The sequence below is a fragment of the Loxodonta africana genome, chromosome 4, assembly GCF_030014295.1.
Source record: "Loxodonta africana isolate mLoxAfr1 chromosome 4, mLoxAfr1.hap2, whole genome shotgun sequence".
In the NCBI taxonomy this organism is placed as follows: Eukaryota; Metazoa; Chordata; class Mammalia; order Proboscidea; family Elephantidae; genus Loxodonta; species Loxodonta africana.
Genome location: NC_087345.1, coordinates 90932920 through 91003884, shown reverse-complemented (window position 1 = coordinate 91003884; position 70965 = coordinate 90932920). Strand labels below are relative to the sequence as shown.

Below are 70965 nucleotides of genomic sequence, written 5' to 3'. Positions count from 1 at the left end.
CCTCCTCCACTATCTCAGTACACAGTGAGACCAGCACATGCTGCCGGACACACAGTTTCCTGTGATCTGGGGGATGAACACACAGGACAATGCATTGCTCACCTTGGGATACTGCTGGTGACACACTTCCGCAAGATGCAGCCCAGTGACTACTCCCAGTCTAGCTGCAAGGCGCTGGAGCAGGAGCCCCACAATGGTGGCCAGCAGAAGGACCCAGAGCAACTAGAGAAGAACAAAATTCCCCCATGATGCTTGTCAGACAATGGGGTCTGTCTGTTTGACAACATGAACAGGAAGTGCCACATTCAGGAAAGAGCCCAAGTCAGGAATCAAATGACCTGAGTTTTCCATCAACTTCTACGCATGAACTACTAGACCACCTTGAACCTTTCTGAACCTATTTTTCCCATTTGCAAACATGGTAAACCCTTCCTTTGTTCAAGGAAAACTACGTGGGTAAAATATGAAATCAGATGGGAAAGTGCTTTTCACATAAGTGTCACCACCAATAAAGTATATGCATGTAGCCCCTGAGGCTGGGTAAAGGAAAGGATGTGAGGGTGCATTGTACATGTGTAAAATGGGCAGGGGCAGGACTAGATATTCACCTTAAACCCAGCCACAGCTCCAGACTGCAAGTCAGATTCAATGTTTCCTGGATCCAGGTAGGCAATGCTCATAAGAAAGCCTGGTCCTGTGAAAGCCCAGAGTTTCCGAAAGCTAAAACATGAATACTACACAAGACATAAAAAGATCAAAGTGAGTATCACCCTCCAAACTACTGATCTAATTTATCTGTATTTTATCACATATGAAGTAACAATATCAGCCTCACAGGAACAAAAGATTTAGGATATTGGCTACTGCATGTGTCCAAGTTTTACTTCCATCTTAACCACTTCTATCATTAAGCTGGCCACTTCTCAGACCAAATGAGAACCCTCCTCTTACCTGCCCTTCCCATTAGCCTTGCATTCTAAAACCAGAGTAACAATATCAGTACCTCTTTACCCAACCACTATCCAAATGGAATAATAGCCACAGTTAAAAAAAAAAAAAAACATGAAATTCATACTTTCCTTGCCAAAAAATATTCACATGTGCAACTTAGCAATTTTATATGAGTTGTCCAGGAGGCCTTTGACTCGTAGGTTTTCCCTAGCAATCATGTTCTCCTCCAAGGACCTCTCACTAACCTCCTCCTCAGGAATGGTGATCTTCTCATCAAAGTAGGTGGTGAAGGGCTCCGCTGAGTGCCCAGTGGACTCGGGAAGAGAGGAGTTACTGTAAGCAGGGTTGATGGCACCAAGACTGGCAGTGTCTCCATGGTCTCCAGAACCATTGTCTGAAAAATAAACAAAATACACTAATAATCCATTCTTATTAGTATTAAAATTAAGTCTTTAAAACACCTGAAAGTACAAGACCAACCTGACTACAGTTCAACTTATTTTTAAAATAGTTTACTTACTTTTAAATAAATTAATTTTTGAACAGGTAATACAGTCACATGGCTGAAAATTCAAGGACAAAAAAAGGCTATGGTGGAAACTCTCCCATCCCCGAGTCACTCAGCTCTAGATCAGTTTTACCACTAATCTCACAGTGGTTTTCCCACTTTCACATGTCTATTCTTACTTGGTAATGTTTACAGTCATTCCATTTTCCTCTAAAAAGCCTGATGTTTAAGGCTCAAAATAGACCATGCCTAAACCAGTTCCACTGGTAACTTAGAATCTTAACGTTTAAAAGAAAAAAATTAGGATGCTCTGGTGGAGCAACTCCCTTCTTTTCTCCTCCCTTGCCCATTTGGTAGCACTTACTGAAGGAATTGTCCTTGGTCATGCTATCTCTGTTAGGCTTCTCAGAAAATGTAGAAGTTGCAAAGGGCTGCTACTGTTCAGGCTAAAATCTGCTGCTGCAGGAAACCCACCAATGAGGAACCCTTTGCCTCTGACTAAGGCCTTCAGGGAAGAGCACAGGTCACATGGTGCTGGACCCTCGTGACAGGCGGCTCCTCTCAGACTGATCAGTGTTTCCCTGAGACTGGCATTTTTCTGTTACTCTTAAGTGCAGGGAGGAGGTTGGAGAAGAGGGCTAATCTGTCAGACACAAAACCCAGTTTGCTGCTGCCACCAAATGTCTATTTTGAACCACACAGCTCTAATTTCTGTGTTTCCAAAATGCCCTTGTGACTCCCAGCCAGAAAGACAAAAGCTTTTTGTCTATAGGGAGCTGACCCACATCATCTTAAGTGGCCCTGAAGTAATAAGGAAAATTACAGGAAAGGAATGGAAATTTCAAAAGTTTAGAATCAGGAAAGTTAGAATTTTAGAATTAGGAAGGATTTGCCAAAGCACTCAAGAAGCTCCAATCAAATACAGTACAGAGTATACGGCACTCCCTGGGTAGCGTAACGCTCCATACACAACTGAAATATCAGCAAGTGTCACGAGCAGCCAAAGTCTGAGAATAATATTGCCCTTGCAAGCATTACTGTTACAGATAATGCTAATCTTGTCTCTTCATCTCAGAATTAGAAATAAAATATGAGGCAGGCCTCAGTGGTTATAAATCCATTTTCATTTACAGTCTAAATCACCAGATGGTGACTTCAGTGGGGAGACATGGACAATTTTTGTTGGCATAGACAATGAGAAGGAAAACATGGTAAACTCCTGTTAGTGACTTAAGCCTAATTTCAAATAAAAATCAGACAATAACGAAGCTGTAAATTACCATCTGGCATCTTCTGATCGGCACCCAACACCATGGTGGAAACCTGCAAGCCCGTGTCCTTAGAATAGGACTCTGGAATGGAGAAAAGGGAAGGAAAGAATTGAACAACAACAAACAGCAAATGAGAGACAGCAGTTTGTTACTCCGTATGAATGAACCCTTATTGTGTGAAAAGAATAACTCTTCCACCAAATTAGATAACCTTGAAAATAACTGCAGTTGTCAGAATATGATTAAGAGGAATTTAACAAAAATGGAAAGGTCTTAATCACGTTTTTGCTGGCAAAACTTCAAAACCAAATTGAAGCAAAGGTAATTCAGAGAAGTAGGCAAATACTTTCCAATAAGCATCCACAGGGAGGCTGCCAGGCAATCACCCAGTCTCTGCCTTTGCCTCTAGATTAGGGATGCATTTACTCCAAATATCTAAAACCAAGCTGATTTTCCCTATTTTTAAGGGCTGTTAAGACAGGGATATAAATCTCTTTCGTCTAACTAACAATTTAAGGTTATGCTTCGATCTTCTGGAAAAGAAAAAAAAAAAAGGAAACCAACACACCAGAATACTGGTAGTGGCAGGCCTCTGTTGGGCAGACAAAAGTTTCCCAGAGGGGAGACTTCTGCTATTATAATGCTCCAGCCCTCGTTCCCCAACCCTCACTAGGCAACTGGAAGAAACTAATCATCACTGGCCCTGCCCCTTCTCGGCTAGGAATGTCTACAGGACACCAGTACCTCTCTACCCTGCAGGAGACAATCTGTGTGGGGCCAAGAGGGAAAGGGTCTCTGATCTCCAGCTTCCTGTGACTGGGGAGAATACTGGCGACACAGTATTAGCAAGCTCATTTGGCCACAGATCTGTATTCTCCAGCCTGCCAGTAAGGTTGATTTTTTTTTAATCTACTTAAATCCGAATCGTAACTATCCTACTGAAAAAGGACATGAAGCCTCCTCTTATCCATCTCTTTTACTGCCTGAACAGTCTTTTTCGCCCTTGTTCTCTTGTTGTTCCTATTTGAACAGCCCTCTGCTTTCTTTTTTGCATAATCTGTCTACTAGTGTATTCTGTACTTGTCCTACAGAATTACAGAATTCAGACAGAAGGGGGCTTTTAGAGTTCCTCTATCCGTAAGGTGTAAAACATACCAGTATCCGATAATTTGGAAAACAATCTTTTATCTCTACTGTCACCAATATCAAGTGTTATAACGAACAGCAATCATGTTCCTACTGTCAGGTTTTGAGTCACTGGATGGCTAAACACCAGCCACCAATAGAGTCCAAGACCACTGACCAAATCCAACCCCTTTCAGCCAGTTTCAATTAACACCTCACTAATACAGGATTTACGTATCTGACCAATCAGAGTAGCAGTAGGACTTAGAGTCCAATCACAGGACAACCACCTTGATCCCACCCAGAGCCTATTTATTTTTGTTTTATATGTATCAGGTTATCTAATCTACAACAAATTAGAAACGACAATCAGATTTAGGATCAGGGCCCTTACAGAAAAAAGCGAACCTGGCCCCTGAACAATCAGAAAAACTAAAAAATTGCATGAATCTCGGGCCATGTTGTATGAAGGCAAAGAGCCCTTCTACTTCAATCAGCTCGGAGACCATTATTGCTAAGAGTACAATAACTCACGTTTCCAGTGACGGCTCTGAATCACCAAGGACTGATTAAATGGGCTTTTTTTGTAATGGTGGCCAATGTCCTGTTTGAGAAGGCATAAAAAAACCAAAGACCAAACCCGTTGCCGTCGAGTCAATTCCAACTCATAGAGACCCTACAGGACAGAGTAGAACTGCCCCACAGGGTTTCTAAGGAGCAACTGGTGGATTTGAACTGCCGACCTTTTGGTTAGCAGCTATAGCTCTTAACCACTATGCTGCCAGGGTTTCCTAAGACAGCATTTAAAAAAAAACCTGTTGCCATCAAGTCGATTCCGACTCATAGCAACCCTGTGGGTAAGAAAGCATAGAAGTGTGTAATACATTTGAGGAAGGTTTCCATCCAAAATCAACTTTAAAAAGTTATTATACTTAAAAAGCAAATTAATTGTGGTAGTAGTGTATTTTTCCCCAAGACTGTAGTGTGGAAAGATCCCTGGTACTGCCAGTGGTTAAGAGCTCAGCTGCTAACCAAAAGGTCAGCAGTTCAAATCCATTAGCCGCTCCTTGGAAACTCTACAGGTAAGTTCTACTCTATCCTATAGGGCCACTGTTGAGTTCAGAATCGACTCAATTGCAACAGGTTTGGTTTTGTTTTAAACAGGTAGTCTGGAAAGGTGACAGTTAAATAATTTTAGACAGAAATATTTCATGGCAAAATATTTAATAATTATTTTTAGTATTCTACATGATTATTCCTATACCAAATACGTATAGAGCCAATAAAGTACAAGTCTAGTCTGCTCTCTGGAATCCCCAGAATGTATCATTCCAAGAGAAAAAATTGATTCTAGATTCCAACGTTCTCATCAAAGCTTTTGGTCCACTGCTTGCAGTGTCTACAGAATATAACTGGGGCAAGGAATAGAGAGGGCCAGTTACGTTTGGTGAGCCACGCAGCAAATCTGCATGAAAATTTATGGCTCATATGGAAACAGTAAGTTAATTTAAGACAATTTTTGCTCTCTAGGACTGTACCATTGGGTCCTTTCAGTCATTTCATTGCATTAAGGAAACAATCCAGAGTTGGGACACAAATAACCAGAATCAATCCAGTGAGACACTCATACTTATGGTTAATACTGCTTTGATGTTTTAGCTCACCCACAATCATAACATGACACCTTCTCTTAAACCCAGTAAGTTTCCTCCTATCAAAAATAGCTATCAACAACAGGAAAATTGAAGGCATGGTTAAATGTAATATGACTATTTTATTCCATTCCTTACCAGAAGTTCTAAGATTGTTTCTTCAAGATTAAAACGCTAGTAAAATTACATTCACTGTCTAGAATTTCAAAAATGTACATACCTCTGAGCCAGTAATTCCACTTCTAAGAGCGTATCCCATAGAAACGCTCACACAAGGAAGTATATGCAAGACTATTTCCCACAGCATTGTTTCTGGTATCAAAAGACTGAAAACACAATCTAGACATTAGTGGGGGACTAGTTAAATAAACTGTGAACATTCACAGAACCAAATACTACACAGTCATTATAAGAAATAAAGCAGATCTGTGTGTATTGATAGGAAACAATCCCCAAGATACATTATCAATTGAAAAAAAAAAAGACAGGGGGACCTTATTTTTTTAACCACAGTATGCTATCATTTACGTAGGAAAAAAAGAAGAGCAAGAAGGAGAATATACACATGTATATGTATAAACTATCGCCAACGGACATGTCAGAAACTGGTAATAACGGTTGGTTGTCTATAAGAAAGGGGAGGGGGTTACATACAGGGTCAGGTGAAAGACTTTTCACTGAATATATATCCCACACCTTTGGCACTTTAAAAAAAAAATGTTTTACCATGATATGTAGTCTTTATTTTTTTTTTAAAAATTAAAGGTCACATGTATTCACACAGCTTCTCAACAAACACTTTAGGGATGATCAGTGAACCTTCTCTGATAAAGCTTCTGCAATGGATAATTGGAGATCTGCAACTGTCTTGCAGATTAAAGCATTTCTTGCCTTAAGTTTAAGACATTACTAAGTCTGTCTTGGTGCCCATATTGCCATGTTCTGAATCATGATGTGGGAGTTTCACCTGAAGGCAAGGAAGCAGAAGCCGTCTCTCTTCATGAAAGCCTTTCATGGCTCCCTCATTTGGGAGTCCTCTGGACCCAGGGTCCCTGCTTGGTGGGTCACACAGTAAGTCTCTTAGAAGTAGAATTACTGGCTCAGAGGATATGTACATTTTTGAAATTCTAGACAGAGAATGTAATTTTACTAGCATTTTAATCTTGAAAAACAATCTTAGAACTTCTGGTAAAAAATAGAATAAAAAAGTCATATTACATTTAACCATGCCTGCAATCTTCCTGTTGTTGATTGCTATTTTCGATAGGAGGAAACTTACTGGGTTTAAGAGAAGGTGCCACGTTATGATTGTGGGTGAGTGAAAACATCAAAGCAGCATCCTTTGGACCCAGGGTCCCAGGGTGCCTGCACTATGCAGCTACTAGACCAGAGGAAGACTGATGACAAAGAACTTCTTCCAGAGCTGACACAGAGAGAAAGCCCTCCCCTAGAGCTGGTTCCCTGAATTTAGACTTCTAGCCTCCTAGACCGTGAGAGAATAAATTTCTCTTTGTTAAAGCCATCCGCTTGTGGTATTTCTGTTATAGCAGCACTAGATAACTAAGATACTAAAGCTACAGTAAATCCTGAACATCTAATTAACAATAATGTTCTCTTAACACTTAGAAGAATTCTGGAAGACAATGTGAACAGTCCAAACCTGTTTAAAAAATTATCCCCAAAAGTTTGAAATAATTTCTTATAAAATTCTCCTTTAGAGACCAAAAACCAGTTGCCATCTAGTTGATTCTGACTCGTGGTGGCCTCATATGTTATAGACTAGTACTGCTCCATAGGATTTTCTTGGCTGGAATCTTTACTGAATCAGCTCATCAGGCCTTTCTTCTGTGGCACTACTGGGTGGGTTCGAACCACCAACCTTTCAGTTAGTAGTGGAGTACAAACCATTTGTGCTACCTATGAACCTCTTTAGAGAGCAAAGACATTCAAAACCATTGGATTGACTTTAGAGCTGTACTCAGTGCTGCAAAGGTCTCACTAAAATTAATTGTAAGGTCTAGGGAGGAATGTTTTTGAACAGTTTCTAATTCTTTCCCCCTTCCCCATCTCAGTAAAATAAAAAATAGCTTTAAATAGGAAAAGAACTTTCATAGAGGAAGCCAGAAAGTAACTGATAAAATAAATGCAAGCAGGAATGTTTAAAGGTGACTGGCAAAGCCACCTTTTCTCCCTCTTGATGCTTCCCTCATGCCCTGTTCAGTGCCAGAAGACAAGCTGGTTACAAGTAGAAACTGCCAGGTACACAGATCAAGGCTTTAAAAAGTGATAGCCAAGTGTTTACTTGAGAGCAACAGGAGTTGTGATCAAAAGATTCCATCTGTCCTAAAGATTTCCAGAAATTCTAAAATTTCTACAGGTCTACTTCAAGGCTGAAGTACTTGATGGTTCTACTAAACCATTACTACTAATCTAACACCTATGTGGTACAAGATGTTCTCCATGAAGGTGAGCTCCTACCCTTTGGATAATTGTGAGTCAACAAAAACTCTTACTGAAATACTCCAGTGGTTCAAACAGAGCTAACTTTTCTGAACACTGTGTATTTTATTGAACTTCCTGGGTGGTACAAACAGTTACCACATTGAGCTGCTAACCAAAAGGCTTAAGTGTTGAATTCACCCAGAGGCACCTTGAATCTCCTTCCAGAAAATCAGCCACTGAAAACCCTAAGGAGCATAATTCTACTCGGACACACATTGAGTCACCATGAGTCAGAGTTGACTCGACGACAAATGGAATGTATTTTAATAAGGAAGATTACTAGCCACTTTTCTTCTTAATGAGAGATTATTACTTCCTCTGTTTTTACATTCTAGGGCAATGAAGAAGCACCACTTTGAGTCTCTGTATCGAGGACATCCATCTAATTAGTTCCAAAACTCAATCTGTCCTCCTGGCGGGGAGGGGAGAGAAACAATTTAGGAAAGTCTGTGACTTTCTTAAGGATGTGAAGTTTAGAATTATATTTTTTAACCTGGATAAACTTATTCTATTTTTCTTTTATTAAACTGATTTTGATATACATTAGTAAATGAAAAAAAGACAGTTTGAAGACCCAGATTACATCTACTTCATGATTGAAGAAACAAAGTGAAAAGCCTCTGGTAAGTGTTAGTTTACGAAAAAGGCCTTGAAACTCTAATCCTCTCTACCTAAGTGGATAATATTAGAATGTCTTCAACCGAAAGCCACAAAAACACACTCAGGTCATAAAGTACAAACAGTGCTACTATTATACAATGTGCTTAGCACCCTTGGGGCATCTGTCTCTCTGTGTCTGTCTCCCTCTCTCTCTCTCTGGCACAAAGGCCACTGAGATACCAGCTTAGATTGTTTATTCATTTTACTGACTTTTTGTGCCATAAAAATAATCTCAAAATTGGAGACTTTTTTTTTTTTGCTTATTCGACCACAGAACTACAATTTCAGCTCAATAAGGTGGCTGTTTCTCACCGGAGTTGAACTTTTGAGAGTATGTTTAATGGCTAAAAGAAAAACTTGACACTGTAGACCACCTAAAGATGAAAAAGAGAAAACATTAAGAAGCAAGAGGAAGAGGGAGGGAGTAAGATGTGGAGTGAAGAGTACAGCTGATAATGAAGCCACCAGCTGCCTGGGTGTCAAAGATGATAACAATTAGGAGAAATGTGGCCAGGCTATAAAGAGGTAACCAACCGTTTGGACAAAAATATCACTTATCGACCAGAGATCAAACAATTAGACGGGTCTGGTACCTGCTAAACAGAAGTCTTTGCTTTCTCTGCTCTAAGCTCTGATGTTCTACCACCTTCCAAACTTCCCTGGCTACTCACATTTCAAGGTCACTAAAGTCGACTTCCAGCGACTATAGCTTGGGCTTTGTTCCTCCCAATTCTCACTATGTGAGCTTCTCTGAACTTCCCCCTAATCAGAAGTTTACAGCAGTATATTTTCATTTAGTGAGCCAACCTGGCCTCCTGGCCTGACACATCTATCCTGACACACAACTCCATGCCTTGTGGATAATTTCAAAGATTCCTCTCCAGCAGAGTAAGAATTCCCTTATCAAATCCATCTATCGTCTCTTTTTAAGGAGCCCTGTGTGAAGCAACGGTTAAGTGCTTGGCTTGGTGGTTTGAACCCAATCAGCTCCACAGGAGGAAGATCTGGCAGTCTGCTCCATAAAGATTACAGCCTAGAAAACCCTATGAGTCAAAATCCGACTTTACAACATCTAACAACACCCTGCCTCAGAAAAACCTTTTGTCCTCATACTTTCTTAAGAAGCTTTTCTCTAACAAATATGAAGAATGATTATCATTAGTTTATATTTAACCTGTTTATTCTAATGACAGATATTGGCCTCCAGGCGTACACTGACCTTGTTTTTATGTACATGCGTTCCCTGAAGTTTCTTAAGGCAAAGAAAAATTATATATAAAAACAGACGACACAAACTAAAAGCGTCTTCCACCTCATACATGCTTCCTTCTGCTCTTTGGAGCCTGATAAAATTTTAATAGTTACATTGTAGCTTTCTCCTTTCATTACCTAGGAGTGTGTGCCATTTAGCGTTAAGAGATAAACGGGACCAAAAAAAACCATACCAGCAACAAGCAGGACAAGACTGAGAACCCTAACTTCTCCATCTACGTCTTTACTGGAAACTTTGGCTCTCACACAAAAAAATAAGTTACTCTGATCTTAAATTAAGGGTGGAAGGAGAGTTAGACAAATATATTTTATCATTCCTATTCAACTGTTTTATATTCCATTCTGATTTCATTAAAATATATTCTATAGTACATATTCCATGATATTCCTGATAATATCTGAAGAACTCTTCTTTGTGTCTTCAGGGAGCAATAAATCCATAATAAATATTAATTGTTCAATAAATATTTGTTAAATTACAAAAAGAATGGTATCCAGTGAGTGCGATTAAGAGTCTATGTCTTCTAACTTCTCATCGTCTGTCCACTCAAATTTTTTCTTCAAACCAGAGTTTCGAGAGATAATAAAGACAATATTAGGGTAGTAATCTTTCCTTTCTACCTCAAAAACACTCAATTCTTTGAGGATGCCTCTCCCTTTCCTTCTTATGCAAGCATAAGCAGAGAGTGTTCACAAAGACACTATCCTCCACTCTTACCACGCCAGCATTCAACTTTCAATCCTAAAGAGTTATTCAATTGTCTTATTTCAAAGCTGAATAACATTTTTACCTCGTATGCTTCAGCCAAATCTGGCCAGCATGCTGCTACAGTAAGCAATGCTTTTTTTCATAAATTCAAAGTTTCTCATTTTGTGATTAAACCCATTGCCGTCAAGTCGATTCCAACTCATAGTGACCCTACAGGCAGAATAGAACTGCCCCATAGGGTTCCAAGGAGTGCCTGGTAGATTAGTTCCCAACAATGGTAAGTGTGTAAGTAACGTCTTCATTTGAAGGGGAAAATTAGAAGACAAAACAGTCTTCCATTAGAGTCTCCCAGATAGCCCCAAGAGAGCTTGAGGGAGATTTTTAAGCCCACAGAAAGGGCATAAATCTGTCAACAGATTTGTATATATACGCATGGTGAGGAGTCAGGGACTAATGTCTTTGATTCAACAGCACCAACCCAAGCTCCTGGCACTAAAAGTCAAGCAAAAAACATCCCACTTTGTGGACACCACTCTCTTTCTGAGTCAACTGCTGAATTCAATGCTGAACCAAAGCTGCTTAGTAGAATAGCTACGTGATATAATCCAAAGGGACCACTGCTGACTTCCTTAGAGAAGAATGACATCAGATTCATACGAAGCTTCCCCATTCATTAACAAGAAATGCTTACCAGCTGTCCCAGAAATTCCCCTTCCAAGTCCCCTAGCCATTCCGGGAACATAAGAAACCACATATGCTGCAATCATGGCCTTTTTGGTACTAGATCCAAAATAAACTGTGCCCAGGCCAAGACAGTGAATATTACCCAATGAAGAAATAAAGAACCAAAGTTCTCAGGTTACAATTACCCAAAACTGCTATCACAGTAGGTGACCTAATATAATGATGTTTCCAACCTTATTTAATGATTTAAAATAAACAACTAGAAGAATGAAAAGTCACCTGTAATCACACTATACTGTCAGATCAAAGATGATGAGGTGGCTGGAAGACAAAGGCCTAAGGGATCATTGGCAATAAGCTCATAGGATTCTGGGCAAAAAAGAGTAAAAAGGCCAGAATTTCCGGTTTACCCATCTTTAAGAGGAAAGTAGGCACACATATCAATCACTAGAAAAGGACATCACATTTAGCAGAGGGTCAGCTAAAACGAGGGAAAGCCTCAATGGGATAGATTGACACAATAGTAGCAACAACAGGCTCAAATATATCAAGGATCCTGACTGAGCAACATTTTGCTGTTACACATAAGGTCACCAGGAGTTGGAACTGACTGGACCGCAACTAACAACAGGCACAGGTAGGTAAGAATAAAAACTTCTATATGCCAGCCACTGTCCTAAGCCCTTTGTATTAACTCACTTAATACTCACCAACAACCAAATAATTTGTTGACAGTATCCATTCCATCCCCATTACAAGCATGTGGCGGTACAAAGAACACAGAGGCTAAGCAACCTGCCCACAGATCTAAACAGCCACAGTGGTGCAAACTGGTAGGGTTTCACGTTCCACAGAGAGTCAGCGTAAACACGGCTTCCCTGGTTTCACCGGCCAGCAAAAATTTCTGGAAACCTATCTCCCCTTGCCTTTCTTTTCCTTCCATATAATTTTCGCTTTTGCTTTCTACTTTAAAGAGATGTCACATTTCTTTAACTTCATGACACCCCTTTGAAGCAGTGGGGGAGAATATGAGAATATCTGCATTTTATACACGCAAAACTCAAGCCCATGTTCCTCAACTAGTCCTCGAATAATGCTCTTTGAAACTGTCCGGTATGAGGTAGCGAATTTGGGAAAAACCAAAAGTTAAAAGAAATCCAAAGAAAGAATATCAAAAAGTAAACGATAGCTTTAAAAGTAAGGGCATACGAACCGCACAGCTGGTGAGTACACACTCCACTTACACAGCGTGTGCAATGTGTCCCCTACAAAACACCCCTGTCCTGCGGCCTGGAATCCAGAGAGGCCCTGGAGCTGCAGGAACCACCGGTCTGCACGCAGGTACTGAGCGGCCTGCCCAGGCCCTGCACACCCAAGACGTTCCCCGCACGGGTTTCGGCTGGCCTAAAATGACTTTTTTTTTTTTTTAATTGAACTGGGTAGGGAGGCCCCTGAGAGCGGACTAGGCCCCAGGGTTCCGCCAACAAGGCAGCCGCGGGGAACCTTGCCCCCGAAGCCCGCCGGCCTCCGAGGCGACACTGAAATCGCTCAGCGCACCCTCGACCGCGAGTCCCCGCGGGACGTCGGATCCAGCCGCGGGCTCGGCCATTTCCCCCTGGGTCGCGGCGGGGAAATGGCGTGGCCCCGCGATCCCTGGTGCCCTCCGGCCGAGCTCCTGAACAATCCGGCGCCATTGGCCACCGAGACACGCGCCGGACGCCTCACGCCCCACGGCCTGCCCTCCCCTCGCAGCCCCGCACGGCGCCCCTCGTGCTCAGTACTGGCCCCACCGCCAGTTCCCAGGCCGGCTCTCGAGCAGCCCAGGTCCCTCCCCGCCCGTCCGGATCCACAGGCGCCGCGTGACCCCTGACCCCGCCGGCCCCTCACCTTACCTGCTCCGCAACCACCTCACACGCCGCCCCCGCGCCAGCGGCTCCATAGCCTTGGAGCCAGCGCCAAGCCAGCCAGCGCCCTGCACTCGCGCGATTGGCCGGCGGAGCCGCAGTCGCGCATTCCTATTGGCGGGACTCCCCGCGGCGCCCTACGCACGTGGCGAGCCTACGGCGAGTATCGAGGTTCCGCCCACACAGCGGTCAGGCTGGGGGCGGGCCCAGAGAGGCGACGGGGGGAGGTGCTACATGCATGGCTGCACCGCGTGGGGAGCCCCGCACAGATCTTGGACTTGGAAGTTCTCTCCTCGCAGGCAGCCGGGGGACAGATTAGTTCCTGCCGGAGTTCGCCACCAACTCACGTTAGGTACTGGCAGTCTTTCTCCTGGGGACGTGGCACTGTGAGATTACAGCTCCACCCTATAAAGTATTTCCTCTCGCCTGCAGGACTACATCATGGTATGTGGTGCCCCACCAAGAGCGCTCCACACCTGGGAGAAACTGCGAAATCCCAGCTGGTGCAGCCAGTTCGACTGCATCAGCTATCCTGCTCCCAAACCTCAGTAGTCTATTGTTTTCCTCCAACCCACCCAGCTGTCTCGCTTCTTCCCCAAACTACCCTCACCTATGATTCGGCATCGACCCCACGGCAACAGGTTTGGTTAAAAAAAAAAAAAAAAAAAGCAGGAACCCTGGTGGTGCACTGGTTAAGAGCTTGACTGTAAAGATCGGCAGTTGGAATCCACCAGCCGCTCCTTGAAAACCCTATAGGGTAGTTCTGCTTTGTCGTATATGGTCACTGTCAGTCGGAATCGACTCCACGGCAGTGGGTTACCCAAAAGCAATACCAGCCTCAGCCTCACAGCCTGCTGTCTGTCGTTCCAAAAATGATAGCCAGACTGGTGGTGCTGGAGAGGGGAGAAATAAATGGTCTGACAAATCACCCTGATTTTCTGCAATGTCCTTTAGAGTTACCAGAAACGTTCTTAGACCCCGTACTGCTACAGCATTAAAAACAACCAAGCTATCTACGCACGTTGTAAGCTTAGAAATAAAAAGCATAAACCTTTTAAACTTTCTTCACGTAAAAACTGCTAGGAGAACAGGTATAAGATATAAGGTATAAGGAGAATAGGTATAAGGAAAGGAAAGTGAACTGCAAAAAGACAAATCCAAATAAAGTACAAAATAACAAACTCAGGACCAAAAATAAAATAAAAGTGTCATCATCAGCTTCCTAGGGCAGGCTGGTTTCCACAAAGAGTTTCTCCTGGAGAGAAAAGAAAAATGCACAGGTTAGTTCTGAGATACTGAATCTACAACACATCTGTGGAGCTTCATTCAGGAAGGCTTGACAAAGTCCCTCCAGGCTAGAACCTTGCTTTTGGGAACCTCTGGTTCAACTGGAAAATAAAATAACTGGAGCCATTGCTTGTTTCCCTTCCAGATCTGCTCATCTGGGCAGCTTCCCTTGGCTGTCGCATACTTGCTGGCTACTTACTTAGCTCACAGTGTGGAGCTGACTCTGTCTTAAGCTGCTTCTTTCCCATTGTGAAGAACAGGTTCAATTTCTCCCAGAGCTTACTCCTGCCTCTATATAGGCAGACAGGTGCACCTCCCTTGGTTAAATACGGGCACTCTAGGCTGCTCTAGGTAACAGCATTGATACAGACATGGTAGGGAATTTGAAGAGGCAAACCGCACCCTCCAAAGCATAATCAGATTTCATCTTTGACCTGCCATGAAAAGGGAAGCATCATATATCTGTCACTCCTGAATATTAATCAACAGTTAATTGAATTTGAATACTTTTATTCTAAGTTTTCATCCCTGTCCCATTTGGCTGGAGCCAAAGGTGGGGGAGTGAGTGCCAGGGGCTGAAAGAGGCGGAGTCAGAGGAATTACTATACTTCTTTTTTTTTTTTAAACGCCACTCCCCTAGGAGTGAGGCCAGTTCAGGTACTTGTACCAGGGCAGGTGTGCTTGTGCACAAGGACTCTGCTCCCCTGAAACAGGAGCCGAAACCAATTAACCCCAAGTGTGACAGTCCATGTATATACGTACGTGCAGCACTGATGCAATTATCAGGAGTCTCTAAGAATGAGTGAAAATGCCGCTCCGTCTATCCCGCCAGATCTGAAGGACCCGCTGGCATCAGCCTGGTCAATCAGTGATCCATGGGCAGACAACAAAGCCATGCGAACCCCAGGACTCTGTGCCTGATTGGGGCGGGGGGGGGGGGAGAAAGAGAGGGAAGAAAAAAATAAAACACTGAGACAGCAAGAAAAGAAACCCAGAGCAAGCCCAGAATTCCTTAGAAAGGTGTGGAATAGAAAGAATAACAAGAATTTGCCTCAGGGAAATGGCTTAGATGGCCAGGGGAAGGCAAAGCTAGAAAGGAGAGGCTATGGGCACTGAGTACTAAGGAGGCAGGGGTGGGATATAGCAGAGAAAGAGAAGACAGTTGCTGCTTTCAGGTAGTTTGTAATAAAATCCAATTAGTACCATAGAAACCTATGCAAATAAGTATGGTGAAAATAAATACCTTGGAATGGGAAAGAAAGAAAAGCAGTAATCAATTCAAATTAGTCAAGGTAGGCTTCCAGGGTGGTGCAAACGGTTAATACACTCTGCTAACTCACTCAGCTGTTAACCAGAAGTTCCAGTTCACCCACAGGCACCTCGAAAGAAAGGCCTGGCAATTGATTTATGAAATAATATTGGAGTCATTATTCTCTGTCCTTGAGCATAGAGAATGTGACCCAACTGGAGTTGTGCCCACAAGGGCTCACAAGGACTCACAAGGACATATCAACTGGACCCTAAGGCATAAAAACAATAGGATAATCTTGGAAAAATATCTTTTAGGGAAACTGTCACATAAGCAAGTCTAACAGAACACAAAAGACTTCCCACTCTGACCTTTTTCTAATAGCATTTAGTGAATAGAAGTTTGTTGGACCAGTGAAGACCCTCCTGACTGTCCTTACTGAAACCTGTACCAGTGATTGTTAAGAAAGGCAATTCAAAATGTAGGATCATAGTATCTAGCCAATCTGTGAAAATATGAAGCTTTCAATGGTTTTGCCCATTTTATAATGTTAATATATACTGATGACTCTGTAATATTCTTCGGACTTGGGCAGACATGGCTATGGCAGCATGCTTGTCCGTTTTCCCATCTTGCTTATCCTGTAGTTCGCTTGGACTCGGCCAGATATGGCGGTGGCAGCATGCTTGCCGGTCTTCCCATTGTTGCCTATTCTGTAATATTCCTTGGACTCAGACAGACATGGCTCTAGCAGCATGCTTGTCCATTTTCCCACTTTTGTCTGTTCTGTAACATTTCCTTGGCCTCGGGCAGACATGCCTCCAGCAACATACTTGTCCACTTCCCACTTTTGCCTTTTTGAATATATGCTGAATAAAACTTTCTTTTTGCTTTACTAAACTTTATGATGTTTTTACCCTACAACACAATCTGCTTCCAAAAAATCAGCCATTGAAAACCCTGTGGAGCACAGCTTTACTCTGACACACATAGAGTCACCATGAGTCTCTCTGCCACCCAAGCACTTTTTACTTGACCCTAGCAATTGAACTCATTCTGTATCTGAGACCCCAGCCTTTGGGCACCGTTACCAACCCCAACTTGTAAGTAGAGTCTCACAAGCCACCTCCCCTTCTAACTGGTTTCTCCAGATGTTTTTTTAGGTAATCAGCAAACTTCTTGCCCAAGATAAGGAAAACAAGAGGCTAGGGTCTGCAGACCACAAAACCAGTTAAAACCAAATCTGGCCCACCTGACATGCGCAGAACCATCAACCCTGTCCTTTGGGTGACCCCAAAACTTTTCTCCCACCAGACGAAGCTGAACTTCAGTGTCCCAAAATTGGGGGAAGACTTTCAGAAGTGAGGGGCCCAAGCCTAAGATCCGGTTTGAGAGAACCCCGTTTTGGACTGAGCAAGTGTTGCAGACGACAGAATAACCCTGGGAACATCTTTTTCGGACCAGACCAATCAACAACCTTGCTCCTTTCTCCAGGACCTTTCCCCTACTAAATACTCTTTTGGCCATTGTTCAGGGGGCCATCTTGGAGACACAAATCACAGTGTGCTCCTTTGCTTGGCCAACCAAATAAAGCTTCTTCTTTCACTTTCACCAATTTTGTGACTCAATGGCCAGGTCAAGCAGACCTGGAAAAGTTGGGTTACGTTTTCTGGAGAGCCAGCCAGGAGGGTGTCACTCGGTGTCCAGAGAGGCCTGCCCGGGACTGGAGGAGAACACCCAGCCCGCACTGGAGATTTCTCCAGAGGGACTTCACCTCCAGCCCCCAAGGCAAACCTGTCTCAGACCCAATAATGGCCCTCAGAAAGTGGGAGAAGAACCTTGAGAATACGAGTAAATGATCTATTTGGGACTTGGTTTGTAATTCAACCTGATAGCCATACTATTTGGATCTGAGTTGAGGGCTCCTTTGGGGTCCGGTATTTGAGCAGGAAAAGGGAGGCAATAAGCGCTAGGTTGTTTAACGGGTCAGTCACTAGCTAGTTTTGGAGCTTTGGTATTTTGGTTTGACTAGTCATTTTCTTTTAGGTAGAAGAAAATGGGAAACACTGGGAGCATCCCTGAATGCTCCCCCTTAGGGTATATTTTAAAACTCTGGAATAAGTTGTCTTATGATTCCATGATGAAAAAACTCAACAATCTTGTAAAATCCTTTTTCAAAAGAAACTAGGAAAAAGCCTTTATCCTCTGTATTAAGAGGAGAGGATACGTATGATCCATTGGGACTCCCACAGCCGCTGCCACCATATCCAACCCAGCCTACCCCTGACCCAGACCCAGGTTTGGAACTGGGAAATTCGGTGGCTATTGGAAGTCCTGGGGAAGGGAAGTGTCTTCTCTCCCAACCCCACATGAGACAGGGGACACCCGATGAAGTTTCAGATTCGACACAAAAAGAGCCCTTGCCTGATCAGAGCTGTATTCAGGGAACCTCAGGACGATATCCTCTTAGGCAGACCTCAGGGTGAGATGGCACCATAATGCGAGTATGTGTGCCTTTTACTACCTCTTACATAACTGGAAAAATTATACTGCAGGATATAGAGAAGATCCACTAAAATGTATGAACTGTTTACCACAATTTTTAATTCTTTTGAACCTACTTGAACAGACTATCAGTCTCTTTAAAATACTAATTGACTCCTGAGGAAAAACAAATGGTATTTGAAAAGCAAGGGAAGAAGCCCAGTGCCCAACTTTGATGCCCAGACAGGTAACACGATACCAGAGGAAGCCAAACAATGCCGACAAGTACACGGGCAGGATATACCCACAACAGGGTGCCAGTCAAGGTCACTGAGTCCAAGGTTTTGGAAAAGTAAGCCATGGGTGCCTCCATGACCCCCAATGCTGGGTGAGTATCCTTACCGATATACCTTGGTGTTCATGAATGAATAAACCGAAGGGCTCATGCAAGTCAGGCAGACCTAGGCTGGGGCCTCCATTAAGGCCTTTTTAACTTGTTCAAATGCCACCTGTTCTTGGCTGGTCTATATAAACCTATCTGTTTTTTTCTTTCAGAAGAGCATAGAGGGGTTTGGTCAATAGTCTAAAATTAGGGACCCAACTCTGTACACTGACTCAAAGTTCAGCTTGCCCCAGTCATTGGCAGTGACAACGGGCCCCATTTCACTGCCCAGGTGACTCAGTTAGTCACTACACACCTTGAGTTTGAATGGCGCTTCTATAGTGCCTGGAGGCCTCAATCCAGTAGAAAAGTTGAAAGAATAAACTGGTCCATTAAAAACACATCTGGCTAAGCTGTGTTAAGAGACCAAGTTGACCTAAAGTCCTCCCTATGGCTCTGTTCAGGGTAAGAGTTGTTCCTAGAACTAAGTTAAAAGTAAGTCCATTTGAGCTTATCTATGGGTGCCCCTTGCTCCATAACCATAATATCTAAGATTTAGACTACAACAACGTGACTAGAGACTTAGGGGCCGACAGTATTCATAAACAAGGTAAACTGTAAAACAGTACCTGTGTCTCGCAGGGGAAACTCCTGTGTCTCTCCACAAGTACACCAGTCCCATCTGGCAGACTATTCCACTACCAAGCCTAGAAGCTGGATATTTGTGAAAGCCTAGGACCCTAAGACCTTAGCCAAGAAATGGAAAAGTCCCTATGAAGTGCTGATGTCCACACCAACAGCTGAGATGGTCAGCAAGAAGAGCCACTAGATTCACTACACCAGAATCAAGTTGCCTTCTACACTTGACCTTGAACAACAGACCTTGCAGAACAGCAGCGACTGGAAGGCTGAACCAATAACAGGGTTGCGGTGGCTGTTCAAGAAAAAGAAAGACACTCCAGATAAGTGACATGTACCAATGGTTGATCCATGGTGCATAAGTGTGAGCCTCCTTGCTCTGTTTGTTCTAATCTTTTACCTTTTGTCCTTACTGTGCGTACCGCCGTGGAAATTTAATCACTTTTCCTGCTCTCAATAGACTCTTGAAACCTTAAGCTACTTTCCAACAGTTTACTTCCTAAACTTCTGCTGCTAGAGTTCCTTGTTCTAAATAAGAAAATGTGGGTTTTACTTATTAGTTTGCCCCTTGTTTTAACCCATGTGAAAGCAGCTCCACAGATGACTAATAGTCTAGTTCAGTTAGCTCAGGCTGCAGCTTAGGGAGGACAACTAACAAACTGTTGGGTGCGTCATAACCACCTACAAACTAAAGATTCAAATCTTCCAGTTGCTCTTACCATAAATAACTTCAGTTCTGTGCCTAGTGCCACTTTCGACAATATTTGGCTCATTCCCATGTTCCTTGTAAAATCAAATGCAACCCCACAGTACAGTTTCAACATCACCTCCTATTAGGAGTTTATAACTGGAGTGCTGTTTAACAATGTGTTGTATTGGGCCAAAAATCAGCAACAGTGTAATACATCAAGCAACTGTAATTGTACATGTTTGATTAGCACCCCTGGTCATATCCAAATGTATAATTGTACTCCCTCCTTCCTAAACGCCCACTGCAAATGTGACTGTTCTGGAGGCAAGTCCATCCCACCATAAAAGAGGTATTTTTGAACAAACAGTAGATGGGCTTCTAAAACACCCTGTATCACCATTCCTCAGGTTGGGTTAGTCCAACATGCGTCCATCTTGGGAAACTAACAGACGCCATGGAAGCTGAACAAGGCGGCATTTTCCCTCCAAAATATTTCTTGTTGCATGTATGTTAACACTTCGGGCCTAGTTGAAAACAAGGTCCAAGAAATTTTCAAACAAGCAGCTCAAGCAAAACCGCTTGTCTCCTCATTTCAATCCCCAAACTGCAAGTAGTTGGGTATCCACTTTGCTTAAATCGGTTTGGCCAATAATAACACTTGTATTAATTATTTTTGCCCTTTGCCTTTTTGGACCCTGCCACTTGTAAGTACTTACGCAATTTATAGAAAAATGTTAAGGGACCCAGGCCTGTATATTCTTCAGGGTTACAGACCCATCCCTCCTGAACCCGTACAAGCCAGGCTTCAGTTCTATGCCAGCACCCCTGTCCAGCTCAAAGCAGTTACAGAAGAATGACCTTCGTCCCTACTCCCTAATGAGAGTCAGAATTTGGATCGAACACCCAAATCCTGAAAAGAGAAGGAGGGAATGAGACATTAGCCTCTGGGCACCATTACCAAACCCCAACTTCTAAGTAGAGTGGCATGAGCCACCTCCCCTTCTAACTGGTTTCTCCAGATGTTTTTTTAGGCAATTGGCCAACCTCCTGCCCAAGATGGAAAAAAAAAAAAAAAGAGGCTTGGGTCTGCAGACCACAGAACCAGTTAAGACCAATCTGGCCCACCTGACATACGCAGAACCATCAACCCCATCCTCTGAGTGACCTTGGAACTTTTCTCCTGCCAGATGGAACCAAACTTTGGCGGCCCAAAATTGTTGTTTTTAGGTGCTGTCAAGTCGGTTCCAACTCATGGTGACCCTAGGCATGACAGAATGAAACACTGCCCGGTCCTGCGCCATTCTTGCAATCATTGCTGTGCCTGAGCCCATTGTTCCAGCCACTGTGTCAATCCATCTGGTTGAGGGTCTTCCTCTTTTCTGCTGACCCTGTATTTTGGGAAGCATGAAGTCCTTCTCTAGGGACTGGTCCCTCCTAACAACATGTCCAAAGTATGTAAGACTCAGTCTCGCCATCCTTGCTTCTAAGGAGCATTCTGGTTGTACTTCTTCCAAGACAGATTTGTTTGTTCTTTTCGCAGTCCATGGTATATTCAATATTCTTTGCCAACACCACAATTCAAAGGCGTCAATTCTTCTTCGGTCTTCCTTATTTATTGTCCAGCTTTCACATGCATATGATGCAACTGAAAATACCATGGCCCGGGTCAGGCGCATCTTACTCTTCAAGGTGACATCTTTGCTCCTCAACACTTTAAAGAGGTCCTTTGCAGCAGATTTGCCCAATGCAATGCATCTTTCAATTTCTTGACTGCCGCTTCCATGGGTGTTGATTGTGGATTCAAGTAAAATGAAATCCTTGACAACTTCAATATTTTCTCCGATTATCATGATGTTGCTTATTGGTCCAGTTGTGAGGACTTTTGTTTCCTTTATGTTGAGGTGTAATCTATACTGGAGGCTGTGGTCTTTGATATTCATCAGTAAGTGCTTCAAGTCCTTTTCACTTTCAGCAAGCAAGGCTGTGTCATCTGCATAACGCAGGTTGTTAATGAGTCTTCCTCCAATCCCAATGCCCTGTTCTTCATATAGTCCAGCTTCTCAGATTATTTGTTCGGTTTACAGATTGAATAGGTATGGTGAAAGGATACAACCCTGACGCACACCTTTCCTGACTTTAAACCACTCAGTATGCACTTGTTTTGTCCAAACGACTGCCTCTTGATCTATGTGCAGGTTCCTCAGGAGCACAATTAAGCGTTCTGGAACTCCCATTCTTCACAATGCTATCCATAATTTGTTATGATCCACACAGTTGAATGTCTTTGCAGAGTCAATAAAACACAGGTAAACATCCTTCTGGTATGCTACCTTTTGAAATGGTTGAATGTCGACTAATTCTTTTTGGTATAATGACTCTGTGTATTCCTTCCATCTGCTTTTGATGCTTCCTGAGTCTTTTAATATTTTCCCCATAGAATCCTTCACTTTGCAACTAGAGGCTTGAATTTTTTCTTTAGTTCTTTCAGCTTGAGGAATGCCAAGTGTGTTCTTCCCTTCTGGTTTTCTATCTCCAGCTCTTTGCACATGTCATTATAATACTTTGTAGTCTTGAGGTGCCCTTTGAAATCATCTGTTCAGTTCTTTCACTTCATCATTTCTTCCTTTTGCTTTAAATGCTCAACATTTGAGAGCAAGTTTCAGAGTCTCCTCTGACATCCATCTTGGTCTTTTCTTTCTTTCTTTCTTGTGTTTTCAATGACCTCTTGCTTCCTTCATGTATGATGTCATTCCACAACTTATCTGGTCTTTGGTCATTAGTGTTCAACGTGTCAAATCTATTCTTGAGATGGTCTCTAAATTCAGGTGGGAGATACTCAAGGTCGTATTTCGACTCTTGTGGACTTGCTCTGCTTTTTCAGCTTGAGCAATTGATGGTCTCTTCCACAGCTGTATTGATATTGAGTTTTTCCTTCGTCTCTTTCCACAGGTGTAGTCGGTTTGATTCCTGTGTGCTCCATCTGGCGAGGTCCATGTGTATAGTTGCTGTTTATGTTGGTAAAAAAAGGTATTTGCAATGAAAAAGTCATTGGTCTTGCAAAATTCTCTCATTCAATCTTCTGCATTGTTTCTACCACCAAGCCAAGATTGGGGGAAGACTTTCAGAAGTGAGGGACCCAAGCCTAAGATCCAGTTTGAGACACCCCCCTTTTTGGACTGAGCAGGTGCAGACAATGGAACAGTCCCTGGAACATCTTCTTCAGCCCAGACCAATCAACGACCTTGCTCCTTTCCCCAGGACCCTGCCCCTAATAAATACTGTTTCAGCCATTGTTCACAGAGCCAGTGTGCTCCTTTGCTTGGCCAATCAAATAAAGCTTCTTCTTTGACTTTTACCCGTATTGTGCCTCTACAGCCATGCTGAGCAGACCTGGAGCAGTCCAGTTACACATCTATTTCTCAAGCATCTACTACATACCAGGCATAGAACGAGTGTAGCAGGTACAATCACAAATAAGATAAGCACAGCCCTTAACAGTAGCTGTTGTTTCTGTGCTTTCTTTTCCCACTAAATTATGAGATTCTCAATAAGGGAGATCATCTTATTTATCTTTGCATGCCTGGTGGTAGCAAATGCCAGAAATGTAGTAGATTCTCTGTCAATGTATTCTGTTTTTGAATATGTCATGGCTGTTTGGCAATAAAGAATAACAATTAAAATATTTCTGTTTCTATCTATGAACTTATTTCCAAACTATTTGAGCCTTATCTATCCTTATAAACTGTTAATTCTACTGGAATCCAGATTTCTGGGTTCATGGAGTTGGGGTGACCCAGCCAGGCCATTTGCCTTTAGGTGTCCTTCTGAACCTTGAGCCTTTAAAGAACTGTTTTCCTAAAATCACCTTCAACTCAGACAATAGCCTAGTAAGCAGCTGAGTCATTGGGCTCTTTTGGAGAATTACAGTGACCTTCAGGAGACTCCCCTGCCCGGACCCCACTTATATAACCTGCTTTAACTATCTCCTCTTCAGAGCGCCTTCCTGATATTTTTGTATCTGGTCACTATAAATATATTCTGTTACACTAATTTTTGGTATTTCTCTATACATTTAGGTTTTTAAGAATCCTAAAAAAAGATTCCTCTCTTGACTCTACTGGCCTTGTAAGCTGTAACTGTGATAAACTCTGGAATGCAGTGCTCAGGATGAAGGACTTATTACCTCAGCTGCTGGGAGTAGGACTGCTGCTGGCTCTTAGCCCTCAGCTGTCAGGTCATGCTCCCTTCCTGGACAGCCATATCCAGTGACTGATCTACATGGGGTTAAAGACTCAGCCTTCTCGCCCCAACTGGGAACATCTTTGAAGCTTGGGTGAGACTTTGTCCTGCATCATAGCTCAACTTCTCCTTCTGCTCAATCTTGCTTTCTTCTCTTCCCTTGGTGTTGACTCCAAGATCATTTCCTAATAAACCTCCTGCTTCTGTCTCAGTGTTTGCTTCCCTCCTCCTTTCCGGTATCTGAAATCAGAGTTTCTCAAAAAAAATGAACTGTATGTACTTTACTTCCTTACTATTTGTTTGTTTTTCCACTCTTTGTGAACCACTCTGGAAATTACTTTCTCATTGGCCAAATGAGATTGTCATCGGCTACCTACAGTCAGAACCAACTGACCCTTCAACCTTCTCTATATCTGAAATGTTATACCACACCTCCAACAACTCTTTTTTTAGCTTTCATCAGACTATACTCTCTGAGTAGTTCTCTGTGAACTGCTCTTTCTCTACTTCTTTCTTTTGCCACTTTTCTTCCTTCTACTCCTTAACTGTAGGCATTGCTTAGGTTTATTCCTTAGCCCTCCTCTAAGTCTACACACTCGGCTGTTTCAATGAATAATACCTGCATTAGAGACATTCATTTGTCAGGGCAGAGTAACGGAAAGAACAAACTCTTAGGGGTAAAATAGACTTGAATTCCAGACCCAGCCAGCTGGGAAATTGTAGGCAAGTTACTAAATCTTTTTGTTTCACTACTTTGTCTGTGAAGTGGGAATGCTGCCAGCCTCATAGGGATACTCCCTGTGTTTTTAGTCCCCCAAATGCACTATGCTCTCACTTGCCTTCCTGTCTTTTCTCACGCTGTGCATGTGTTGGAACATTCTTGCCCGTTCTACCCTCTGCCTTACTCGTATTCACCGCTGAGGTCTTGGCTTAGATGTTCCTTTCTCCAGGAAGCCTTTCCTGACCCTAATGGCTGAGTGGGGAATGCCTTCTGTGTAGCACTATAATACCCTATACTGTACTCTTCCTTTTTCCATAGCACTGTCCCACTGAATTGTGTTTGCTGTTTATTTGTCTATATCTCTCCTTGAGGGTCAGGACTTTGTCCTATTCACTGATTGTAAAAAAAATGTCACCAACTGTAAAATAGTGTGGTGGCAGCATTTGACCTTCTGTAACTTCACAAGGGTGAAGGAGAATCAAGATCAACAGCCCAAGGCTAATTCCTTTGAAGTAGAGGTCAGACATATCTTTACCCTCCAACCTTTTTACCAATTCTGATATGAGCCTTCCTTCCCACAGCACTCTCTACTTCTCTACAGGGCTCAATAATTCATTGCAATGGCCACACAGAACTCACAGACCATGCTCACAGTTGTGGGGTTTATTAGGGTAGTAGCAGGACCTGGAATTATTCAGGATACAGTTCTTCGATCAGGACAGCTTCTCAGCTGTGCCCAAAGGCAGGCCTCTCTCTGGCTGTCAGCATCTCAGCCCTTGGCCTCTCCAATCTCTTGTTCCTAATGGGCCTCTTGGGCCAGCCCAGCCCATCCATTGCCCTTCTCAGGCAAGTGTTACAAAGCTCTTTAGCTCCACCAACAAGTACCCAGGGACACCGAAATCTGCCAGTAAGCCTCAACCCAGAGGCACTCAGCTCTCTCCCTCCATGAGTCAGCACACCCACTGTAACTGCCTTGCTCCATCCTGGCCCACTGAGCTGTCTCATGCTAGTCTCCTGGTTCTGCTGCTGCCATTTCTGTGCCTGTTCTTCTCACTGTCTTGTGCTGTCTCTGGTGTTACAGCTGTCTGTCTCCTGCATCTAGGAGATTCTCAGTGCAGAGATCCTGGGTCCAAAGGATGTGTCCCACTTTCATCTCTTCTTCTTGGTCGTAGTGAGAGCCCACCTGTCCACCTCTGGGATTACTCATTTTAAATACAACTTACTTTTATGATCCCACCCCCACAAGTGTGCCATGCACCTTATTTGCATTATCAGCAAGCTGTCCAATCCCTTGGTGGGCTACAAGCATCTTATTTGCATAGTCCCACTCAATGTTTTGGTGGAAGTTACAAGACCATGGTGAGAAGGGCCATTTAAAAGTGATTCATTGCACGACACTGATGTAGCCCCAGGAAAGCCACCAAGGCCAGCAGTCTTCCTACACTTCCACAGCACTATTTCATCTTCGTGGTGAAGACTCCCAAATGTCACTCTCTTGCAGTCTCTCTCCCTGAGGTACAACTGCCTGTCAGGCTTCCTCCCTGGCTCTCCAGCCAGAACATCAAGACTGGTATATCCCAAACCATACTCCTCCTGACCCAAACCATCTTCTTCTTATAACTTCCTATGTTCCCAGTTACTGGGACTTCAAACCTGGAAGTTGTTACTGACTCCTTGTTCTTCCTGACATCAAATAATGCCAGTTACTGTGGAGTCTACCTAGACAAGGCCAGTTGTCCTTTTCTTTCTATATCCACTGCTAGTGTCATCTTTAGGCCTCCACTCCACTTATCTGGACAACTGCAACTCCCACTGATGAATCTGATCATTTCCCTTTCCCCTCAGATACTTTCAGTAGTTCCCTATTGTAAAGGAGAAGGAAAGGGAAGAGAGCTCACATTATTGAGTGCCTACCTTAAATGTAGAATAGACTTTTCATCTGGCATTTAAGGTTTCCCACACCGTGGTTCCAGCCTACTCTCCATCTCATCTTTCCCACACATCAGACTCCTTGTCTTAGTTTCCTACCCATTGCCGTCAAGTCAGTTCCAACTGACAGTGACTCTACAGGACAGAGTAGAACAGCCCCATAGGGTTTCCAAGGAGCTGCTGGTGGATTCAAACTGCCGACCTTTTGGTTAGCAGCCAAGTTCTTTAACCACTGTGCCACGAGGGCCCCATAGCCTTCTAGTGCTGCTATGACATACATAGCACAAACACCTTTTCTTGGAGGCCAACAGATGTTTGAAACCAAGTAGCTCCATTGGCTTGTTTCCTGCCTGTAGAATTACAGGAGGCAGACAGACAGCTTTCCTTTGTATCGTCCTGTCTGTATCCCTTTCAGTCTAAGCCAACAGGATTTACACTGAGGTGGTTGATTAGATCCATCAGTCACAGGCCTAATCTCTTCAGCAAAAGATTGTATAGTCACACCCTTGGTGAAAGTTCTAGGACAGGCTTCCTTAGTTTCTAAAACAGAATTTCCCAAATCTTTAAGTTCTAGGGTTTTTTTGCACAATTGATTAAAAACAAAACATTTTACTGTGTCTTGGTGAAAGGTTACACAGCAAATTAGGTTCTAGTTTAACAATTTCTATCCATATTGTTCAAGGAACCCTAGTGGTACAGTGGGTAAGCTCTCAGGTGCTAACTGAAAAGTAGCTGACGGTTTGAACCCACCAGCCACTCCGCAGGAGAAAGATGTGGCAGTCTCTTTCTGTAAAGAGTACAGCCTTGGAAACCACATGAGGCAGTTCTACTCTGTCCTACAGGGTCGCTATGAGTTAGAATTGGCTGGGCTCGACAGCTATGGGTAAACATACTGTTCAGTGACATTAAGACAAAGGTCCCCAGGTTGCAGAAAATTCCACTGCCTCAAGCAGCTTGCTTGGCATGCACCGGGTAGCTTTACATTAAAACCCTGGTTCCCCTCTACTTAACTGCTGCCCCAAACTAGAGGAAATTGGCAGAAACCGGTTTAGGCACCATGTTGACATTCAAGATAACCTTTCAGCTCATTAAGTATCTCATACATGGTAACTTCCCCACCTCTGGGTGGAGTTGAACCACTATTTTCTGAACATGCGATAAATGAAGTTATATGTAAACCCCATTGTGCCTGTGTAGTATGATCAAGAATGTTGCTGATGTAACTTGTATAAACTTACTACTTGTAAACCCCTTAAAAGTAACCTTCCCCTTCATCCTTGCTGAGCAGTCTTAGTGACAGCAGCCCCAACTGTTCCTTTTCTTGCACAATGAAATAAAGGTGCTTTTCTACTCTCCTACCTTGGTCTCTCATTTATTAGCTAAGACGAGTCACATCAAGCAGAACCTGGGGTTTCCACCCAACAACAACATTGGTTACATTTTCCACGTTGTGTCAACATTCTCATTGTTTCCATTCTGGTAGTTTTATTTCCATTAATCTGTACAGTTCATTTTTAAGTCTATCTCTTTCCTCCTGCATTTTACTATAAGTTTCAAGGAGAAGCCACCCTACCCCTTTAAGATCTTGCTTAGAAATTTCCTCAGCTAACTATCCAAGCTTATCACTCACAAGTTCTACTTTCCACCAAACATTTGAAAATAATTCAGACAAATGTCTTTGCCACCTTATAAAATGGATCGCCTTTCCTCCGTTGTCCAATCATGTGTTCAACATCTCCTTTTAGAGCTTCACTAGAAACACATTTAATGTCCACATTTCTAGTAACATTCTGTTCATGGCAATAGAAGCGTTTTCTACAGGATTCCTTATTTCTTTCTGAGCCTTCGTCAGAATTGCTCTGAATGTCCATAACTCTACCAACAATCTCTTCAAGGCAATCAAGGCTCTTACTATCAAGCACATCAGAATTCCTCCAGCCTCTACCTATTTTTTTTTCTACCTATTACCCAATTCCCAAACCACTTCCACATTTTAGGTATTTGTTAGGGCAACACCTCACTTCTTGGTATCAATTTCTGTTTTGGTTTCCTAATGCTACTATAACACACTTTAAAGCCACAAGTGGGTGGCCTTAAAAAAGAGAAATTTATTTTCTTATCGTTCAGGAGGCTAGAAATGCTAATTCATAGCCTTGGTTCTAAGGGAAGGCTCTCTTTCTGTCAGCTCAGGGGAAAGAGCCTTATCTCTTTCAGCTTCTATAGCCTCAGCATTCCCTAGTTCCTATCTCTCTCTCCTGCCCCCCCATCCCCTACCCTACCACCCACCTTCACCCCCCAACACTCTGTGCTTGCTTATCTCTGTGTCTATAAATCCCAAAATGCTCTGTCATTGACCGGGTTCTGACTATAACTCAGAGTGATTAGAATTAGAACCCACCCTCCTTAATTATGATCTAATTAACACAACAAAGAAAACCCTATCTCCAAACAGGATTACATCTACAAGTATAGGGGTTAGGATTCCAACACATATTTTGAGGGGACACAATTCAATCCATACACGCCCTGCTTCCTGAACATACCCTGGGCTTTCCTGACCTTGTGCCTTGGCTTCTGCTGTTACCTCCATCCACGTTTTCTGTCTACTTTTCAAGACCTAGTTCAAATGCCACCTCCTCCTTGAAGCCTGTTATGGATTGAATTGTGTCCCCTAATACTATGTGTTATAAATCCTACCTTCCTGGTGGCACAGTGGTTAAGAGCTCGGCAGTTCAAATCCACCAGCTGTTCCTTGGAAACCCTATGGGGCAGTTCTACCCTGTCCTAAAGGGTCACTAAGAGTTGGACTGGACTGCAATGCCTGTAATTATAATCCCACTTGGGAATGGGTTGTCTTTGTTATGTTAATGAGACAGAATTAGTGCTGAGTGTGTCTTAAATCAATCTGAGATACAAAAGAGATTAAACAAGCAAGCGAAAGTAGCAGAGATGGGGGAAGAAGAAAGCCAAGCCACGTGAAGATTGCCAAGGAGCAGAAGAAGCTCAAAAGCTCCAGAGCCAACAGAGAGAGAGAGAAACTTCTCCTAGAGCTGGCAGTCTGAATTCAGACTTCTAGCCTCCTAAACTGTGAAAACATAAATTTCTCTTTGTTAAAGCCATACACTTGTGGTATTTCTCTTCTAGCAGCACTAGATGACTAAAACAAATACGTAAGGAAGCAGCCGTGGAGCCAGAGACTAGGCTTTGGGTTTAGAGTCCATCAGAGATCTCACTCTGCCATTTACTACATCTATTACGTGACACTGAATTAAGTGCTTAATTTCTCTGTGCTTCAGTTTAATCGACTAAAAGAATAACATAATTGTGTTAAAAGTAAGTGATTCGTGTATATACGAGATTATTTTTGCAAACGATAAAAATTTTCAGTTTTAGGATAAAACCTGCATATGTTAATAACGAAAATGTGAAAGTGAATGCAGCACAAATAATATAGCTTTTTTCTTTTGTTTATTGGTTGCTAGTGGTAGAAACCCAATTCAAACAGATTATATGCTCAAAGGGACTTTAATTGCTCACATGACTAGAAAACGCAACTGCACAGCTAACTTTGGGCAGGGCTGGATCTGGAGACCCAAATACGATCATCGAGCCACTGTCCACTTGTCTTCTCTTTGTGCCTCTCTCTTAGTCTTTGGGCTCTGCTTCGGTCTCGGTAATGGTTTTATCCTCAGGCAGTTTCTCCCTGCACAGTAGAATGATGGCCACCGGCTGCTTTATGTTGACGTGACCCTCGCAGGTAAAGAAATCCAGCAAAAGTCCAGGGACGGCTTTTCTGATAGACTAGCTTGCGTCATGAGTCATGTCCTAAGCCAAAAACAGTGGCCTAGGGGTGCCTGGGACACAAGCTGACCCTTGGAGCTAAGGAATGGGACCAGTCCTACCTGAGGCATCCGACTGAGCATAAGTTTTGTTGGGGGGTCTTCTCAAGGGTGGGGTCAGAGATTCAAAATGACTGAGTGTCTACACTTAAATGGGGTTAATTTAGGAAGACTTTTTGGAGTCTTAGATGATATTCACCTTGCTGTTAGTCTCTTCTGTTTTGTTTAATTTCATCATGTACCATTAGAGTAAGGACACACAAACACATGTGTTGGTTTCATCTCATTTCACTCATTTAACAAATGCATTATTTATTGAGAGCCTGCTTTGTACTTGGAGATCTGAGTTTGATTGCCGGCCAATACACCTCATGCATTGCCACTACCCGTCTGTCAGTGGAGGCTTTACTGTTGCTCTGATGCTGAACAGGTTTCAGGGGAGCTTACAGACTGAGATGGACTAGGAAGAGAGGCCAAGCTATCTGCTTCCAAAAATCATCTGATAAAAACCCTGCGGATCACAAGGGTCCAATCCACAGGTGATCACAGGGAAGGTGCAGGACCAGGCATCGTTTTGTTCCGTTGTGCACAGAATCGCCACCATGGCTCACCATGAGTTGGAGTAGACTCAGTGGCAGCTAACCACAATGACTATATGCCTGGCACTGTTCTAGGCACTGGGATATAGCAATATTAAAACATACAAAAGTCTCTGCCCTCAGAGAACTTCTATTCTGTGGGAAGACAGATACTTAACAAATAAGTCAATAACTGTGCGACCAAAAAAAAAAAACCCTTTGGCATTGAGTCATTCCAACTCGTAGCGACCCTATATGACAGAGTAGAACTGCCTCATAAGATTTCCAAAGAGGGGCTGGTGGATTTGAACTACCGATCTTCTGGTTAGCAGCCAAGCTCTTAACCACTGTGCCACCAAAGCTCCAAATATGTGCCAAACAAACCCGTTGCCGTGGAGTCAATTGCGACAAGGAGTGATAAACTGGATAAAATAAATAAAGCAAGGTAAGGAGGAGCAGGAGTTAGACGAGGGAGATAAGGACTACTTCAGAGGGGATGGTTAGGGAGAACCTCCATCCCATCAGTGACTTTGAAGCATAAAGCAGACTGAAGTGAGGGAGCATGTCACATGGATATGTATGCAGGTGATGAACTTCCAGGTAGAGAGGGCACAGCAAGTGCAAAGACCCTGAGATAGCGCCAATAGCAACCCCTTGGAGTCACACACATGCCTTTACTGACATGTATATATGAATGTCTTAACCCTTTATTTTCCTACAATGACATTAAACTGAAAAAGCCTTGAGGTCTTCTTAATATTGATTCAGTGAAGTTAGACACTTCTGAACCAAGCTGAGTGTGCAAACGTGCTTAGACTGAGAGTACCTTGAAGGTAGGGGCTTCCTCTCCCCTGTGGGAGCTGAACTCAGTGGAAGCTCAGCAAATGGTGCTGGCAGAATAATGGGTATGCACTGCAGTGAGGATCAACCCAGACGGTAGGGATGGGGTGGCCCTGCCCATGTTGGGCGGGGAGACGATCTCTCCAGGAGTTTCCTTAACTCTGTCCTTTTGCTCTAATTGCTGTGGACGTGCCAGGCGGCACAAAGTGGCTCCTGAGGGTGGTTCTTGCTGATGCTGGGTAAAGGTCCCCTTATTCAGAGACAAGGACTAACACAAAGTAAAAACTCCTCTGATCTCAAGCCTTAGCAAAGGTTATGTTGCCCCAGAGAGGAAAAAACTTAGGGTGGGACACGTGTGTGGAGGGTGGAAGGGGGTAGGGGAGTCAGAAGGCAAGGGACCCGCCCTCTCTAATTGATCAGGTGAGTTTTCCTGGATTTGGAACCTGATGTCAGTGGGTTTATAACCAGTTCCCACTAGGCCCTGCTTGTCGTTCTGTGATGTCCTTATCCTGAAATTGTACTGACCTCTGACATGTTTGATGTTAATTCTTTACTGTCTACAGTAGTTCTAGACTGGTTTACTGTTTTCATTGTCATATGGATATTTCCCTTGCTTCTCTGTTTATATTAATTTTCATAGACTGTACATTCTTAGACCGTGTTCATGACAAAACATTCTAAATTTATTTGTGTCTACCCTAATTGCCCCTTGTAAGCAGGCACTTGACAAAGGCTTTTTGATGATGATTAGAACTGCAATGATCACAGTACTCTAGAAACTAAAGGCTACTTCTTATAATCTTGAAATATCGCTTCTCTGAAGATGTTAACCGTCTCTCTTACACGTCTCTCACAAAGTGGTTTCAGTTGGAGTCTCCTGAAAGCCCTTTCAGTTTAATGGTCAGGACTTCGAATGGGTTCATTCCAGTTAGACCCTCTGCTGAGAATTTGCGGCTCCCAGATATATTGAATCAGAATCTCCATTTTAACAATTGCCCAGGGATCTGTAAAAATCACCCGGGGATTTATAGATCCCCGTGTGATTCTTATGTATATACAAGAATCTTATTAAAATGGAGATTATGATTCAGCATATCTGGGGGTGTTGTTAGGTGCTACTGAGTCAGTTATAGTGACTCCATGTACAACTGAATGAAACACTGCCAGGTCCTGCTCCATCCTCACAATCATTGCTATGCTTGAGCTCATCCCTGTAGCCACTGTGTCAATCCATTTTGTTGAGGGTCTTCCTTTCTTTCACTGACTCTCCACTCCACCAAGCACGATGTCCTTCTCCAGGGACTGGTTCTTTCTAAGAACATGTCCAAAGTATGTGAGACAAAGTCTCGCCATACTTGCTTCTAAGAAGCATTCTGGTTGTACTTATTCCAAGACAGATTTGTTTGTTCTTCCGGTAGTCCGTAATATATTCAGTATTCTTCACCCACACCATAATTCAAACGCATCAATTCTTCTTCGGTCTTCCTTATCTGGGGCAGAAATGGAACGAACAGTTCAAAGACCTAGTTTTAATTTTAGATTCACCAACAACTTCTTTGTGATTCTATTCCTCAGTTTCACAACCTCCTATCGAACGACAGAAAAAGCTCACAGGGCTAATAAGGAAGAGAAGTAAAATGAGAAAATTTTGAAAGTAGGCCATAAAGATCCTATAAGAAGCATATACCTCTGTCTTTGTTACCTAGTGCTGTCATAACAGAAATGCCACAAATGGGTGGTTTTAAGGAACAGAACTTTATTTTTTATCGTGCTTTAGATGAAGCTTTACAGAACAAACTAGTTTCTCATTCAACAGGTAGTACACATATTGTTTTATGATGTTGGTTAACAACCCTACGACGTGTCAACACTCTCCCTTCTAAACCCTGGGTCCCCTATTCAGCTTTCCTGTCTCCTCCTGCCTTCTAGTCCTTGCCTCAAGGCTGGTGTGCCCCTTTAGTCTCGTTTTGTTTTGTGGGCCTGTTCAATCTTTGGCTGAAGGGTGAACCTCAGGAGTGACTTCATTACTGAGCTAAAAGGGTGTCCGGAGGCCATACTCTCAGGGTTTCTCCAGTCTCTGTCAGGTCAGCAAGTCCGGCCTTTCTTTTTGAGTTAGAATTTTGTTCTACATTTTTCTCCAGCTCTGTCTGGGACGCTCTATTGTGATCCCTGTCAGAGCAGTCAGCGGTGGTAGCCAGGCACCATCTAGTTGTACTGGACTCAGTCTAGTGGAGGCTGTGGTAGATGTGGTCCATTAGTCCTTTGGACTAATTAAAGAACAGAACTTCATATTCTCACAGTTTAGGAGACCAAATTCTGGATGTGGCTCTAGAGAGAGGTCCTTCCTTGTCTATTTCAGCTTCTAGTAAAAAACCAGTTGCCATTGAGTCAATTGGGACTCATGGCAACCCCATGAGTAGAACTGTGCTCCACAGAGTTTTCTTTTCTTTTCCTTTTGTTTATTTGTTGTGGTAAGCATATGTGTAATAAATAATTTCCATTTCAATCATAGGGTTTTCAATGGCTGATTTTTTGGAAGTAGATTGCCAGGCCTTTCTTTCCAGGCACTTCTGGGTCAATTTGAACTTCTAACATTTCTGTTAGCAGCTGAGCACATTAACAGTATTTATTCATTTAAGAGATTTTTTTAAATAATTTTTATTGAGATTTAAGTGAACGTTTACAAATCAAGTCAGTCTGTCACATATAAGCTTATATACACCTCACTCCATACTCCCACTTACTCTCCCCCTAATGAGTCAGCCCTTCCAGTCTCCCCTTTTGTGACAATTTTGCCAGTTTCTAACCCTCTCTACCCTCCTATCTCCCCTCCAGACAGGAGATGCCAACACAGTCTCAAGTGTCCACCTGATACAAGTAGCTCACTCTTCATCACCATCTCTCTCCAACCCATTGTCCAGTCCCTTCCATGTCTGATGAGTTGTCTTCGGGAATGGTTCCTATCCTGGGCCAACAGAAGGTTTGGGGACCATGACCGCCGGGATTCCTCTAGTCTCAGTCAGACCATGAAGTATGGTCTTTTTATGAGAATTTGGGGTCTGCATCCCACTGATCCCCTGCTCCCTCAGGGGTTCTCTGTTGTGCTCCCTGTCAGGGCAGTCATCGGTTGTGGCCGGGCACCATCTAGTTCTTCTGGTCTCAGGATGATGCAAGTCTCTGGTTCATGGGGCCCTTTCTGTCTCTTGGGCTCATAGTTATCGTGTGATCTTGGTGTTCTTCATTCTCCTTTGATCCAGGTGGGTTGAGACCAATTGATGCATCTTAGATGGCCACTTGTTAGCATTTAAGACCCCAGACGCCACATTTCAAAGTGGGATGCAGAATGTTTTCATAATAGAATTATTTTGAGAATTGATTTAGAAGTCCCCTTAAGCCATAGTCCCCAAACCCCCACCCTTGTTCTGCTGCCCTTTGAAGCATTCAGTTTATCCCGGAAACTTCTTTGCTTTTGGTCCAGTCCAGTTGAGCTGACCTTCCGTGTATTGAGTATTGTCCTTCCCTTCACCTAAAGTAGTTCTTATCTACTAACTAATCGGTAAATAACCCTCTCCCACCCTCCCTCCCTCCCCGCCTCGTAACCACAAAAGTATGTGTTCTTCTCAGTTTATACTATTTCTCAAGATCTTATAATAGTGGTCTTATACAATATTTGTCCTTTTGCCTCTGACTAATTTCACTCAGCATAATGCCTTCCAGGTTTCTCCATGTTATGAAATGTTTCACAGATTCGTCACTGTTCTTTATCGATGCATAGTATTCCATTGTATGAATATACCACAATTTATTTAACCATTCACCCATTGATGGACACCTTGGTTGCTTCCAGCTTTTTGCTATTGTAAACAGAGCTGCAATAAACATGGGTGTGCATAATCTGTTCGTGTGAAGGCTCTTATTTCTCTAGGGTATATTCCGAGGAGTGGGATTTCTGGGTTGTGTGGTACATTTAATAGATATTGAATGTGCACTTCTTGTGTGCCAGGCACTGTGCTAGGAACTGGAAATACGTTGAGTTTAGAATCAGTGGTGAAAGACAAACGTTAAATATACAATGACACAGCTAATTAATTATGTTCGTGTTAAGTACTATGAAGGATAACTATTGCTAACTACAAAATGGATAAGAGGAGAACTTGAATCTGGGAGGTTAAGAAAGAGTTTCTTACATAAACAGAACTATAAAAAGAAAATCATGGAAGCAATACCATTTATAGTGGCCCCTAAAAAAATAAAATAATTAGGAATAAATCTAAACAGGGACATAAAAGACCTATGCAAAGAAAACTACAAAACACTACTGCAAGAAACCAGAAGAGACCTATATAAATGGAAAAACATACAATGTTCATGAATAGGTAGACTCAACATTGTGAAAATGTCCATTCTACCAAAAGCAATCTACAAATACAACGTAATTCTGACAAATACTAACAGCATTCTTTAATGTGATGGAAAAACAAATCATTAACTTTATATGGAAAGGGAAGAGGCCCCAGATAAGTAAGGCACTACTGTAAAAGATTAAAGTAGGAGGCATCACACGACCTGACCTCAAAACCTACCATATAGCTACGGTAGTCAAAACAGCCTGATACTGGCACAAAAACAGACATGTTGACCAACAGAAAAAAATTGAGAACCCAGCTGTGAATCCATCCACCTCAAGTACCTGATCTTTGACAAAGACCTAAATGGGGGAAAAGACAGTCTTTTTAACAAATGGTGCTGGCAAAACTAGATGTTCATCTGTAAAAAAACGAAATAGGACCCATACCTCAGACCAGACACAAAACTAACTCAGAATGGATCAAAGACCTAAATTTCAAACCCAAAACTATAAAGATCATAGAAGAAAAAATAGGGTCAATACTAGAGGCCCTAATACACGGCATAAACAGGACACAAACCATAATTAACAATACATAAATTCCAGAAGATGAGCTAGATAACCGGGATCTTCTAAAAATTAAACACTGAAGCTCAGCAAAAGACATCACCAAAAGAGTAAACGGAGAACTTACAGACTGGGAAACATTTTTGGCTATGACATATCTGACAAAGGTCTAATCTCTAAAATCTACAGGAAAATTCAACACCTTATAAAGACAAATAATTCAATTAAAAAATAGTCAAAAGATATGAACAGACACTTCACCAAAGAAGACATTCCTCAAAACTACAATGAGATACCATCTCACCCTGACATTACTGCACACACACACACACACAAAAACAAACAAACAAAAAATAACAAACGTTGGAGCGGCTGCAGGGAGACTGAAACTCTTACTCACTGCTGGTGAGAATGCAAAACGGTATTACACTTCCTTAAAAAACTAGAAATAGAAATACCGTATGATCCAGCAATCCCACTCCTAGCAATATATCCTAGAGAAATAAGAGCCATCACGTGAACAGACATACGCACACCAGTGTTCACTGCCACATTATTCACAATAGCAAAAAGATGGAAACAACCTAAGTACCCATCAACAGATGAATGGATAAACAAGCTATGGTACATACACACAATGGAATACTATTGCAACAATAAAGAACAATGATGAATCTGAAAAACATCTCACAACACGGATGAATCTGGAGGGCATTACACTGAGTGAAATAAGTCAATCACAAAAGGACAAATACTGTATGAGACCACTATTATAAAAACTCATGACAAGGTTTACACACAGAAAGAAACAATCTTTGACAGTTATGAAGGAAGGGAGTTGTGGGGAGGGAAAAACCCCAACTAGACAATAGATAAGTGGTAACTTTGGTGAAGGGTAAGACAGTACACAATACTGAGGAAGTCAGCACAACTTGACCAAGGCAAAGTCATAGAAGCTCCACAGACACATCCAAACTTCTTGAGGGACCAGATTACTGGGCTGAGGGTTGGGGACAATGATCTCAGGGGACATCTAGCTCAATGGCATAACACATTTTATAAAGAAAATGTTCTACATCCTACTTTAGTGAGTAGTGTCTGGGGTCTTAAAAGCTTGTGAGTGGCCATCTAAGATACTCCACTGGTCCCACCCCATCTGGAGCAAGGGAGAATGAAGAAACTCAAAGACACAAGGGAAAGATTAGTCCAAAGGACTAACGGACCACAACTACCACAGCCTTCACCAGACTGAGTCCAGCACAACTAGATGATGTCTGGCTACCACCACCGACTGCTCCGACAGGGATCACGATAGAGGGTCCTAAACAAAGCTGGAGAAAAACGTAGAACAAAATTTTCAAACTCACACACACAAAAAAAAGACCAGATTTACTGGGCCAACAGAGACTGGAGAAACCCATAGAGTATGGCCCCAGACACCCTTTTAACTCAGTACTGAAGTCACTCCTGAGGTTCACCCTTCAGCCAAAGATTAGACAGGCCCATAAAAAAAAACAATAATACAAGTAGCTCAACCATGTTTATGAGACTAAATGGGCACACCAGCCCAGGGGCAAGGACAAGAAGGCAGGAGGACACGAGAAAACTGGATGAATGGAAATGGGGAACCCAAGGTTGAGAAGGGGATAGTGTTGACATGCCACAGGGTTGGCAACTGTCATAGTCATCTAGTGCTGCCATAACAGAAATACCACACATGGATGACTTTTACAAAAAGAAATTTACTTTCTCACAGTCCAGTAGGTTACAAGTCCAAAATCAGGTGGTCAGCTCCAAAGGAAGGCTTTCTCTCTCTGGTGGCTCTGGAGGAAGGTCTTTGTCCTCAATCTTCCCCTGATCGAGGAGCTTCATAGGCACCGGGATCCTGGGTCCAAAGGATGCGCTCTGCTTTCTTGGTGGTATGAGGTCCCCAACTCTCTGCTTGCTTCCCTTTCCTTTTACCTCTTGAGAGATAAAACGTGGTGCAGGCCACATCCCAGGGTAACTCCCTTTACCTTGGATCAGGGAGGTGACCTGAGTAAGGGTGGTGTTACAATCCCACCCTAATCCCTTTAAACATATAATCACAATCACAAAATGGAGGACAACCACACAATACCGGGAATCATGGCCTAACGAAGTTGATACACACATTTTTGGGGGGATATAATTCAATCCATGACAACAACCAATGTCCCAAAACAATATGTGTATTAATTGTTTAACGAGAAACTAATTTGCTCTGTCAACCTTTGCCTAAAGCACAATTAAAAAAAAAAGTTTCCTATAAACAAACAAAAAAACAAACCTGTTGCTGTTGATTCCGACTCAGCAACCCTATAGGACAGAGTTAGAACTGCCCCATAGAGTTCCCAAGGAGTGCCTGGTGGATTTGAACTGCTGACCTTTTGGTTAGCAGCTGTAGCACTTATCCACTCACCAGCAGGGTTTCCTATTTATGTATACTGCAGCAGCAATTCAACGCCTGGCTCAAATCTTGAGCAGGTTACTTACCCTCACTTTCCTCATTGATAAAGTAGAGATAACAATAACCACAGAGAGCCTCATGAAGTTATGGTGAAGATTAGACGAGTTAATACATGTAAAGTACAAGGAACGATGATGCACACAGTATATATTCAATTAATGTTAGTGTTATGGATTGAATTGTGTTCCTCCCAAAACATATGTTGAAGTGCTAACCCCTGTACCCGTAAAAGTGATTGGAAATAGGTTTTTTTTTTTGTATTGTTAAGGAGGTCACACTGGAGTAGGGTGGGTCCTAAACCTAATCCCATCTGAGTGTTATAACACAGAGTACTGTTTCAGAGATACAGAGACACAGGGGGAGATGCCACATGAAGATGCCGGCAGATGCATCTATAAGCAGCAAAGGGTTACCAAGCATTGACAGCAGTCGCCAGAAACCAGGAGAGAGGTCCACAGGAGGAATGGACACAGATGAGCCCCTGATTAGGACTTCCAGCTTGCAGAACTGTGAGACAAAAAATCCCTGTTCTTTAAAGCCATTACTTGTGGTATTTTTTGTTAAGACAGCACTCATAATTAAGTGCAGTTTTTCTTGAGTCTATTTGGACTCATGGCAACCTCATGTGTGTCAGAGTAAAACTGTGATCCACAGGGTTTTCAATGGCTGATTTTTCAGAAGTAGATCACCAGCCCTTTCTTCCAAGACACCTCAGGGTGGACTCAAACCTCCAACCTTTCTGTTAGCAGCTGTCATGGATTGAATTGTGTTCCCCCAAAATATGTATCTCAATTTGGCTAGGCCATGATTCCCAGTATTGTGTGATAGTCTATCATTTTGTCATCTGACGTGTTTTTCCTATGTGTTGTAAATCCTATCTCTATAATGTTAATGAGATGGGATTAGTGGCAGTTATGTTAATGAGGCAGGGCTCAATCTACAAGATTAGATTGTGTTTTAGGCCAATCTCTTTCCAGATATAAAAGAGAGAAGGGAGCAGAGAGACCTGGGACCTCACATCATCAAGAAAGTAGTGCCAGGAGAACGTGTCCTTTGGACCCTGGGTCCCTGCAACTGAGAAGCTCCTAATCCAGGGGAAGATGGATGACAAGGATCTTCCTCCAGAGCCGACAGAGGGAGAAAGCTTTCCCCTGAAGCTGGCACTCCTGAATTCAGGCTTCTAGCCTCCTAGACTGCGAGAGAATAAACTTCTGTTTGTTAAAGCCATCCACTTGTGGTATTTCTGCTACAGCAGAGCAGGCAAGTGCGTTAACTATTTGTACCACCCAGGAATGCCAACTAAGACAGTTAGCTATTATTATTTCAGCTGGAACCTGAAAGACAAGTAGTAGTTAGCTAGGAGGGAGGAAAGCAGGTGTTGGCTAGGAGGGAAGAAACTCCAAGAAGGGAGAGCGACACGTGCAAAAAGTCAGAGGCAGAAAGTTGCTTGACCCCTGGCAGAACTGAAAGGCCGATGCTTCTTAACATAGAAACCTAAGAGAAAAGGGATACCATGAGATAAGTCTGGTATCACCAATGTCAATAATGCAAGGCTCTGTAAGTTAGGTCGAGGAGTCTGAACGTTATCCTAAGATCCAGAGGAAATTTGAAGGGTTTTGTAAAGGAGGGTGACAAGTTTATATTTGCAATTTTAAAAGCTTTCTCTGGCTGCGGCATAGAGAATTGATTGGAGGGAGATAAAAATAGATGGCAGAGAAACCAGTAAGGATGATACTATAGCAGTCTGGACCAGAGGCTGGTAGTTTGGACTAGGTGAGTGACAGAGAAGATGGAAGGAAGCTGGCTGACTGAAGAAATAGTTAGAAGGTATAACCAACAAGACTTTGTATGTGTGTGTGTGTTGCGGGGAGGTGGCAGGAAAGGAGAGCCTCTAAACAAATACTTCAGGAAGAAATGAATTCCTGTGTTCCTGTTATATTCTTTTACTAAGCTATCCCTCTAGGCAGTCCCTTCCTGTTTTCTCCACAAAAATGTCCCTCTTTTTTCCAGGAGAATTCTAGAATTTTAGAGTTGAGCATAGTAGTTTAGAGGACGTAGAAACTGCCTGAAGTCAACTTTCTACCTCTGCCACCCCATTTACCTAACACTTGCAGAGACCCAACCACTCCAGACCCATACTTACAGAACTCTTCCTGTAAGTGACTGCATGAGTGATAAAACAGTCTACACTAATGTAAAGCTGTGGCCCAAAACATCACACAGGTGTTGGAGTTTCCACAACCATTTTTTCCTGGATCTTCACAGAACTCTTATAAGATAGGTACTACTGTTGTTGTTGTTGTTAGGCGCCATCCAGTTGTTTCTGACTCACAGCGACCCATGTTACACAGCAGAACTGCCCCACAGAGTCTTCTTGGCTGTAGTCATTAGGAAGCAGACCTCTAGGTCTTTCTCTCGTGGAACTGCTGGATGGGTTCAAACTACCAACCTTTCAGTCAGCAGCCCGGCACTTAAATGTCTGCATCACGAGGGCTCCTTGGGTACTACTATACAGGAAATAAACTCAGAGCTAAAGTTACATGTCCAAGATCTCACACACTAAAGAAAATGGCAGTGCTAAGATTTGAACCTAGATCTCCTGGTTCCAAATGGAATGCTCTTTTATCCCTGTAGATTAAGTGTGGTATTCATATTTACCTATTGTAGTTGTTAGGTGCCGTCGAGTTGGTTCCGACTCATTGCGACCCAACGCACAACAGAACCAAACACTGCCCGGTCCTGAGCCATCCCTACAATCATTGTTATGCTTGAGCTCATTGTTGCAACCACTGTGTCCATCCACCTTGTTGAGGGTCTTCCTCTTTTCCGCAGACCCTGTACTCTGCCAAGCATGATGTCCTTCTCCAGGGACTGATCCCTCCTGACAACATGTCCAAAGTATGTAAGACGCAGTCTCGCCATCCTTGCCTCTAAGGAGCATTCTGGCTGTACTTCTACAACAGATTTGTTTGTTCTTTTGGCAGTCCACGGTATATTCAATATTCTTCACCAACACCACAATTCAAAGGTGTCAATTCTTCTTTGGTCTTCCTTATTCACTGTCCAGATTTCACATGCATATGATGCGATTGAAAATACCGTATTTACCTAAGATAACTTAATTCTTGTAGGCAGGTAAGAGCCACTTCTGGGAATTCTTCCCGGTTTCAAGTATCAATTTATTTAAAAATGTTTACTGAGCACCTACTACGTGCCCAGCATGGAGCTAGACCTACTGTTGGGGGTTATAGTAAGAGAAGGTGCTTGCCCTCAAACAAATGTATCAACGATAAAAGTGATAAGTGCTATAAAGAAAACACACAGGTGATGGATGTGAGTGAAAACATGTGCCCTCTTGGGTGCTACTTTAGATAGGATGGTCAGAGAAGACCTTTCTGAATAGTGTCATTTACGCTGAAATCCAAGCTAAGTACTTAATGAAAGGCTTTTCCCCATCGACTTAGTTTGGGAAACACCGACAAATAGTGTACTCCTGCCTTCGCCCCCAGGCTATGACTGGAAAGCGGACAGTTCCCGGCCTAGTCCGGCCGCCACCACTAGAGGGCGCGGCGGGTCCTCCCAGCCCTCGGAGGCGCCACTGGCCGCCCGAGGCACTGCCACACTGACATCTGGAACCTAAGGTAAAACGACATCCGGGGTACAGGTAGACAGAAAGGGCGGTGTTGAGGAGTCCTGTGGCCTTAGGGAATCGCTGGGGTTCACTAGGCTCCTCAGGGGTAAGACGTCCTCAGGATTACAAACCCAGTTACTGCATTTGCCGTCACTCCATCGGGGATAGTCCACTTCCGGGTCTTTAAACCAGGAAGTTGTGGTTGTGTCCAATCTTGTTCCTCCTTCCGCACTCAGCTTTTGAGTCCGTCCCTCGACTGGACAGTGGCGGCCTATGGCTACCAATCAGCGCTCAGGGAAGGCGCATGCGTCTTCGAACGAACGCGACCTACAGTGAGTTTTGACCTGAGGACCTCTTGTCTCCCCCTCCCTCTCTGTTAACATGGCGCTTTCCGGAGTGTGTCTGGCTCGGGCAGCTGTGTGGGGCTCAGCGGTCACCCCTGGACCTTTTGTCACTCGGAGACTGCAACTTGGTCGCTGTAGTCTAGTCTCGGGGGCCCCTTGGTGAGGGACCTGGAAAGAGAAAAGCATTTTTGACGTCCAGGCTCTTCCAGTGGCTGACCCTTGCTTGCATGCTGTCTCTGAGCCCCCATCGTAACTCTTAGGGTCCCGTGCCCCCGCCCCTGCGTTTTTGTTCTTGTGCTCGGGATTCACACCCCGGCCCCCGACAATGACTCGGCTTCCTGACCACTTCTAATTTTCAGTGCCCCACACTGAATTCCCCGCGCGTCCTGAGCTCAAATTTTAAGCCTCGCTTTCTCACCTCGGGTTTTACCGCTGCTACCTCGCTCACATCTCTCATCGGTCTTAACCTGTCGCACAAATTGTCCCTCGTTCCTTGCACTCTGTCCAGACTCATATCACTACCTCACATCCCTTCCTGCCTGGCATCTTATATATCGTGGGCTTTTTCTGCCTGGATCCACCTTCCTCAGTTTGATTGCTTATCTCTCCTTGACCCCAAGACCTTCCCTGGATTTCAGAAGTTTCAGGTGTTGGCCTGCACTCTTCGAGGCTGATGTTTAATACTAGGACCGGAGGTGTGAGGGGGCTTCCAGGCCTGGTTCCCAGATAGTCTCTTTGATGTTCCTTGTAGGTCTTCAAAGCTTCATCTCTCTCCAAAGGTGGATGTGAAGAGCATGATCTCTTACATGGCGACCAAGACAAAAGCGGTTAATGAGAAATACCATCGTTTCTTGGACCGTAATTTCCCTCGCTTCTATGTCCTGTACACAATCTTCACGAAAGGTAAAAACAAAACTAAAACAGAAATTCCTTGAATCAGCTTTTTGGCATTATTGGTGAGTTACAATAAATAGGACTGTTTGCAGGTTCTGCTTTGGGGACGAGAGCTGGGATATCTTCTTTTTCTTAAATACTAGAATAGTAAACTAATCCTTATACATCAGCACTTCTTGAGGATGTTTCTAGAAAGGGGAAACAACTGCTGAAACACCTAGGGGTGGGGAGATATTCTTGCGCTTAACTTTTCTTAACTGCACACCTGAGTATAGTAAAAATTCTTTGTCATGCACAAGAGCAGGATCAATGGCTGCACAGACCTGTCCTGTGATGTATCAGTGGACTTGGCTCATAAGGAAATGTGGTCTAATGCTTGTCACAAACCTATTCTAGGTAGCATGCTGTGGTGGAAATAGTGCTTCGTATACTTGGTTTCTGAATGTCTCTGCCAGTTACTAGGAGATGGTATAGTGTCAAGTGTCCACTTTTTATAGCCAAAGTGCCTGGGTTCAAATGCCAGCTTGTCCTTACTGGTTGTGTGATTGGACTAGTTACTTAACCTCTCTGTCTTTTGGCTTTATTATCTGTAAAATGGGGATAATAATAGAACCTACCTATTGACAGCATGGTTGTAAAGATTAAATAAGCTATATTAATTAATTAAATTTAATAAGTAAATACATGCATGTAAAATACTTAGGATCTGATCTGTAGTAAGCATTCAATAAGTGTTAGTTTTTGGTAATTATTATACTTTATACTTATAATCCTAAAAAAAAAAAAAAGTTACAATAAACTACCGCATTATAAATTCTGAGTGTTATGATCATTATTACTAGCTTCATGGACTTGTACAAATTGCTTATCCTCTTCTGTAAAATGGAGATAAAAATACCTGCTTTGTCTACCCTTATGTCTACCATGTAATCAGGATAGAATTGGAAAATCAATTGAAAACATTCTGGTTGGTTTAACTTTTATTATGGAAAAATTTTAAACATACATGAAAGGAGAGAGAATAGTATAGTAAACTTCCATATACTTAACCTCACTTCAGTAAGTATCAACTCTTGGCCACCGATCTTATTTCATCTATATGCCTGCCTTCTCCTGGATTTTTTTTTACGTCAATCTATTCATCATATCATTTCATTCATAAATATGAAAGCATTTTTAAAAACTAAAGTGTTAGATAAATATAAGCATTATCATAGAATGACAATTAAAAATATATCTTAGAAATATAATGAATTACAGTAATTATAAAGGTGTTCCAGAGAGGAGGTGAGTTAATGATATCTGGCCAGGGAATACATAGGGTTAATTGAGCAAGACTTCTTGGGGGTAGGGAGCTTTAAATCTTTTTTTTTTTTTTTTTTAATTGTGCTTTAGGTGAAAGTTTACAGCTCATGTTAATTTCTCATTCAAAAATTTATACACATATTGTTTTGTGACATTGGTTGCAATCCCCACAATGTGATAGCACGCTCCCCCTTTCTACTCTGGGGTTCCTGTGACCATTCGTCCAGTTCCTGTTCCTTCCTGCCTTCTCTTCCTGCATGGACAGGAGCTGCTCTTTTGGTCTTGTAGAAAGCTTTGAATCTTGATTTTTGAAAAGGAAATGATTAATGAACCAGAAAAGGGAGACCATTCCAAAGTAGATCACAGAAGCCAGCTTGGGTGGAAGAGAGGTGATGTGCTGTGGGGGTAGGAGGGAGATGAGAAAAGAGATACAGGTTGGACTCCTAAGAGTTTCAAGTTACCTACTTTGAAGCTTTTATTTAGGCTTAGAGAGGGACAAGTGTACATGTGGGTGAACGTGGAGTAGGAAGCTGTGTTAAGATTCAAACTGGGATAACATCACACTCTGTGCTCTACTTTAATGAGGCAGGATTGCGGATGTTATGGGCTGATGCCAAAAAAGCTAGAAGAATAAAGACAAATATGTTGAAGCACAATATAAAGTTTCATCAACTTTCATACCGGGAGATGGAGCATTTGAGACAGGTATGGGCTAGGGGACAGATAGCTGGAAGTTCATGGTGATGTAAATAAAATTAACCAGGATCTCAATTTTTTTATTTCTCTTGTTCACCACTGATCAAACTTTTGCCCTTTGCCTTGAGATCCAAGTATTGAACTGAATGAGGGCATCAGATTATTTGTCAGCCCTCCATAGCAAAGCTTCAAGAAAGTTTCTGGCACACTTTCTGAATAAGAGGTGTGAACACTAAAATCCTACTGAAAGTAGTATTTGGTGGATCCATTCTGAATATCAAGAAGAAATCACTGAGGGATTTGGTATAATGTCAGGCCTGGAACTAGACATTATCCGGGATACAAAAGTAAACAAATCAGAAGCTCTCTTCTCAAGAAGGAGCCCTGACAGCACAGTAGTTAAGAGCTACGGCTGCTAACCAAAAAGTTGGCAGTTCGAATCCACCAGCTACTCCTTGGAAACCCCAAGGGGGAGTTCCACTCTGTCCTATATAGTTGCTATGAATTGGAATCATCTCAATGGCAACAGGTTTGGTCCTCAAGGAACTTACCGTACAGAGGTAGATGGGAATCATCTTGATCTTTTCTGGGCTGTGATGGAAGATGACTGCACAGTGGGATGGAGGGATTGTCCGTTACGTTCAGAACTTACTGGGTTAAAACTGTGTCTGTGTTTTATTCTGCTTAGTTCCGCCGAGATGTTGCCAAGTGTCTTTTCCTGGGTATCATTTCCATTCCACCCTTTGCCAACTACCTGGTCTTCTTGCTAATGTGAGTACAGACTTCTGTCTCCCCAGCATCTTGAAGATATATAGTTTTTTTTTTTTCTTTAATGAGAAGTTATTTTAAGAAGAGCTTTCCATTTCAGAAGCTAGGCAGAAGTTATCAAACTTCCTGCTCCAATCTTCTCATTATCCCAAGGTTCACGAAAGCCACTCCATAACACTGGGGTAACTGAGATGCATCACAGCTGTAGGTGGCCTAGACTCTCCCTTTCTCTTAACTGCCCCTGTGTGGCGTGAAATAAGATGATGACCTACTCCGTCATTCCTGGAGACAGCAACCCAATCCCAGGAGGCATGTTTATTTGGGACAAATTTTTGTTCAGGAAAAAAAATGTATGTTATATTCATTTTATGTTGTTGCAGTTATCTATCAGTGTATAACAAACAACCGTATAGCTTATAGCTTAAAACAACTACCCTTTTCATGATTTGTGGGTCAGGGATTTGGGCAGAACTCCGTAGATGATTGATTTTTCTGTTCCGTGTGGCGTTGACAGAGGTCCTTCAGTGGTATAGTTGGTGAATGGACTAGTCCAAGGTCTGCCTTGATGGGGATGACCGGAAGACTGGAATTGTCACCTGGAGTATCTACATGTGGCCCCCTTAATATGGCAGCCTCAGGGTAGTGGGACTTCTTACATGGTAGCTTGGGGTTCCAGAGTGAGTACTCCAGCAAATGAGGCAGAAGCTGCCTGGCCTTTTATAAACCAACCCTTGGGTGTCACATAGAATCACTTCTGTTCTTTTCCATTGGTTGAAGCAGTCATCCAGATTGAAAAAAAGGAATATAGACCTCATCTCTCAATGAGAGGTGTGTCAAAGAATTTGTGGCCATGTTATAGAAACAGCATACATGTAGACATGTAAATTTATTACCTCTTCTATACTGTGTACACATTAAGGACTATGCTACGGTGTGAAGTTGTCAACATCACATACGGTGTCTAGCTCTATCTGCAACTTTGTTCAACTTTGTCCAAAGTTCTTCACATTTTATTTTATGTGATTGCTGCATGCCAGGCCATTCTACCACTGCTTCTTTTCACATACGTCAGTAGTGCTGTTTGAAATTGTGCTTCTGTGTATCTTTAAATTTTGGTCTGAGACTCACTCAGAAAGAACAGTGAGGTAGGGAAATAATGTCTCTATCTCTTCTTCCTAGTATTCATGTCTGCCAAATGCTTTCTTAGCTGTCTTTGAAAGATGCCTATTTCTGCAAGTGACTTTGTGATTCCTTTTCCTGTAGGTACCTATTTCCTAGGCAACTACTGATCCGACACTTCTGGACCCCAAAGCAACAAACTGTTTTCTTAGATATCTATCATGCTCTCCGGAAGCAGTCCCATCCAGAAGTCCTTACTTGTTTGGAAAGGACTATCCCTGTCATTTCTGATGCAGGACTCCGGTGGCATCTGACAGAGCTGTGCAGCAAGGTAGTCCCCAGGTGACCCTTCCTATAAACTAGGGATCTTATTAGATCCAGTTGCACTGAACTAGGAGAGAGGGCTAGTCAGGACATTCCTAATGTCTACCAATCTCTCACCTCTTTCAAGACACAGCATGGTACTCAGCCAGCAGTAAATGATATCCTGGTTCTGAGAGAGTGTTTCTCTAACCATCCTCTGGGCATGAACCATCTCCAGGCTTTGCAGTTGGTGAGTACTTTGAGGCCTTCTGTTTTCCACACAGCCTCACCTTGCTTCAGATCTTTGGTTGAAGTAATAGATGTTGACTTTATCTCTGTTGTGTTACAGAAAGTCTTGAGCCGGGCTATGCTTCTCACACCTCACCTGCCTCCTTTCTTGTTGAGAAGCCGTTTGAAGAATCATACCACTGTGATTCATCAACTGGACAAAGCTTTGGCAAAGCTGGGGATTGGTGAGCTGACTGCTCAAGAAGTGAAGTCGGTAAGAGCTCGATTGCAACATTGACTGTCAACCCCTGGTGGGCTTTTGAGCGTACTGGAGCTGGGCTCTTTGTCTTGTTTGTTGTATCAAAGCTCCAACTCTATTCTCTCAACTCATTTCTATGTCTTTTTTCAGTCCACTTAACTAGTGGGAAAGACTTAGTTTATGTTTCTTTTTTTCTGGCACTTCAAAAACCAAAGATACTACACTCTAGGCCAATTGTTTTAGATTATATAAACCTCTTTCCGTGTCATCTTGTCCATCACCAGTTCATGGACTCTTCCTTGAGCACAATGAAGAGAAACTGAAACCTGCCCAAACTGTCACGGTCAAAGTGGATGAGATTTAACTTACTTAAAGTGTGTAACTTATTTAAAAGGAGCCCTGGTGGCCCAGTGGTTAAGTGCTCTGCTGCTAACTGAAAGGTCTGTGATTTGAACCCACTAGCTGTTCTGAGGGAGAAAAGACCTGATGGTCTACTCCTGTAAAGATTTCAGCCTAGGAAGCCCTATGGGGCAGGTTTACTCTGTTCTGTAGGGTTGCTGTAAGGTTGTTATGAGTTGGAACCTACGTGATGGCACACAACAGCAACAACTTATTTAAAGGAGATTTAGGATTATTTATGGGTTTTTACTTCTTTAGCATACCCACCCTGTGAGTATTGACTGTTTCTCTTCTGGGTGGTATAGGCTTGTTATCTCCGTGGCCTGAATTCTACCCATATTGCTGAAGACAGATGCCGAATTTGGCTGGGAGAATGGCTGCAGATTTCCTGCAGCCTAAAAGGTAAGACAAATCCCATGGTTATGCCACTGAAATCCAAACCATTACTGCATTCTGTTCTAAGATTGTTAGGGGTAGTGGTCTAACCTTTGAGTACTTGTCAGACCCTTACCTAACATGTTTCTAATTGAAGCAGTACAAACCCACATGCCTACAGGGGCTAGGCAGTTAATGAAGGAGACTGTGCAAGACAAGAGGGAGTAGTAGGCCCTGTGGGGCCATGAGAGTGAGTGCATGCTAGTCTAAAGCAGTTCCTCAACCTTGTTACTCCTGACGTTTTGCGGGGCTGGTCACACATTACAGGATGTTTAGCAGCATCCCTGACCTCTACCCACTAGATGCCAGTAGCACCTCCTCACCCCCAGTTATGACAACCAAAAATGTCTCCAGATGTTGCCAGAAGTCCCCTGCGGGGCAGAATTGCCACAGTTGAGAAGCATTGATTGAAAGGCATGCGAATTCAAAACAAAAGAAAAGCACTCTACTGGCTAAACAAAACAGTATGTGAGGGCCTGTGGGTCTCCTGTTTGCCACTTTTGGCTGGGTCTCAATGTTTTCTAGGCCTTTGGGTATTAGGAGAGGCCTACCAGTCTCCTTGGAGCTGAGAAATGTCCCCAGAGCACAGGCTTCTACCAGAAGAATCCCAAGGTAACAGGGTGGTTAGTGCCATTACCATCTGAGTTTTCTGCTGCCTTTACATCAGAATCAAGAAATAGAGAATGGGTTAATCTGAACATATAGTAGAAGGAAAGGAAAGCATGCGTGCAGAGGCTGGAACAAGGCAGGAGAGCTCTGAGAACAATAAGCTCTTAATGCTACACCTCCCTGCACTTGGCGTCCTGCCTCCAGTATCAAGCCCTGTATTCCAAGGCACTCAGAAGGCAGATCGTTCCCTGGCCAAACCACTGATATTGATGTTTTCAGAAGCTGAGCTGTCCCTCTTGCTGCACAGCGTGGTCCTGTTTTCCACCAACTACATCAGGAAGAGGCACTGAGCGAACCGTGGCGTAGACGGCGTTGTCCTGCAGTCAACGTAATAACAGCAGCATGAGACCAAATGGCACTAATCAGCAGAGCCTGTGTGTACTGTTAGCTGTGTGGGAGCCTACGGAGCAGGTGCCACAGCCCTCAGTGTGGTACCCATAGGAGGGCTACCAACATTCCCCTTAGCGAGAGCTGAAACAAACCCTCTCATCAGGGGTGGCCACGTGAGGTGTCATCCTAACTCCCTCACAATTGGCCAGAGTTGGTGACAGCTGCATACTGGGCTTTTACTGTGACGTGTAAATTTCAGGTCCTAGGAAGTGAGTTGGTGCCCCAGCTGGGAGTTCTTATCTGACCTAGGACCCATCCACTGCCATATTCTTATAGCTGTGTTTATTTATTTTTTTTTATGGGCCGGGGGGCGGGGGAGGTAAAGATAATTTCTGGCTGGTGGGAGCCGCACTGGTTAAACTGGAGCACTTACATGTATGCATGTACTTTGATACTCTCCTCATGGTATGACCAAAAGTAGGGATTTTATTTTGTTCTCATTGGCATGGACTAACCATTCCCTTTCCTTTTCAAATCCTTTGACCTTTAAAGTTGACCTTAACTTAAAAAACAAAGAAACAACTTCTGGGAACAGTTTAACAGAAAAGATAAAAGGAAGCACAAGTGCTGCTTGACCCCTTCTCCAGCGTTTACAGCCTTCGTTCCCCGTGTCTTAACTTCCGGGCTGTAGGACAGCCCCTGTGGATCTTAAACTCTTTGCTCCCTCTGCTGTGTTGCAGTGATCCAGCTGTACCTGGCAGTGGCTGCCTTCTTTGAGCCATGGATCCAGTTCTGTAAGGTACTAATTACTGCCCACCTGGGGAGGCCAGGGGAGGTCAGCATCGAGATAGAAAGTTAGGTTCAGCATTTGTCTGTGTACACCAGTGACTTGTAGTAACTTACTGTAAATGCATGAAGCACTGTCTTTAAACCCAAGTAAAGACTGACTGAAACTAGTTGCTGGAAATTACTTACGCACACACTAATCATTTTGCTAAGGCTCCTTTTGCAAGACTGACATAACCTAACTAATGGGGAGACAGCTGGTTGAAATAGAACCTTCCAAGGGGATAGCAGTTATGAAGAAACTGATTTGAAGCTGTTCCTCTTGATGGGCATCTTAAGATGTCCTAATAGGAATAGAGAATTTCGTAGATTTGAAGTTAATGGAATTAACTTTCAACGGGGCAGGAGTGAGACCTGCTTCAGCTGAAGAGCTCTTGATGTTCCAAAGAGAATACTGTATTTTCCCATCTTAAAATGTTTTTATTGTTAACATTAATCCCTAACTGGCCCAATTACTTTTATATACAGAGCTGAAGAAGCATCCTTTCTCTAACAAGTACCTGAGTTGTGGCCTGCCAAGAAAAAGAATAACAAACCATCCTTTTGAATATTTCTTTAATATTACATTTAAATATTCTCTTTAAATACAGCATTATCACAATGAAAAGGACCTAAAGGCAAAAAAAAATTTTTTTTTCAGAGAACCAGACAAGCTTTGGATTCACATTGAAAATACTACCTGTGTACATTATGTGAGAAAGGAAATTGGAAAATAATAGGAGTTGCAAAGTCATTTCTTTTATCTAGGCCTAGACGGACCAGGACTGAAGCTATCTGCTTCTGTGATCAGAGGGCTAGCTTCCTAGCAACCATGAACTATAAGTCTCCTGTCCAACTCAGATAGCACCAGAAATGAGATGCACTAGGTTTAGAAAAGGCCTTTTGCTCAACAAGATAGTTACTGCTAAATGTTAGTATTTAGCATTCAGAAGCTTGGAATCAGTGTGAGTCAGAATTATAGTTAATAAAGGGATGGATTTGATTTAAGAAAGTAGTTTTTCAGAAAAATCAACTATCTTATGGGTTGGGAATGGGTTTAGTAATTACAGCTTGATCCCAAAGGCTATTGTCTCTCACTGAGCAGCCGGAATCCACTTTCCTAGATGAAGCGGGAGCCTTCCTGAGGAGGGACTTTCAGAGAAGATGCCTTTCTCCCTAAAAAAAAAAGAGTTAACTAAATTCCCAGTTAAGCTCCAGTCTTGTAGTGGAGGGTACCAGGCTAAGATGGGGGAGTATAGCTCAGTTCAAGGTAGTATCTAGATCTCAGGGACTGTCAACTGTTTTGTAAGGGCGGGGGGGGGGGCAGAGATAAGGACCTATATACTTAAGAACATCCCTCCAAACAAAAACAGGAACAGAGAAGCAGAATGGCTTATGAGATGTATCTCTATTAAGTACCACGCCTTTCAGGCTCGGGGTATAGGGATTTTATAGATGAAATGCTGCCACATACATGAAGGTTGTTCTAAGGCACCAGGGCCTTAATATCCCACAAAAAAACACTTCATGAGCAAGATAAGTAGGAACAGTTATTCCCGCCAACCAAAAAAAAAAAGTTTTCCACGTTTTCCTTCCTGGTTGGTAAACCAGAAGTGAAGCGCACTGTGAAGGGTGATAATACTGTTTTGCTCCCTACTGCGCCCACTCAGAACAGGCAAGGTAACTTTGCTGATAAAACAGAATTCAGTGGTATCTGATGGAGCACATCCTGCAATATAAACTGGACCTAAGAGGAAAAGGAACCATATCCCTCCAACAGAGGTAAGAACTGAATTCAAGTCCTATTCTACAGACTTCAAAGGTGGTTTTCAGAACTTGTGTCCTCCAGCGGGTTGGATGTGGCATTTGGGAACTGGTTCAGCCTCCAATTTTTATCTGTCATCAAGGCAGAGGGGTCCACTAAACAGCTATAGTTCTTGGGGGGTGAGCTGGAATAGTGTGAGGACTCTCTAACCCCGTACATCTAAGAAGGATGAGGAGGGTAGATAGAGGAAAAAAAAAACTAGTTGGTGACCTTGACTGCCACATCCTATAGTCCATTAAAGCTCAGATCTCTCAAAGAGGGGAAAAACCTGGCTGAAAAGGCAGGCGTGGCACAAATAAAGCCATCTTCTTCCCAGACAGCAGCCTATTCCTGCTGCCTCCTTTGGATATAGTTTAATGCTCCATATAAGCCTCCCATGGGATGTGTGAGCTTCAACCTAAAGCTGCCTGACAGAGCTAGTGTTAGAGAAGATGCAGACTCTTTACACCACATCTGTATCAGTCTAGCTCCTGTTCTCCAAAGGAAAAAGGATCGGGGGAAAGGACGAATAGACAGGTTTAATTCTAGTACCTAAGAACCTGTGAAAGAAGCAATTCAGGTTATAGACCAGGAACCCCAGTGTGGGGAACAGGTCAGAGAAAAGTAAACATGGCAAACATTAACTTAGTTACCAGAAAGGGGGGAGGGGAAGGGCAGGTTAAATTTTCATAAATCCTGGAGGTTTTATACAGATACCCTTCCACCCCCTTATCTCCAGATTCAATTTTTTGTCATTTCCAATTGTATTATAATGATACACCAAAATGGGATAGCAGAGTAATAACTGAGAAATGAGGTTGTACCCTGTCTGGAGCTCAGGAGAGAAGGGGCTTTGCCATGTTCAAATTCTTGTGTTATGGTCCCTGCATAAAGAATAGCTGCTTGAATTACCCAACTTCTCCTGTGAGATCCTAGTTCTTTGTTCCAATGGCCCAGAAAGCTCAGTATTCGGCACTATGCAGCCTCCTCTGCCCAGGACCCTACACCCAGATCAAAGCTGGGGGTGGTCTCCTTGGTTCTGTTTCCCTTTTAAAAAATACTTGTAACAAACAATCCTTTCCCACCCGCTCCCCACAGACCCAAATAAAATAACATGGGAGCAGCAGCTGCTTCTACAGTTTTGTTTTGAAATGGCGTTAGATAAAATAAGGGAATAAATAGAGAATGGGTAAGAGGCAGACTCCATTCCGCATCACACTGTCAGAGGGAGTTCTAGTGCAGAGTCCTCCGGGGGCCGGTCCTCACTCTGCTGGGAGGTCTTCTCCACCCCACAGCCCTCTTCACTGTCCACACGGAAGGGGAGGGTTGAGGGGGACCATGAGGGGTGGAAGTCGTCATTCTCAGGCTCCTCAGGGTTACAATCTTCAGGCAACAGCGCTTCTAGAGTGGGTGTTTTCCCCACCTCTGATTTACAGAGGGCAGCTGGGTCTGTGGGGCTGCAAGCCACCAGTGAGGTAACAGGGAGAGAGAAGACACTCAGATCCTTCTCCTTGGGGAAAGAGGGTGGGGCCTCTTCTGTACCAGGCTCTCCTTTCACCCCCAAGACTGGCCTCTGCTCCACCTGATAATAGACCAGGGGCCCACTGTTCAAGTAGGACGGGTTGTTCACCGTTGAGGCAGTTGGGTGGTCTGAGTTCTCAGCAAAACACAGGACAGAGGAGCCTGGGGGCAGCTGAGCCTGGATGAGAATCGGGGCTGTGAGGCCTGGGCACAGCTCTTCGGGAACAGCCAGGGGCTCCTCCAGGATGCACACCCCCAGGCTCTCTATACTGGAGTCTAGGCTGGCACTCGAGCCACTGGAGTCTTCCTCTGCCTTGAGCCGCTCCAGTTCCTCCGCACTCTGAAGGTGCATCACTGCTGTCTCGTTCTCAGCAATGAACTCCTGGAAGTCCTGTGTTTCAGAGCCCTGTGCTCCTGGCAGGCTGCAACTGGCGGTGGGTGAGGGCTCCTCGTCTGGGGCTGGTGGGCGGCTCACCTGCCGCTTGCTCTCTAGCTCCAGCTTCATGATGGTGTGCAGGTAATGAGTCCGGACTCGGATTGGATTAAATTCAATGCGCCCTGCCATGTTCCCACAGCCGTCCCGGGAGCAACCACATGGAAAGGACATGCGATCCACCTGAGGGAGGGGACAAGGGAGTTGACTCAAGATGAGACCAACACATCTAACAATGGAGATAGGAGACATGAGCTGGCAAATAAAGGCAGTTGCAACTTGAGGTCTTCCTACAAGAAGCAACCAATTCGAAACAAAACATACAGTGTGAGCTAACGGCACTAGATGAGTTATTAGACCACTTATATTTCAATTCCAGCTCAGCTATTAATTAGTAGTGTGATCCCCAAGAAAGCTATTTATCTTTCTAGGGTTTTGTTTCCTTTTCTAAAAAGGTGGGCAAAAACTATCAAAGAGCCCTTCCGGTTAAAAAGTCCAGAGATACCATCTTTCTGAATGCTGACAATACAGTTGATTTAAGTACCTCAGAGACCTTTCCAGAACTCACCTGGTTTACTGAGATGGAACAAAAGGCTGGGGCCCAAGCCTAATGCCTTCTGCAGTCACAGGCATGGGAAAGGGTCTGGAAGATCATGCTACTCCAAAGCAATACGTTCTGGGGGAAACTGAGCAAAACTGCCTTAGCTTGCTAAGGTGCTAAAGTGAAGGTTCAAACAAAGTAAACAGCCAACATGCTTTATTCCTCGCTGAGGGCTGACCAGGCCAGTCTAGTTCTAAAGCAGTTACCAAGATAATTAGCTTACAGACCAGGAATATCAAGAAGGGAAATGCTTTCTACCTCTTTATCTCCCTTTTGGACTCCCAAAAGGACGAAAAACACACATACCAAAAAATAAAACATTAAAAACCCAAGTAAGCAAATAAGCATATACAAATACACAATGTCTTCCTACAATGTCAGCTTGCAGAACTCCCCACTCCAGAGCTATCAGCTCTTAGGTCTGTGTACAACGGACTGACTCATTATGGGACTTCAGTCTGAAAAGCCTGTTTGGCCAGATTGACTACAGCTATCTGTTACCTATCTAAAAATAAGGAAGAAAAGGCTGGTTAGGCTAAATTCACCTGCAAAGACTCAGCGTCCTTCTCTAAGACACATCCTCAGTATATGAGTTTCAGCCTTTAGGATGGTACTCCTGCTTCTAATTGAAATGGCTCCCCCAAACTGACTTGTCAGAAGGCCAGCAAGGAGAAGATGCTTTCTATCTTTCAGGACACTGGATTTAAGCCCCTACCAGGCCAAGTACAAATTCAAATTATAAAGACCAGTTGCTGTCAGTTCTGACTCATGGCAATCTACGTTTGTCAGAGTAGAACCATGCTCCATAGGATTTTGTTTTTATTAAATTTTTTGTTTTATAATTTATTTTGTTATTGGGAATACACATAGTGAAAACATACACCAATTCAAGTGTCTACATGTACAGTTCAGTGACACTGATTACATTTTTTGAGTTGTGCAACCGTTCTCACTCTTTTTGAGTTGTTCCTTCCCCATTCTCCATATGGTTTTCAATGGTCAGTTTTTTGGAAGTAGACTGCCAGACTTTTCTTCCGAGGTACCTCTGGATGAACTCAAACCGCCAACGTTTCAGTTAGCAGCCGATCATGTTAACTGTTTGTACTACTCTGAGATTCCATGAACCTGAACTATAGGACCTGAAAACTATTTTGGCTTTTACAAATTTGGTGTAGTGGTACTGTAATTGTTTGCAGACAGAACACTCACCTCATTACCTCAAGGAGTCAGTCAGTATTGAAGGAACAGCCACTAAACGTTAAACATACTAATCCCAGTTCATCTGCTGACAGTGGCTTCCTATCACCTGAGGTGTGAAACACAACTAAGATAACAGATATCCCCACAGCCTGAGAATCCTATAATGCTTGCTTGCTGTGTTGATGGAGGAGGCTTGTGGAACTGGGGAGTGTTCACCGTTACGGGGAATCCATCCCTGGATGGGCAGCCTCCCATGCTCACTGGCACACCACAACCCCCTAACACTAGTGGAGATATACCATCTCAGGCCAACCTGGACTGACCTGGCATTTAATCCCAGCCTGACTGCAGGCACACGCTTCTGGGTCACAGTACAGTCGACAGTCACAACCACACTCTTCCCGTGAGAGGCGGATGGCTCGTAGCTCTTGCTTCTCTTCAGCATCAATGCGGTGGACCCCAGAAGCCCGCAGCAGGGCCCGTCGCCGTTTGGTGGGCAGAGGCTGCAGGAAGAAGTAATCATCCACCTCCACGTTTTCCACATCTATATCCTCATCTGAAACATCATCCAGGGTCAGCCCATCGGCCTCCACCGACTCCACTGTCCCATTCTTGGTCAGCTGCCAAGGGACAGGAAAGGTTAGCCTCTTGAGCATTACCAGCACAAGCATCTTCACAGAGAGTATCTAGAGCAGCACTGTCCAGCAGAACTTTCTGTGGTGATGGAAACGTCTGCACAGTCCAATAAAGTAGCCATTAGCTACGTGTGACTGTTAACTACCTGAAATTTGGCTAGTACAATTGAGGGACAGAGTTTTAAATTTTACTTAAGTTTAATTAAATAGCCACACATACATATAACATATTGTATACTGTAAAAGTCAACAGCATAAAGCCCAAAACAGAAAGCCTGATGTAACTCTTTAATACTACCGCATCAACACAAAGGACATCAAACTTTGGGTGCAAGTTTCTCAAACCCCTGCTTCATCTTCCCATCCAGATTTGGACTCATTTCCAGAGCCATTTCCCTTATCTTAGGCTCCCTTGCCCTCTTAACGCAGACGAAGAGGTCTATCAGTGGCTGGATATTCCTTGGATGCAAGTTAAAGGGTTTTTATACAAGATAACCTTGCAAAACACCCTTTAACTTGTACTCTCATTGAACCCAAAACCACCTTCTGGGAAAAATGGCACATTAAAGTATAGAACAAGGACACCAGGTCTTCAATGAACCCGAATCCCCACAGCGTGAACAATTACCTGTGCATACACAGAGAAGCCTCGTTTTACTGGGAGGAGGAAAAATAAGCCAATTATTAACAGCAATCAAAGCCCTTGCTTCTAACCCAGGGCCCCAGAAGAAATGTATTCCTTCTTTCCAATCCTTTTTTAACTTGATTCCAAAGAAAAGCTGTATCTGAGGTACAGTGGTATATATAACACTGAGTATACATACTATTTACAAGCAAAAATCTGGGTTCTAAGACGGCTAGAGAGCCAGGAAAGGGAGTCTTAAAGGAAAGACAGGTTGAAGAGAATCTGTGGCTGAATAGTTGAAAACTCACAGGAGAATTCGAGGAAAGAAAATGAGGCCTCATAATCCCTGGGGCTCTGGAAGCTGCTAACAGTGTGCAAGCCAGTAACGGAGGTTTTGGTTTCTGTCATCAGAACCACAGAGTAGTGCTGGTGAAGGAGCACGGGGAGAGATGTGATGCAATAACCTGCATGAGAAGCTGCAGACCAGGTTGCAGTTTGGGGTTTTTTGGGGGGCCAGGGCAGGGCAGGTGGTGGAGAAATGAGAGAAGTGAAATGGAGTTTCTGGGGTTCCCTTATCTGTACCTGTTAGGCCAAGTACCAGGGGCCTTTCCGTAGACCTTGGGGTTGTTCCTGTCTACACGTCACCAGTGTTGACGTCCTCCTAATCACCCTCCCTCCTCCTATCCTCTTAAAGGAGAGAGACCAGAGATGCAACAGAAAACAACTCATGTATATACGAGAATTCAATACATCTTGATAGAGCAGGCCTTTTAAATCACTGCGGGAAGAGTCTCCCAGCCATTAAATGGTGTTGGGACAACTGGATATTCTTTGAAAAGAAATACAGTTAAATTCCCAATTCACACCATTCATAATAACGAATTCTATGTGAGTAAAAGGCCAAAATATAAAAAATACAATATTAGTTGCAAAGCACCAAAGAGCTATTGGTAATGGCAGCCCAAAAGGAAAGCAAGCATTAGATGGCATATGAGAGATGCCAAATATATATTTCTGAAACCGAATGCCAAATATATGTTTTTGAGACCAACTGCCTCCCCTCTAGGAGTCCCTGGGTGGCGGAAACAGTTAAGCATAGAACTACTAACTGAAAGGTTAGCGGTTCAAACCAATCCAGAGGCGCCTGGGACATAAGGCCTGGCAATCTGCTTCCAAAAGGCCACAGCCTTGAAAACCCTAGAGAGCAGTTCTACTCTGCACACACGGGATTGCCATGAGTCAGGATTGGCAACTAACAATAATAACAAGCCTCCTCTACGGAATGCTTAAGATAGGAAAAATTTCTAAGAAAAGAGTAAACTGGGCCTGAGGGGGAAGAGCAAAGTAAGGGTTTTCTCGACATATAAATATGTCTAAAATGCCACCACTCCTACTGCTCACTAAATCTGCTAAAATAGGAATCCTGTAACGCAGTCTTGGGTTTGCCTGGCTTTGCACCTAGAACTCCTACAATGGGGGCCACAGAATAGGACAGTCTCCTGTTTTGACAGGTCAGTCCTCTACAAGATTTAGGAGATGAGAGGTTCCTTTTCAGGAGAGGGAAGAAAGCCTCCATTGCCCAGCTTATCTGCCCAGCTGTTGCCATAGCAGCAGGAAGGTGATGGGGGTCAGTGATGGAATTCTTCAGACAGAAGGAAGAGAAGTTTGAATGTCATCCTAGTTAGAAAAACAGGTGTAAGGCTTTAGGAGTCGGCTGAGGGAACACAGAACTCTCAAAGGGAGAAAGGAATAAGATCTGGTCAGCCTACATCCTCTGCCTCTACTTCTCTAACCCTATGACATTCGGGTATGTTTTAATAGGATTTCACCCAAGACACTGGATATAATGCAGCCACCTCTTTTCATATGGGCCAGCATATTTTGGGCCCAAAAGAAACTCGGCCAGGCCTAAAGCAGCGCTCTCGAAATGTGGAAACAAAAACTCTGGGGGAAATTTTTGAGGACTGGTGGAAACTATGGCTGTGGAGCACCAAACAGTGGTACAATAGTGAATGGGTGGCTATAAAGACTCACCTGAGATGGTCTTCTCCCTGCCCGTTTCACCTCCTAAACTCTTCAAGCTGGTGCTGTACCAGATGAAGGCAGAGTACCATACAATTCTAAGTAATGATCTGGTAAGCTGCTGTCACATCTAGAAAACTATGACCTAGGAGCAACAGGTTATAGAAATCCAAGGACTCCTTCAGAGAAAGTAAAAGATCCAAAACCTGTTTCATTCATCAGGGCAGTGGACAGTCATTTGACAAGTAAGTGAAACCCTGCTTCCTCAGGCTCCAGGGGTGGCAGACTTGCACGCCTCCAGGTATTCGCATCTTAAATTTAAGAAAAAGCCTCAGACTGGGATCTGATTGCAAATCTGAGAGTCCTCATTAGAAAGATTTGGAGTCTCAATAGGAATCTCTACGTGCCAAGCAAACCATAAGACCAAGAATCAATGGACCTAACGTGAAGACTGTTGAATCGGCAGATGTTTTGTTACCTATACATTTACCACAGTTAGAAAAAAAAAAAACAATAGACCTAGATAGTTTCCCACTTCATCTTGGCACAGGAGAAGCACCCGATCCTAGACCCCTTAGGCACCTTCATCTTCTTGGCATGGAGTTTCTCCTCCTTCAGGTGCTCACGAAGAATCTCCCGATGGTTCACCTCCTGCTCTTGGGCAAACTCACAGAGCGTGTAGCTGCGTACAGAGTTATGACGCTGAGCCATGCCCAGAGAGCTGCCACCCTGGCTGGGCACACTGGTGAAACCCTGGCGCCGGGCAAAGTAGTATACAGTCACCTGGTCAAAGCGCACATTCTTCCGCCGCAGCTGCTTCTGCCGCTTCAGGATGGATGTGGCTGAGAAGGAGCACAGGGCAGTGTTATTAACCCAGAGATGGACTGATTGGGAACCTCGCTCTTTCTCATCCACCTAGATTCCCAACTCTTCTGTTCCAAATGGGCTCCCTATTCCTAGAGACCTTTCTTATTTTCAAATCATAAATGCACAGTTGGAAGGGACCTTGAAAATCTGGTCCAAACCACTGCCTCTAGACTGACTTTACCTAAGCAGATGACCACAAAATCTATTTTTAGACATCAGCTGGGAAGAGGAGCTCTAAGTAATCTTTTCAGGATATAACAATCTATAGCTACACTGTCCAATACAGCAGCTGCTAACCACATGTAGCAATTTAAATTTATATTAATTAAAATGAAATAAAAATTCAGTTCTTCACTCATCCTAACCACATTTCAAATGCTCGAAAGCCACATATGACTAGTGGCTACAGTACTGGACAGTGTAGATACAGAACATTTCTATCGTAACAGAAAATTCTACTAGACAGTATTGATCCATAGCTGGGGTCAGCAAACTTTTTTTGTAAAGGGCCAGGTAGTAAATATTTTAGGTTTTGCAGGCCATAGGTCTCTGTTGTACCTACTCTATCACGTAGTGCGAAAGCAATCATAGACAATATGTAAACAAATGAACGTGGCCCTGTTCCAATAAAACTTTATTTACAAAAACAGGCCACAGGCCAGATTTGGCCCATGGACAACCCCTGACCCATAGTATCAGATGTTCTTTCCAAGAACTAATTGGCCCATAAGAATTAATAAGTTTGGATTTATCCCAGACTCCAGTTGTCCAGGGAGTAAGCATTTATGTCCTGCTAGAGCTACAATTTTCTGGGACTCTGGTTGGAAAAAGTAGAGTACCAAACACCTTCTTCTTCAACATAATTCAACTCATTCTGCACAAGTAAAATCAGCTAGAATAAATGGACTTAAGCCTTGATATCAGAGCAACAAAGTCTTCCAAAGAACAAGGTTGTGCTAAGAGTAGGAAAGATTATGATTAAAGCCAAATCCCCCAGCTGGGCAGAAGAAGCTATCTCCAGAGTTGCAACCTGGGCTCTGATGCTTGGGCACAGGGAGGAAGGGAGCAGCTCACTCACGTGTGAAGCTGGCAGTTGTCGGAGGATTGAGGCTGTCGCAGCTGTCAGCACTGTCACTGCTGGAGATCTCATCATCTGAGTTGGAAACGGATGAACCCACATCCACATCATCAAACTTCCTCTTGAGACCTGAGCCCGTGAATGCATCCATTGGCTTCAAAGGGGTTTCCTCGGGGAGCCCAACACGTTGGCTCCAAAACCCCTGCTCACCACCAGCTAGCCAGGCGCATTAGGATTCTGCCCAGGGGAGAAGAGGAATCAGCATTCTTGTCCTAAGACCGGCCCCTGCCAAGTCTACACAGACACTCTAACTGAAGAAAGCAAGCACCTGAGCTAGCGATGAATGATGGCTGGTGTCTCGAGACTAGGTCATTTCTCTATTGCTTCCCGCCAACATTCTCCCACCTTTTGTTTCCCCTCAGCCCCTCCAGTCTTCAGTCACTCTTATGATAATGAGATGAGTGGCAACACCACCTTTCCCAGTGGAGTTAAGGCCTTTGGTTCTAAGCCAGCTGGGCTCTAGGCTTCATTAACCAAAAAACAAAACAAAACCCACGGCTGTCGAGTGGATTCATTAGCACAGGGGTAATAGTAGCTGCTCTCCTGACCACCCAGGTCTCTCCAAGGGACCGGCAGGAGGGACTGGGGATCAAAGGCAGAATTAGGCTTTGCCTAAACCTAGACTAGACCCAATTATTTTTCCTAGTGATAATGTAGCCTGGCATTTCCCAAAGTGTATACCTTAAATACACTAGTTCCAAGGATATTAATAGTTTTTACATGGAAATAGGACAGCTGTGTCAAAACAGTTTAGAAAACTGTTAAGGCAGAATCTTAAGAGTCTTTAAAGATGCTAATGAACATGGTGACGGGTGGGAGAAAACACAGAATGCAGTTATTATGGAACCCTTTGTTTCCAGTGTATCTTAGGGGGCAAGTGATCCTTGGAACACACCTCAGGAAATGCGACTTTAGAATTTCTAAGGACGTTGGCAGCCAGGAAAGCCCTTTAACCAGACCTTCACAAGTATGAAGTGTCTCATCAGGCTCCTAAAAACGTCAAGTTTGATACTACAGAACGGATGGAAGATTCGAATCTGCACTGGTTTCAAAACTCACGATCCTTCCCAATCTCACACCACTCCATAAAATAGGGCTCATCTGATCTAGCATCATCCTTTTTGCAATAAAAAGGTAGCTTTACAATCTTTGCCCTCTGAAAAGCAGCAGCAAAATAAATAGCAAAAGTGACAATTTACTCTGATTACATCAATATGGCAGACAGTTTTTTCAACACAACCAAGGAGTCTTGAGATAGTCCACTTCCAAGGTACAAATCTTTTTCCTTCTCCATCTTTGGACTTAAGTTCTGGAAGGACATGAATCTACTCTGCAGAAATGCTGTTAGAGCTTGAGCCACGTGTGATGAGGTATGAAGCCTCCCTTGCTTTGCCTCAGTAATGCCAGAATCTCCCCAGACTATGACCTCACTAGTTGCTAATTATGCAGGAGGAATAACAACACTGCCCAGAAAGACAGGGCTGCGTTACTGCAGAGCAGCTAACCAGAATACACTGTGGTGTCAAGAGCTGCCTGCTACAGAGCTGTTCTCGACTGTGTTTCTTGGAAGCGATTGGCCTGCTCTTGGATCAGCTCTACGTAGTCAACCAGACCTAATAAGTACTTTGGAGAAGATATTTCCTACGCAAATCTATCTATCCAGATCCCATCAAATTCTGCATTCAAGTAACAAAATGTACCTAAGAAACATCAGGCTTCATAGGTCTCAGGCAAGCACATTCCTGAAATAAATTTGGTCAGGGAGGAAAAAAAATAATCGAGTATTGGATAAAAATTGTAATTAAATTTAAAAAACAAGCCCAAAGTACCAGTTCTGTTCTTCAAGTTACTGATCCTGCTATCATGGTCACATTTCTAGGACATGGTAAGAACAGAGGAAGCCAAGGGCATTTTTATGGGTTAAGATTTAGACTGAGTTTAAAGATAATCTATTGACTAACGAATTTCTAATTTTATTCTATTATTGGGAGAGGGGACTTACAGTTGAGTATTTATGTGGCTGGGTTAAAAAATAATAATAATAATGTTGACCATGGGGTTTAAGTTCTATTTTCCTTCTTAAGAAATACCTTATCAACCACATGAAAAATCAAAATGAGCTGAAAATCTGCTTTCTCAAAAATGGCTTGTGCAAGTCATGGCTTCAGTTTTAAGTGAGCTTCAGTTAGTGCTGCTACTAAGGAAGTGGCCTTTTCCTCAGGCTGGAAACACTCAGGGACTTATGACTAGAAGCAAATGTACACTCTTGTTCTTTGCTCAGGTGTCCCTCTGCTTCCAAGAACGTGAGTTCCATTTGAGTATTTTTCCTCAAGTTCCACAGGAGCTTGGATCTGGTCCAAAATCATCTTTATTGCTAAAATTCTCCACTGTCTTAACCCAGCTGCCCCCAGGGGTTATCATTTCTCTTAGGGTTACTTTTTGTGTACTCTGGTGCAGCGAGGGTTGCTGGCTGCTGTTTCTATTCTCCTCCTCCCTTTTTTCTGTCTTCTTCACTTTCACTTCTGAAATAGTGCTTTCTGGGCAATGATGGGGATAGGTGAGAAAGAAGAAAAAAAGGTGTGGAATATAGGAGAAAATATTTTCCTTAAACTGCCAGAAAATAAGCTGAAACTATGGCTATATGTGTAAAAAATGTGCATATTGACCTATAATCTAACTATTCCACTTAGATGGCATTTAGGAAAATTTTCAAGGTGACCCCGCTGTTCTAGGTATCTGCACCCTACTCAGGATCTGTTAGCATCTCTTTCTCTGACATGAACCCCATTATTAATAACCAAAAAAACAAAAAAAACTACTCTGTCCTGACAACTGATGTAACTTTAAATTTCAACCCAGCTCTCCTTGCCCAACTCTCTGGTGTGAACTTGACCTGTTAAGATAAAGATGGTAGCTGGGCACCAAGAAGAGCAACCCCATCCACTGCCACTGTGGCTTGAAGAGATCTTTCTTTGCAATGCAACAACTAGAGTAAGTTTCACACTTTGCACTTCATCAATTAATCTCCTTTCAAACTACAAAAGTCAGTTATCTCACCTCTCTCAACTATTCATTTGTAAAAGATCAATGTCTGTGTTCAACAGATACATTTATCCTAGGTTATACTCCACTCATTTAAAACCATGCAGAAATAATCAAGGTGAGACTGGAAATGCAGGTCATAACTGACACTTAACTGTCAAAATGACCAACTCAAACAACGAATGTTTTTGGAGAAAATGATGCAAAGCTTTATAAAAGCTTTTAAATGCCAGTGAAAAGAAATGTCAGCTGATGCTTTCTGGCTACATGCCTCATGGTCTTTTCCCAAGTGTTTCTAGTCAAGCATTTCCCAAAGGTATATGAAACAGTTCAGGTCTACAAATATATAGAAGACATTCAGCTGGCACCAACGAAATACATCTATCAGCATATCTGTATTTCAGTATTAGATCTAAGTTTTTTCAGGCCTATGAGGATTCCTAACAACCACCAAAAAAGAGCAAATGTGAGACTAGCAAAGGAGGGACTGCTCAGGAAAAAAATCTGTGACTGCACCATGTACGTGCAAAGTTTACGTAGTGTAGGCCTCTCTCTTAAATGAGTCCAAAATAATAAAACAAGGTACATCTCACAGGAGAAATCCTCTCCACTGGATTGGAACCCAACCTTCTGCTAAAGGTCAAGGGGCCAAAATCTCTAACAAGATCGGCAGGGCTACCACAGTAGCTGGGTTAGAGAAAAAAAGGCTGGCTGCTGCGTGTTATGATAAACCTGAATAAAATGACTTGTCCTGTTTCTCCTTTTAGAAGATACTGTGATTGAAACTTTCAAATACTAGGAATTTCATAGATCCATGTGTCCTTGTGATCACACTATCATGAATTTATTAAGCACTGAAGTGAAAACATCCTATCTAAACCAGGTATTGAAAGAAAGCATTGACACCCTCATTCCTCTTTTGACCCATTCACTGACACAAGTTTGGAATTTGGCTTTCCATGTCTGAACCATCTTCATATGGGGGACACAAGATCTTTGTAGGAGAACTGGAACACGATGCTGCAGGAAGCATTACATCCAGTCATTTGTAACTCTGGCACACACCAACATCCTGGCATTGGAGATGTGCAAGATGGAAAGTCAGGAAAGGAAAATCTGAATCAAGTCCGAATTTACCTTGAACTGAAAACTTCAGGACAAGGGGACAGTGTGCCTCTTGGGGATACCTTCTAACATTTCATACTGAAGAATGGTTTGTGGTGTCAAACTGCCCCTCTAACCCCTTTAAAAGGATGAATCAAGGCCACTGCACTAAAAGGGATGGGTGGCAGTGAGCTGCATGTTAGGGCCTGTGAAAAAAAGATCAAGCTAGCAACCAGGGCAAATGATGCTTCCATTTTTCCACACAACGCCAGAAAAATGGGAAACATCAGGAGCTGAAGGGACATGTCAAGTCATCAGTTTCCCTCAATGGACACGCCTGCTGAACCTTCAGGTCTGAACCCATTTCCCTCTGATTCCTGCTAACCTTCCCGCTCATTCCAATCGTCTGCAGCCCCGACCCAGCCCTCCTCATCCCTTCCTGCCTGCTACTCACAAATTCCCAACCACTCCTCCCACATTTTCCTCTATTCCCCCTCCCTTTCCTTCACTTCCCTCCATCCTACACCATCTCCATTCCATTCCCAACAACCCTCTCCCGCAATCCCGCCGACTTCCGAGCCGCCCATCTCCTTCCCCGAGCTGCCCCCGCAGCCCCGGCCGGCGTCCTCGGTGCCCCCTGCTCCCACGCCTCTTCCCAGCTCTTCCTTCCCAGCGGCGCCCTCGCTCCCCGCCCCCCGACCGCTCCCGTCCGATCCTCCCTCATTTCTGACCCCTCCATCCGCACGGCTCGAGGCTTGACCACTCCTCCACAGCCGCCCGAGGGCCGATCCCGAAAAAGGACGAGGCGGCACCCTCCGCCCCGCACCCCCAGGCCCATTACCGGCCCCGCCGCGGCTGCCTCCTCCCGTGACGGTCTCTGCCGCCCCCGCTGCCGCCGCCGCCCAAGCCCGGGTGAAAACGAGGGAGGAGAGAGCGAATCCCGGGCCCCGCGGCGATGGTCGGGGAGCTCCCAGGGCGGCGGGGCGGGGAAGGAGGGCGGGTGGGCAGGCCGGCCGGCAGGCGGCGGGGGGCGGGCGGCTCCGGCAACTCGGGTGCCCCTGGCAGCAGCCGCCCAGAACCGCCCCGGCTCCGGCTAACAATAGGCTCCGGTCGCAGCGCTCCGGCTCTTATAGGCGCCGGCACGTCCTGGCCGAGCCCCGAGGCAGGCTGGGAAATGGAGTCTACGTGCCAACCCCACGTCCAGCGGCATGCCGGGAATTGGAGGCGGCCAGGGGCTCAAAGCCGAGGTTCGGCCGGCGAACTGGTTCAGGAGGCGGAGTCTCCGCTGCAGCCGACCTTGGGAAAGCGAGTTTGGGGCTGCTGCAGCCCTTTGAAGGGGAAGAGAGACCCTCAGCGACAGATCTTCAGTGACTAAACAAATTCTCCAACGCTCCCATTTTTCTGTTTCCAGGACATGGAGCCACACTCCCATGCCTAAGGAGCACAATCCCCCCTTCTCCTAGCTCATGGATTCTTAGTCTTCAGCAGCCTGACTTGCTGCTACCTGCGCAAGGTATAGAGAAAAACGAACAAGTAACTATTATTTAGTTGTCTACTTATATGATGGATTGATTTAGATGTTTTCTTTTAATCCTTTTTTTTTTTTTTAACATTGTCTGATCTTAACAACTTTGCAAGCCCCCCCTCCCCCCACCCTTTTTTTTGCAACACATTTTTAAGATGGGGAAGAAGACTCAGAAGTCAGAAGTTTTATGAGATTAGCCAAGGCCATGCAACCTTGGTTTCTTACCTACTCAGAATAGTAGTATATATCTTCCTTCACCTATAAAGTCCTAAAGGATCTAGGTGCATCCTCTCTTCGCTATCCTGCCATCCTATCTATCATCTTGTTTCCTTCTATTTTTCTGCTTCCATACTCTGCTTAGGAGCCCTGGTGGTGCAGTGGTTAAGAGCTCGGCTGCTAACCAAAAGGTCGGCACTTCGAATCCACCACCCGCTCCTTGGAAACCCTAGGGGAAGTTCTACTCTGTCCTATAGGGTCACTCTGAGTCGAAATCTCGTCAGCAATGGGTTTGGTTTGTTTTTTTGTACTCTGCTTCAGTTCCACTGGCTCACAGACCTCCTTGCAGTTCCATTTTTCCACCTGCTAACCACATACTCCTTCACTTAATATCTTCTCAAATGTTCGTTTTCAGCGACAGACCTTCCCTAACCACATTTTCTAAAATGGTGCTTCCCCTGTCTCTATCTCCTTGCCTTATATTTCTTCTTAGCATTTACCATTTGACATATATTTTTCAGTCTTCTCTCACTTGACTAAATTCCATGACAGCAAGGAACTGGTTTGTACAGAGCCTGGTATTCGGCATTTAGAAGCTCAGAACATATTTACTGAATAAATGGATGGATGGATTTGAACTCAGGTTAGGCTTGTTACAAAGCCAGGTGCACTTTTCACTGCCACTAAGAAACCATGAAGCCAGATCTGCTGGCTACCAAACCATTTTAGTTTCAGACAGGTTGAATGGTTTGGAAAAAGTGTCGAGAATTTCAGTCCTCTCCCTCAGGTGACATCAGAGACTCCAAGAGGCTAGGATACAACACTGCAAAATGCAAAAGCAGCAGATGACAGAAAGTAATCCTTAAGGTACATTGTGCTGATGATCTCCTTATCTTCTAAGATCTAGGGGTGGTAAGAGCTCATGATCGAGAGCATGGACCCTGGAGCCAGACTGCTTGATTATAAACCTCAACTGCTCCACTTACTAGCAGTGTGACCTTGGGCAAAGTCCATAACTTCTCGGTACCTTAACTTCCTGATCTGTAAAACGGACATAATAGTTTGTATCTCATGGGGTTTTGTAAATATTAAGTAGTTAACATCTTATAAAATGTTTAGTACTATGTAAATGTTAGCTGTTTTTATCCTAAGTTTTCTATTCAGATGTTCAAGAGGTTCTATTCATGATTTTGTTTTTCCTGGACAGATAAAAGGCAAAAAGGAAGAGAAGGCCCCTGACCACTCTGTAGAATCACCCTACAGGCTATGGTTAGTGGGCTAAGGATGTGTCTCAAATGCCTAAACACCCAGAGTCATGGAAATTAGGGCACCACTGGCCCCAGTGCCAAAGCTTTGTTGGTTAATGCCACCAAACTAGAAAATAGCCAAACCAAGGTTAGCACATCCTTTGAGAAGACAGCAGAATCCAATTTGGCAACAAGCTCTGAATCAGTAAAAAGATCTGAGAGTAATAGAAATGTTGAAACTACATGGCTGTGATACTTGGACTTTTAACAGACATCACAACAATTTATCATAGAGTCACTTATTCACCATATTTTGTTGGCATGATAGGATCACTAGGGAAGTTACTACAGTGTTGACGGTTCGCCCATAATAACTACAATTGTGCTCCAGCCTAAGCAGAGCCTATGGAAGGCAAGTGTCAGGCAGCAAGTGTCCAGGAAGCTTTAGTGCAGTAGAATACAAACTACAAAGAAAAGTGAGAAGAAATGCTAGTAATATTAACATTAATAATTACAACATTGGATATCCAATTCCAAATGTTACTGCTTGTCCCAGACCACATTGCAACATATGTGTGGACCAGCTTAGAATACAAAAATCACGGATGGATGGTTTGTTTTGGGGGCAAAGAAGTCAAAGCAGAATAGGAGACAAAAACATAGGACAAAGAATAGGCACTGCAAACAGCTGCCACAGATGAAAACCAAAGGTCAGATTTCATGTCCTGGGCAGTGTTTACACATCAGTCTTGCAGTTACGTCTACACGTGGAGGTGCTCTGTTAACAGCATCCTGAGTTTACTGAACAACTGAATGGGTGTTAGGCGCTAAACTGTGTTTAACACATACCATCCCTCTTAACCCCAACAACCCTATGAATTGAATATTATCTTTCCTTTTTTTTTTTTAAGATAAGAAAGTTGAGGCCTCAGAGATTATTTTCTCCAAGGTCATGTCCAGAAAGAGCAAGATCTGGGATTTGAATGCAGGGCTCTCTGACCAAAAAGTGTACACTGTATCAACTACCCCCCCTTAACCACCAAAAGATAAACAAGGATACATTCTCCAGAAAGGTGCAAATAAATAGGAGAGAGGGGGTATTATGTGCCGATCTTCTTACAGAAAAAAGAATTAAGATGAAATTCTAAGCAATTCTATTTGCTTTTCTGATATGGAACCTGTAGATTTATCCCTGAAGTTGTATGTTACTTTTCCTAATTCTACACTAAGAGAAAGAGACCAGTATGTGCAAATCTGGAAA

The 70965-nt window shown here is 43.5% G+C and overlaps 3 protein-coding genes across 19 annotated transcripts in view; 1 reads left to right on the top strand and 2 right to left on the bottom strand.

Annotated features, from left to right (window-relative positions):
• Positions 1-13334, bottom strand: part of SLC11A2 (solute carrier family 11 member 2) — a 134744-nt gene extending 121410 nt beyond the window's left edge. For 6 of the 10 annotated variants that reach the window (XR_010321853.1, XR_010321854.1, XR_010321852.1 and 3 more), the window contains exons 1-5: positions 13227-13333; positions 2740-2811; positions 1197-1345; positions 609-734; positions 103-222 (exon numbers count right to left, since the gene is read on the bottom strand). Coding sequence is in view for 5 of the 10 variants with exons in the window: in XM_003405778.4 (XP_003405826.1) it covers positions 103-222; positions 609-734; positions 1197-1345; positions 2740-2773 (429 nt within the window). In the remaining 5 variants the exon portion in view is untranslated. Of the gene's footprint in view, positions 1-102; positions 223-608; positions 735-1196; positions 1346-1823; positions 2708-2739; positions 2871-13226 lie in introns of those variants that run through there. The other 4 variants (XM_010596624.3, XM_023556315.2, XM_064284234.1 and 1 more) reach the window with 4 other exon arrangements.
• Positions 13335-43058: 29724 nt separating this feature from the next.
• On the top strand, positions 43059-52923 carry LETMD1 (LETM1 domain containing 1). 6 transcript variants are annotated; one of them, XM_003405446.4, is made up of 9 exons: positions 43098-43653; positions 44246-44397; positions 46283-46398; positions 47078-47160; positions 48421-48607; positions 48728-48829; positions 48929-49081; positions 49771-49867; positions 50789-52339. In XM_003405446.4, exons 1-9 carry the CDS (start codon positions 43532-43534, stop codon positions 50857-50859), a joined length of 1083 nt encoding a protein of 360 aa, XP_003405494.2. In that variant the 5' UTR covers positions 43098-43531; the 3' UTR covers positions 50860-52339. The 6 variants fall into 6 exon arrangements, with proteins under 6 accessions (XP_023412137.1, XP_023412143.2, XP_023412125.2 ...); XM_023556369.2 differs by lacking the exon at positions 50789-52339 and having other exon boundaries at positions 43059-43160; positions 49771-50395; XM_023556357.2 differs by lacking the exon at positions 50789-52339 and having other exon boundaries at positions 43096-43653; positions 49771-50427.
• A 1733-nt stretch (positions 52924-54656) lies between these two features.
• On the bottom strand, positions 54657-67727 carry CSRNP2 (cysteine and serine rich nuclear protein 2). 3 transcript variants are annotated; one of them, XM_064284229.1, is made up of 5 exons: positions 67558-67727; positions 62511-62747; positions 61148-61407; positions 57607-57903; positions 54657-55665 (listed from the first exon to the last, which is right to left on the bottom strand). In XM_064284229.1, the coding sequence occupies exons 2-5, from the start codon at positions 62659-62661 to the stop codon at positions 54742-54744; spliced, it is 1632 nt and encodes a 543-aa protein (XP_064140299.1). In that variant the 5' UTR covers positions 62662-62747; positions 67558-67727; the 3' UTR covers positions 54657-54741. The 3 variants fall into 3 exon arrangements, with proteins under 3 accessions (XP_064140299.1, XP_023412120.1, XP_003405495.1); XM_023556352.2 differs by having other exon boundaries at positions 67448-67562; XM_003405447.4 differs by lacking the exon at positions 67558-67727 and having other exon boundaries at positions 62511-67345.
• Between the last annotated feature and the right edge of the window lie 3238 nt (positions 67728-70965).

Coding starts and splice junctions, on each gene's coding strand:
- CSRNP2 (XM_064284229.1), bottom strand. CDS start 62,661: ATGGATGCATTCACGGGCTCAGGTCTCAAGAGGAAGTTTGATGATGTG. Junction 61,408..62,510: donor GACAACTGCCAGCTTCACAC/GTGAGTGAGCTG, acceptor GCTCCTTCTCAG/CCACATCCATCCTGAAGCGG. Junction 57,904..61,147: donor TCCATGCCAAGAAGATGAAG/GTGCCTAAGGGG, acceptor GTCCCTTGGCAG/CTGACCAAGAATGGGACAGT.
- LETMD1 (XM_023556357.2), top strand. CDS start 43,532: ATGGCGCTTTCCGGAGTGTGTCTGGCTCGGGCAGCTGTGTGGGGCTCA. Junction 44,398..46,282: donor GTACACAATCTTCACGAAAG/GTAAAAACAAAA, acceptor TTAATGAGGCAG/GATTGCGGATGTTATGGGCT. Junction 48,830..48,928: donor ATCTCCAGGCTTTGCAGTTG/GTGAGTACTTTG, acceptor GTTGTGTTACAG/AAAGTCTTGAGCCGGGCTAT.